The sequence below is a fragment of the Nematolebias whitei genome, chromosome 14 (assembly GCF_014905685.2).
Source record: "Nematolebias whitei isolate Nwh7 chromosome 14, NemWhi1, whole genome shotgun sequence".
NCBI classification, from domain to species: Eukaryota; Metazoa; Chordata; class Actinopteri; order Cyprinodontiformes; family Rivulidae; genus Nematolebias; species Nematolebias whitei.
This window is the reverse complement of record NC_056511.1, coordinates 9,339,596-9,400,543: the sequence shown is the minus strand read 5'-3', so window position 1 is coordinate 9,400,543 and position 60,948 is coordinate 9,339,596. Positions and strand designations below refer to the sequence as shown.

General features: G+C 39.2%; 4 protein-coding genes across 4 annotated transcripts; all 4 read left to right on the top strand.

The window, feature by feature from the left end:
* The first annotated feature begins 2,093 nt into the window (after positions 1–2,093).
* ap2b1 (adaptor related protein complex 2 subunit beta 1) lies at positions 2,094–21,502 on the top strand. Its single transcript, XM_037687273.1, has 22 exons — positions 2,094–2,168; positions 5,835–5,889; positions 6,005–6,110; positions 6,261–6,396; positions 6,606–6,851; positions 6,968–7,158; positions 7,333–7,554; positions 7,828–7,948; positions 8,208–8,303; positions 8,463–8,578; positions 8,672–8,837; positions 11,698–11,796; positions 12,286–12,545; positions 14,304–14,496; positions 14,831–14,872; positions 16,599–16,751; positions 16,933–17,078; positions 17,206–17,335; positions 18,701–18,785; positions 19,819–19,905; positions 20,465–20,619; positions 20,812–21,502. Exons 2-22 carry the CDS (start codon positions 5,853–5,855, stop codon positions 20,884–20,886), a joined length of 2,862 nt encoding a protein of 953 aa, XP_037543201.1. The 5' UTR covers positions 2,094–2,168; positions 5,835–5,852; the 3' UTR covers positions 20,887–21,502.
* Positions 21,503–24,662: 3,160 nt separating this feature from the next.
* On the top strand, positions 24,663–30,929 carry LOC119420821 (hepatocyte cell adhesion molecule-like). Its single transcript, XM_037688248.1, has 7 exons — positions 24,663–24,744; positions 26,585–26,926; positions 27,562–27,843; positions 29,920–30,010; positions 30,099–30,172; positions 30,276–30,349; positions 30,783–30,929. Exons 1-7 carry the CDS (start codon positions 24,663–24,665, stop codon positions 30,927–30,929), a joined length of 1,092 nt encoding a protein of 363 aa, XP_037544176.1.
* A 2,075-nt stretch (positions 30,930–33,004) lies between these two features.
* Positions 33,005–36,634, top strand: styxl1 (serine/threonine/tyrosine interacting-like 1). The gene is made up of 8 exons (XM_037688247.1): positions 33,005–33,107; positions 33,236–33,297; positions 33,992–34,091; positions 34,193–34,326; positions 34,488–34,642; positions 34,737–34,834; positions 35,496–35,608; positions 36,500–36,634. Exons 1-8 carry the CDS (start codon positions 33,005–33,007, stop codon positions 36,632–36,634), a joined length of 900 nt encoding a protein of 299 aa, XP_037544175.1.
* Positions 36,635–37,404: 770 nt separating this feature from the next.
* Positions 37,405–43,936, top strand: LOC119419904 (ion channel TACAN). The gene is made up of 12 exons (XM_037687271.1): positions 37,405–37,532; positions 38,096–38,214; positions 38,466–38,597; positions 38,677–38,736; positions 38,848–38,943; positions 39,142–39,231; positions 39,374–39,439; positions 39,556–39,617; positions 40,280–40,372; positions 43,041–43,105; positions 43,265–43,333; positions 43,675–43,936. Exons 1-12 carry the CDS (start codon positions 37,458–37,460, stop codon positions 43,786–43,788), a joined length of 1,041 nt encoding a protein of 346 aa, XP_037543199.1. The 5' UTR covers positions 37,405–37,457; the 3' UTR covers positions 43,789–43,936.
* Positions 43,937–60,948: the final 17,012 nt, after the last annotated feature.

The window sequence follows — 60,948 nt, the reverse complement described above, 5'->3', positions numbered from 1 at the left end:
AGCCAGTTTGCCAGGTTTTACGTGCTTGTTTCTTTTTAACACTTGTTTGAATTCAGATGTGGAAATCCTAAATGACTGCTGAATGATGCTGAGGAAGCTGAAACACAGCTGAAAATGCAATGTTTATAAAATTATTCACCACCTTGGATATTTTACCCTTTTGCTGCTATTATAAATCATTCATACATCCATTATTTTTTAATTGCTTCTTCCTTTTCGGGTTGCGGGAGTAACTGGTGCCCATATCCAACCGTCACTGTGCGAGAGGTGGGGGATACACTGGACCGGTCGCAAGTCCATCACAGGGACACATAGAGACAAAGGAGAAACCAAATTTGAAACCAATTTAGAGTAATCAGTCAGCTTAACATGCATGTTTTTGGTCTGTGAGAGGAAACTGGAGTACTTGGAGAAAACATGCATAGAGAGAACATGCAAACGCCACGCAGAATGGCCCCCCAGCGAGAATTCAATCTGGTAACCTTCTTTGCTGAGAAGCAGCAGCTCTTTAACTGTGCCACCTGCCCCTATTATAAACCAGTTATGGTCAAATTGTATAAATGGTAAATGAACTGCACTTCTATAGCGCTTTTTGACAATAAATAAATAAAAATTCTTCAATGCCAAAGTGAAAACTAGTTTCTTTCTGAACCTTTAGTGGAATTAACTTCTGTTAAATTAGGTTTCGCCAACTTTGTCTGTTATCAAAATTCACAAGTATGTTCCTGTCTGTTGCGAGTGTGTCTCAAAGTGTCTATTAGGCACACACTACTGGTTTACTACATGTACACATAACAAGATGCGATTGGTCGAGGCAGCAGTAGCTAGCTGAAGGTACGCAGTTGACTTACTACATGTACACGTGACAAGACCTGAGCGGTCGACGCAGCTTCAACTGGAAAGAGACAAAGACGTGTGAAACAGACTGAGTGACAGTCGTCTTAGTGGTTAGCGGTTTAGCGTTAGCTTTCGCTAATTTATTATTATTATTATTTTTGCTCTTTAGTGTTAGTTAAGCTAATATCTTAATTACAAGAAAATGGTTTAGCAAAACTAACTTTTTGGTTAGCTGTGCCCACAACTGTCCTCTACCTTCATGCACCTTTCAGGGCTGGCTGCCAAAGCTCAGCCACAATCCATGATGCTGCCACTACCATGCTTCACAGTGTATGAGGTTCCATTAGTGCCAAAAACATGTTTATGTGTCATGTAAAGTGTGTATGTAGCGTGCTGTGTATATGCAAGGTGATATATGTTAAGTGATATGTTACTTAACATATATGCTTAACATATATCACTTAACATATCACCTTACATATGCACCTAACATATCACTTAACATATCACTTAGCATATCACTTCACCTTACATATACACAGCATGCTACATACACACTTTACATAAAAATATTTTTGGCACTAATGGAACCTCATATTTTGCCTAGTTCAGTCCGCACTGAGGGGAACACTGCATGTAATAATTTCCTGAGAGCGCACGCTGTAGCTGCACTCACGCAGAGATATGAAGGAGGAGATGTATGAAGGCAGCAGACCAAGAAGTTATTTAAAGATGAACATGTACTAGTGGGAGAGTCTGCATGAAGTTAGTGATGTGAATAAAGGGTGCAATGGTGGGTACGGTAGTTACATATGATCCCCAATGATTAAAACTAAAACAATTGCTTTTGTGCTAACATTTTATGTAAGAACAGATCAGGTGATTGCACCTCTTTTTATTGAGCTCATTTATTGGAATTGAATTATATGGACACGTTTTAAGACAGCTTCAAACATTAAGTGATACCTCATGCTTTGGAATCTTCTGTAGGTACTATACTTTTAAGTTTTTTTATTTTATTTCCTATAATTTTATTGATACAATTTGTTTAGATATGACTAATTGTGTCGGAAGTAAAGGTAAACACTATAAAATTAACAGATAAATAATAGAGTGAAAAGAAGATTAGATTTTTTTCCATTTTTCGAAACGAAGCGAAAAACCTGAAAAGCTAGAAATCCAACAAAACTTCGTCCTGAAACGCACCACTTGCCTCAGCGCCAAAAGGAAGTTTTCCAATTTTCCACGATTGTGAACGCACCATTCTCCATCTTCCTCCAACCTGAAAAAGGAGTGGGCTGAGAAATTTTCATTGCTAAACACACCACCAGGTACTTTAAATCTATTTTAGTTTAGCAACACAATCACGTTAGTACAGCTTTGTGTGACATTTGTGTCGAGCACTCTTGTTTGGCTACATTAGCGTTACTCCTGTCGGCCAGCAGCGGTGTAATCTGGGCCGCTAGTCGCTTTTCTCTTTTTTGTGTGAATCAGATTTGGCGTAATTCTCAGGTGAACACGCAACTGAACTCCGTTTGCTAAAGCTATAAACCTAACAGTTGTGATTAGATTCGTTTTTTAAGGTCATTAGCCTCGAAACGTCTGGGGGTAGTTGGTGCATTTAGCATGTAGCTAACAGCTAGCTAAGTGGAAGTGCCAGATATTAACGTTTCATTAAGATGTTAAACAATCACGTAAAGCCATGAAAACATAGCTATAGCTTAACTATATTATAGTGGTGTAAAGCAACTAAACTGGAAGTTAATCAGATATCCAAGACAGATTTGTGAGTGATAGAACAGCTCCCTGTCAAAAGGTTCATATAAAAATGCTAAAACAGTTATTTGCATTATTTCGCAAGGCCACATGATTTTCATCTGAGAGTTTTACCAATCGTGTTACAAAAACATCCCTGTTGGAGACACAGGTTGTTCTTTCTGTTGTGTGAATTTGTTCAATACTTGTTTTAAGTTTGTGAACAAAACGTTTTAAAATGGAGGTAATTCAAATGGTGCCATCCTCTAGGAAGGTTTTCCTGTCAACCCTGGCCATGGTGGATTGTTTTTGTCTCTTATGTGATGATGAACTCAGATTTTATGGGTGATCAGGCCTTTTTCAATTGTAATCTCCTAATGTTGCAGGACAGTGCATCAATCTGATATTATTATGGACTTCATTCATCTTCCCTAAAAGCTGTCACAAAGTCTATATTAGATACTTGATCGTTATTTAGAGGTAAACAAAGGAGCATAAACACAAATATTAATACTTTTAGGAGTTATTAACTCAAATGTTTACTCTTCTTGCTCTTTTAAATAGTTGAATAGTTGGATCCATCCATCACCTTTAGCCGTTTCTTCTTTATGGGTCGTGGGGGTCACTGGTGCCTATATCCAGCGGTCACTGTGCGAGAGGCGGGGGACACCCTGGACAGGTCTCCAGTCCATCACAGGGACACACAGAGACAAACGAGACAACCATTCACACACTCACTCACACCTAGGGACAATTTGGAGTTACCGATCAGCCTAACATGCGTGTTTTTGGTCTGTGGGAGGAAACCGGAGTACCCGGAGAAAACCCACGCATGCACGGAGAGAACATGCAAACTCCACCCAGAAAAGCCCCCAGCCAGGATTTGAACGGGGGCGACCAGCTCGCTGAGAGGCAGCAGCTCTACCAACTGTGCCACCGTGCTGCCCGACCCTGAAGTCAATTGTACAAAAAACTGAGAGACAGTACTTTAAATATAAAGGGGCTATGTTTTATACACTCATCCACCCATTCGTCCATTCATTTTCTTTTCTCCCTTTCCAGTTCAGGTTTGTGGGGGAGCTGGTGATTATCTCCAGCTGTTATTGTGCAGGTATACGCTGAATAGGTTGCAATTCTATCACAGAGAGTTTTTTTTATTACATATTTGCAGAATCTAACGACCGAGTTCAGATATCAAAATATGACCTAAAATTATCCTGTTCAACCACTAAATGGGATGAAAGATAATAAATCACTAACTATTTATTCAAAGTAGATTAAACTAAGTTCTGTCATACTAATGAGTCCAATAGTTACCAACCAAGAATTATTAAGTTATATATCATTATTATGGACAAAAACCATAGCCACATATAAAAAGAGATGTCTGACTAATTTTTTAAATGCAGCTAACGATCCAGGTTGATCAGCCCCGAAGATGACAATTTAACTTAAAAATTGAACTTCTACTGGGGTAGACATTTGGATGACAGCTCTAGTTTGCTGGACCTCCTTGAAGTCACCACTACTCACAGTTTTTGTATTGAACGTCTTTTGAATACTCACAGGAGAGCTTCAGTCAGCCTAGGTCCCTTGTCCTTGGCAGTTGGCTATTGCTACTGTGTCCAGTTGGTTTAGAACAGCCGAGCGTTTGTAGCTCACACAGATTCTCTTTAGATGAAATTTAACTGATACATTTTCAGCAATGGAGTGTTAAAGTTCAGACTCAAAACTAAAAGTAAATGGTTGCTGGTTCATATCAGCTCAAATTTATATAAAAAAAAAACTTTCCTCGTATCACAGTTTTTTCTATTATTTATTAAACCCTCACACTGCTGCCAGATTATAATGCCCATTTTATTATAATATATATAATAATAATAATTTAAAATAAAATAAATATATATATATATATATACATACACACACGCTATATATTGTGGGTTAGAGTCGGGCTGAATGATTTTGGAAAATATTCTAATTGCGATTTTTTACGTCAATATTGCGATTGCGATTAAATATGTGATTATTTTTCGTTGGCTTCTTCTCGTGTATTTTTCAACGAACACAAGCAATAAATCAGTCTGTTTCATTTGCAAAAACCTCCACTGTTTTCAGCTCCGCTGCAACTCTGTTTCTGCATATTTTTTTTGTGTAGCTCCGGAATAGCAACTTTGCTAAAATGTGTGCTTGAGGGCATTCTGTACTGCTTATCCATTGTGTTTTCCAAAGCCAGAAACCCAGGCTTGGTCATAATATTAATGGGCATCATGTCTTTCGCTATGAACTCCGTTAGTGCTCGAGTTATTTCTACATGTCGTTTTGAATTATGTTCATATGGAGTAATACCTTCGAACAGTTTGGTCAGTGATCCGTGTCGGCATTCTAGCCATGCGACTTGGTTATTCTACCTCGAGAGGTAGCGTCAGCAGCAAGGCAGGTTCTGCACAATACATGTCGTTGTGCAGCGTCTTCTTTATTATAGCAAAAATAATTCCAAACAACGGACATGCTGCCCCTCTCTGGTACCATACTTTCAGATGTATCAGCTTCTGCCGAGCCTGATGTCATTGTGCAACCAGTTAAAGCAGAGTTTACTTCTCCCGCTCCCTGCTCCGCTCCGCTCACTCGCAAGTCACGTAACCAGTCAAATTACAGCCTTTGTGATTAGAAAATTTCATTTTATCATATCGCGATATTATTGCAAATGCAATTAATTGTTCAGCCCTATTGTCCACTGATTGGAAACTTGTTTTATTTTCATTCCCAATTCTTCCATAGAAAAAAAAAAACTACTGTGAAACCTCATGTCCATACAAACAGCATAACTGCTGTTGCTTCCAGTGCATGCTGGAACATGCTTGTGTTTTGTGCCACATGCTTTTAAATGATTCATATTGTTATCTGGGATCCTATTCAGGAAGTTTGTTTTTAAAGTATTTTCGTAAGAATTTATGATAGAGATTGGAAGAAAATGCGTACAAGCCTACCAGCTTTTATATTAGATTTGCACATACAATTCAGAGCAATTTACAATCTTATTATTGTCTTTTTTTATTGTTTTATTACATGAACATTAATGAAAAGATCATCAGTTAGTAGAAATAAAGGCGATCAGTTGAACAGTTGCACTCTGTTGCCCATAAAATGCTCTGTAATTCAACAACAGGTGGCAAATCAGAGAGTACGGTTGGATCAAAACCGGGATAATTCCTGTTTTTTCTTTGTATGCTTGCGTGCAGGCTTGAAGAGCTACAAACATGACAGACTCTAAATATTTCACTACAAACAAAAAAGGTAAGTACTGGGAGTAAAATGTTTTTTAAATGGTCCATGAGTCATTTTTATTCTAAACTCCTTTCACTGTAAACTTTTACTGTGCTGCCATCATCGCTTAGTGTTTATTTTTCAGGGGAGATCTTTGAGCTGAAGGCAGAGTTGAACAATGAGAAGAAGGAGAAGAGAAAAGAGGCAGTGAAGAAGGTCATCGCTGCTATGACCGTTGGCAAAGATGTCAGGTACACAATCATATTTCCTGTAACTTGGCTGTTATTTTGAACTCTTTACACTACTGAACACTTTTACCGTTGTTCAAATATAGGGTGAAAGAAACAACGTTTAACCTCCTTACTGTTAAATTTAAACAAGTCTTGTTTCTTTGCTTTCAGTTCTCTGTTCCCAGATGTGGTTAACTGCATGCAGACCGACAACCTGGAGCTGAAGAAGTTGGTTTATCTTTATTTAATGAACTACGCCAAAAGCCAGCCGGACATGGCCATCATGGCTGTGAACAGTTTTGTCAAGGCAAGGACATCAATTGCACTTTTATTGTTTGATTCTATACATAAATTAAAAATTTACTTGATTTTTCCCTTTAGTCAGAAGAATGTCTGACACTATTTAGTATTTAAAAAAAAAATCAATTTTATGAATATGAAACAGTGTTTTATTTTATTTTGGGCCACAATGGGAATTACTCGTAAAAATAAACTCTTTTGTATTCTGCTGGGCAGGACTGTGAGGACCCCAACCCTCTGATCCGGGCTCTGGCTGTACGCACCATGGGCTGCATCCGGGTGGATAAGATCACAGAGTATCTGTGTGAGCCGCTGAGGAAGTGCCTGAAGGATGAGGATCCGTATGTGAGAAAGACAGCGGCTGTCTGTGTGGCCAAACTGCACGACATAAATGCTCAGATGGTGGAGGACCAGGGCTTCTTGGACTCTCTGAGAGACCTCATTGCTGACTCAAATCCCATGGTTGGTCTTCCACCTTGAAGACTTGATTTCAGTTTGGTTGATTTTAGTTAAACTCTGGTGTTTTTTGTCATTTCTGAAATCTAAAAACTGTACTGGTTTGACTTCTCTCCTTAAAGGTTGTGGCCAATGCAGTTGCTGCTCTGTCTGAGATCAGCGAGTCTCACCCCAACAGCAACCTGCTGGACCTGAATCCCCAGAACATCAACAAGCTGTTGACGGCCCTCAACGAGTGCACTGAGTGGGGACAGATCTTCATCCTGGACTGTCTGTCCAACTACAACCCCAAGGATGACCGTGAGGCTCAAAGGTAGCAGTCTTTAGCGTTTATTATACTAGCATTAAAGTTTGTACGAGCAGACACAAAGCCCAAACTGTTGCTGCATCAGTCCTCTTCCTAGACATATTACGCTCATGCCTCTTTTGAATAAATAAAATGTTTCCCTTCTTACTATTCATTACTTTTTCTGGTCTTGTCTCAAAGCATCTGTGAGCGTGTCACTCCCAGGCTGTCTCATGCCAACTCAGCTGTGGTCCTGTCAGCTGTTAAGGTCCTGATGAAGTTCTTAGAGCTGCTGCCTAAGGACTCGGACTACTACAACACATTGCTGAAGAAATTATCACCCCCGCTCGTGACCTTGCTGTCTGGAGAGCCAGAGGTCCAGTACGTGGCTCTGAGGAACATCAACCTCATTGTTCAGAAGAGGTTCGTAATCAAAACATAATGATTGGGCGGTACACTGTACTGTTATATTCCAAAAGTTAATTTCAGTACTCAAAATATAAACATTTGGAACTACATTTAAAATGTGGTGGAAGAGCTGACTAGTTGGTGTCAACGTCCCCCCCAAAAAGTAATGTCATATGACAAAGAAAAGCTTTAATATTCACATCAATAATGCCTTGAAACTATCAGTAGTGCAATCAAATCACACTCATGGGTGACTTTTCCTAAATCTAAAGTTATATTTTTGTGCAGACCTGAGATCCTGAAGCAGGAGATTAAGGTGTTCTTCGTCAAATATAACGACCCGATCTATGTGAAACTGGAGAAACTGGACATCATGATCCGCTTGGCATCACAGGCCAACATTGCCCAGGTACATCATATGAAAAGCAACTACAGAAATGTTTATTGTGAGGATATTTATTTTTTGTCAGTATAGGCTTTCTTTTAAAACGTGTATGTGATCAAACTGAGGGAAATTAATTCAAGTATAATGTATGTCATGTTATTCAGCGATCAGCAAAACCTATTTTTGATTTCAGCATTTATCCTTTAGTATATATCCCATTATGTAAACTATATTAAAGTAAATTAGGCTAACAAACAAAGCTTTATTTTAAACATTCTTGCAGGTTTTGGCTGAACTGAAGGAATATGCCACAGAGGTCGATGTTGACTTTGTGCGCAAGGCTGTACGAGCAATCGGACGCTGTGCCATCAAAGTGGAGGTCAGAAATGCCGTCACTCAGTCTAATTACTAATTCTACTGAAAAAAGTCTGACATTTTTCTGGTGCATTCTAGATGTGTTAAAAGAGTTTGTGTTATGAGTTGTTATGGTCCTTTGCTATAAGAACTGTTGAGAGTTAATGTGTTTTCCCCCCTGTAGCAATCAGCGGAGCGCTGCGTCAGCACTCTGCTGGACCTGATCCAGACTAAGGTCAACTACGTGGTTCAGGAGGCTATAGTGGTCATCAGGGACATTTTCCGCAAGTATCCTAACAAGTAAGATTTCCCTCAGAATCCCTAAGACAAATAGTAAACCTATCCGTACTAATTTAGTTAATTTCTGACCTTTGAAATTCGGATGTTGTTTAGGTACGAGAGCATCATTGCCACACTGTGTGAGAATCTCGACTCTTTGGATGAACCTGACGCGCGAGGTGCCATGATCTGGATTGTCGGCGAGTACGCGGAGAGGATCGACAACGCCGACGAGCTGCTCGAGAGCTTTCTCGAGGGCTTCCACGATGAGAGCACTCAGGTGGGTTCACCAAAATAAAAGAACACGAACAGCACTCGGCAAACTCAGAAAAACAAGTCCTGGAAATAATTTCTGTTCAGCTGAGTATTGATTCTTCATCCGAGTTGGTGAACGTTCGCAGGAGAATCTGAGCCATACTCGCTTCATTCTTTCCATGACTTTTGTTTATGTTTATCACAGAGGGCAACAACTATTTGCACACACGAGCATTTTGACGGTTTGTGCCAGATTATATCTGCCGTAACTGTTCAAACTTTGTGTTGACCATTTTGTGTTATCATTCCTACATGTATCTAATGTTTTATCTTTAAGGCAAAGTCAAAAGCAAAATACTGGTCAGTAGAAGTCTATTAAAAGTTTGATCAGTTACAGAAATGCTTGTGGAAGATTAGCGGTACTATTCGTATACTGCTGGACGCTGATCTTCTAAAAATATTAGTAGAAACTAGTTAAAGATCTTCTTAAGACGTCAAGAACACTTTGCATTCTCACTGCCAACCCCTACTGAACATGTTTGGAACATTTCAGTAGAGCCTGACCGATAGGGAAATTTTGGCTATTGTTGATACAGATATTGGGAGGGGAAGGCTAATGCCGATATTAGCTAAAAATATTTGAGCTTTGTCCACAACCAAGAATCTAAGTGAACAGTGAAAGGAGTAGGGCTTGTTTATTTAGCGCATCTGGTAGCAACCATGAAGCTAAACAAATCAGATCCACGCTATCCCACAGTAGGTTTACAAGTGGCGCACTGGTCATAAAAACAGTCTTTCTAATGTGCGTTCACGTTTTCTATCCTCCACCGTTCACCATAAAGTTATCAAGTGTGTTACAAAAAATTAAATAAAGAAACGCCCTTCCATCTTTTTTGTTTAAACAGTAAACAGAATGGTAAATGGACTGTACTTATATAGCGCTTTTCTATCTTATCAAGACACTCAAAGCGCTTTACACTACAACCTTTACCTCATGTACACATTCATACAGCACTCTACTAGATATCTACAAAGTTAATTGAACAAATCATTCTAAAGAGACTAATCAGTGCTTTATCACATTCATACACCGATGGGACACGCATCAGAGGCAATGAGGGGTTCAGTGTCTTGCCCAGGGACACTTCGGCATGTGACTGCTGGTGGATTCGAACATTGGAGGGCGACTGCTCTAACCACTCAGCCACAGCTGCCCATGTCAGTCACGTATAGTGAAGGTCTAATTAGTATTGACCGCAGCTGCATTTATTTTTCTTTGCAGAGAAGTAAAGATTTCAGCCAAACAATGCATTTTATTGAGGACAACAAAGATAACGTTACTAACACTATAAGATTTATTGTTCTGACTACAGTATTACAAGGCAATAGCCTATGCTAAGTTATCTAAACATTAGCATGCTAACTTGAGAGGCACGCAGCTAATGACAAGTGGGTGGTTTACAGATCAGTTCCAATAAACTTACCATGTTCTTGTTGAATCCTGACCGGGTCCATCCTTGAAACCGGTCTGACTCTGTTCTGTTCAACAAAATACGCTACACAGTATTTAGTTGTTGCCTGCTTCTTGGGTCTCTCTCAGCTGTGCTGTGTCAAGTATGCAGCATGGCCATGACTGGAAATTAGTCCGCATGCGCCCTCTGCTGGATACATTCTACAATTATGCCATTTGCAAGTAAGGACACAGCTCATTACCAGCATTTTAGGAGTGAAAATTAGAAGTGTTTATATCGGCGCATAATGGGCCAATTATCACCGATATATGTCCCCAAATACCTATATCAGCCTAAAATATCGGTCCTATCAATATATTGGTCGGACTCTACATTTCAGGACTTCAGCATGTATTAGATTGGCCAGTCTCTGTTCTTAGCCTGCTACAGATTAGCAGGATTCCAGATTACCTGTTGGCTCTGCCTCACGTTCTCAGTTAAAATGTTAAAATGATATTTCTCATTGTTAATTTTATATCGAGTTAATTTAAGGTTCTGCCTCAGATTCTGTGTCGATCCGCATAAATAAGCTATCAGACTGATAAAGTCTCAGGAAACTCAGATTAACTATTGCAGTAAATTAAAGTTTTAGAAAAAGCAATACCGCTTTACAACAGTGGTACATTACAAAAGGGTTTACATTATTAATGTTTTTATAAATACCCACTCTGAGAAGGTGCTATTTAAGAGACTGAGCTGAAAACAGCACCTCAGACTGAGGAAGTCTCTTGGATGAGAGACGAAACGTTTCTATATTTTTTTTTGCTTTGCTTTGTTTTGTTTTTTGTTTATTTTGAATGTCCAGAGGACCAGATTGAACTTTTTTGGATTTTTCTACCTGGATTATTGAGCATGCATCAGGATGTTTTTATAAATAGTTTTTTATGAGTTTGTAAGCCTTTTCTACAGCATTAATATGCATTTAAGCAGTAGTTTATATTGTTCATACACTAAAGCAGGCGCACTTTGTTAAATAATAAGTCAGTAGTGTCTTTTTTTATCTAATGCATCATATTTGCTTAGTAAGGGTTTTTTAAGTTTTAATTAATAACTGCATTATTCACTATTTTAAAAGTACCCTTATCATAAAGTGGTACCCAAAAATTAATGCAAAATTGAAATTGTGTAATGTAAATGTTATTAAAGGGGCCTAATTTTAACATCTGAATTATTATTTTTCTTTCTTGCAGTGCTTTCCACCATTCAGTAAACAAATCTTAAGCCCTGTATTAAGTGTACCAGTAATTAAACTGTGTATTTTTACATCATTTTCCAAAGTACTGGAAAAATCTTGATTATGGATCAAGGCTAAGAGGTGGTCTGCACACCAATAATGACCAGAATATCTATAAAGTGCATATTTTTGATTTGCAGGTGCAGCTCACTCTGTTGACGGCCATCGTCAAGCTGTTTCTTAAGAAACCGTCAGAGACTCAGGAGCTGGTGCAGCAGGTCCTCAGTCTGGCCACTCAGGTGATTTTTTTTTTATTCTGAAAAAGAACATCTTTTCAAATGTTTTGTTTTTCTCCTGACTGCTCAGGTGCATCAGCTCTGTGTGGTCTGCAAGCACTTATTGTGCAGATATTTGTAAAAGAAACAAAAAAAAAAAACAAGAATGATTGCAATAACTTATTTCTCTGTTTGATTGAAGGAAACAATCCCTTTATTAAGAAATTTTAGAGGTTTTAAAACATATATGTGTAATTTATTTATTCTAGAATATAAAACCATAGAGGGACATCTTGCAAAAAATTTTAATAAAAAAAAAAAAAATTTTTTTTGAGGTGGGCAAATACATTCTTTAAGCATATACTGGCCCCTTTTCAGAAACGGTATAAAGTGATTTTTTAATTTTTTTTAATTAGCTTTTTGTTTCGGTTTTACCTGCCCGTATATCAACATACTTAAATCAATATATATTTACATCAAGCATTGATCCGCTTTTGTTTATTTCCCCTTCAGGACTCTGACAACCCTGACCTCCGTGACAGGGGCTACATTTACTGGCGCCTGTTGTCCACCGACCCTGTGACCGCCAAAGAGGTGGTGCTGTCAGAAAAGCCCCTGATCTCAGAGGAGACGGACCTGATCGAGCCCACCCTGTTGGACGAGCTCATCTGCCACATCGGCTCCCTGGCCTCGGTCTATCACAAACCGCCCAGCGCCTTTGTGGAGGGAAGCCATGGAGTCCACCGGAAACACCTTCCTGTGCAGCACAGCAGGTCAGAAGCATAAACTCGTCAGACATATGATCCAGATGCTTTGTTGTGCCAGCTGTTTTCAGCCAGCAGGGCCTCTGTATATATGCACAAGCAGAAACCACATGTATTAAGGACGTTCTTCTTTCTTGACTCTGTGGCAGTTTTTAAAAAGAACAACTGTTGCAAAGTGCACATCTCTGAAATTGACAACTTGAAGTGTTACCTCTAATTTAAAGACCGTCTGATGTCCCAAGAATGAAACATTACCTCTGAGTGTAGTCCGAATGAGTTGTTTGTGTGTTTATTTATTTTTGCAGTAATGTGGTTTATATAAATTACACCTTAGTGGGTGAGTATTTTATATGCAGAATTCAAAAGTGTGATATTTTTGTAAACACTTGAATTACTTCAGTGAGCAAATAAGAGTAAAACTCTTTGGTTATTAGCACAACTCGTGCTTCACTTATGCTGAAAAGCAGAAGAGGAAATTGCCTCATTTCTAAATATTGCTTAATTATTCCCTTGAAAATTCGATGCAAGAGAAATATCTTGTGTAGACCAAAAGTTCAGCACGCTCCATAGACTAATAAAAATAAATTTAGGTTATTTTTAATGTGATAGACGGGTCTAATCTTGGTAATGGGGAGAATGTGAGCACAAAGAAAGATGGTATATCATTTAAACTCAAAATATGAGTTGTTCCAGCACATAGATGTAGCCCAATTTAACTATTGTGGCAAAAACAGTAATTCATGGGAATGCACACATTGGTGCTATTTATGACTTTAATATCAAGATAAGATTTGTGAATTGAGACATTTCCTATTGTCATTATCTGGCAGCAGAATGACTCTGCTGTTGAGATTATGAGTTTAGGTTTCATACAGTTACAATCCTTCATCACCACTGTTGACACTCAAAGACACAAGAAAGAGTGTTGTAGAAAAAAAAACTGATTCATAAACAAACAGGTGTAGAGTTCATTGAATTTATTACGAAGCTTTGGAGAACAGCCAGATCTACAGAGTTCATTCATCACAAGTACAGAACTTATTAACGCCTTGTCCGAGTTCTTGACCCGTTCTGACGTCCTGGACTGAAAAGTTTTTTGTTTTTTTTGGTAGGAACTCGTCAGGGGCCTGCCCCCTCCCCTTCTCTGTGTCTTGGTGTTTGTCAGAACCGAACCCAAGCAGATAACTGCCTCACAGAAAGGAAAACATTTTCAAGGTTTCTTTCGAGGAGGTGATGAGCGTCTAGCCAGCTGTCCTGATTCACAAACAGTGATTCCAAAGCATTATGATTTGAAATAACATTGTAATATTCACAATCACCTTAAAGGCTTATAAAGGTTCTTTTAATAGGTAAGATTTATTGAATAAATCCGGAAACTGATCAATAAATAATTTATTTCCATCACAGAGTTTGAGACCTGTATTAACCTGACTTTAGCACATTGTCCATATTTTTGTATGAGTTTTTCATTAAGTGGAAAAAAAAAATACAATTTATTTTGTTCTGATGGTGACTAAATGAATGGATTTGACTTGAAATGGAACAGTTTAAAAACATAAAGCAAACGTTTTATATCAGATTTTGAAGTTGTTTGGCCTTTTTAAGAGCGATACTTTTACAGGAGTTCATTCTCCAACTTTTCATTTGTTTCTGGTCAGCAAATTCAAAGGAATGCAGACTGTTGGAGTTTCAGTTTTGATGTTTCACATCGCTCTCAGTAATGAACTCTTAAGTCCGTTACCTGTTCCCTCCTCTCTCCTGTAACAGCATTGACACAGGTGAGAGCCCTGTGAGTGGCGGGCCAGCCGCTGCCATGGATCAGCCACATGTGATCCCCAGCCAGGGTGACCTGCTGGGCGACCTGTTGAACCTGGACCTGGGCCCTCCGGTTAACGTACCCCAAGTCTCCTCCATGCAGATGGGTGCGGTGGACCTTCTGGGTGGAGGCCTGGACAGTTTGGTGAGCTCAGTTGCACAAATATGTTCATTTTTAATTACGAGTGAAAGGAAACGCTGAACTGGAGGTCAATGTAATGGACAAATAAAATAAACTTTTATATCTGGGTTATAGCTGTTGTATTTGATGTTTACTCTTAAGTACATTTTTTTCTGTTCAATATTTATAAGTTTGCAAGCTTGAACAATATCTTGTTTTAATATACAAAATACAATGCAGAGGTTTTATTTTTCCAGGATGTAAGAGGATTTTATATTGATCACATTTGCTAAGAAAGTTTCTGTCTGTGTGTTTTCTCTGTCTATGATGGTTGGGGGTCCTCTCCTCTTTCCTATAGCTGGGAGGAGACCTGGGCGGAGGTGTTGGGGGAAGTCCAGCAGTAAGTCTAGACTTTGTCTGTCTTGATTTGGCTTCTTGCTTCCAAACTCTAAATATTGTTCTTTGGCTTTTAGACTTTTAAACTTTGTCACTCTTTTTGTTATTTCTTCCGAGTTTTGTGTTTTTGCTTATAAACAGAAGATAAGTAATAATTAATTTTATTTCTATAATGCCAAGTTCCAACAGAAGTCATCTCAGGGCACTGTACAAAAACATTCACATGCATAAAAAGCCAATTATTAAAAGTTACGTATCTTAGGAAGCAGCAGATTGTGTTGAATCTTCACTTTGTCACAGTCTCCCGTCCTGAGCAAGTACAATGGTAACAGTGGCAAGGAAAAACTCCCTTTTAACAGGAAGAAACCTACAGCGGAACCAGGCTCAGGACGAGCAGCCATCTTTTCCGACTGGGGTTTGAGAGGACAGGAAGGAGAAACAAACACAAAATGGCAGGTCCGAGTGGACTTTCTATAGGAGGAAAGACAAAAAACATGTTGAGGATATAAATAATTACAGCAGGTAGAGTGGAGCAATCAATGACAGCAGCAGAGTGAGGAAATGTGGTTAATGTGTCCTCCAGCAGTCTAAACCTATAGCAGCACAACTAAAGGATAGCTCAGGAAACCCAAGTCGATCATAACTATAGGATTTATCAAAAAGGAAATACTTAAGTCCAGTCTTAAAAAGCAGACAAGGTGTTGGGCATCAGGTGACAGACAGAAGTTGGAAGTTGGTTCCACAAGAGAGGAGCCTGATAATTTAAAGATATGCCTCCCGTTCTGCTTTTGGAAACTCTAGAAACCACAAGTAAACCTGCAGTCTTAGAGCAAAGTGCTCTGTTAGGAAAGGTTTGCAGGTTTGCTGATAGCTACCTATATTATGTAATGAAACAAAATTTATAGACCCATTTCTGCTCAATTTGATATTTTTAGAGCATAGTTTTTGTTTTACTCCAATAATCAGCTGCATTTTGGGGGAATAAAAGATTTTCTACAGTTTAAGCCTCATTAAGCTCTATAAGTACAAATCAACGGATTATCCAAAACAGACTTTTCCCTCCAAGGTATTTATTCTGTTATTGTTGCTTTATTGGTTATGAGAAAAATATAATGCTTAAGAATAAATAATAATATTAATAATATTGTAAATGTCTGACAAAAATCCTTTTTTTATATATCATTTTCATATTTTTGCATAAATGAACTCCATTGGTCACCCTTCACATCCGTTTGTGGTTTTATGAATTGTTAACCAATGGAAAGTGTCAAACAGCAGAAGAACCTGTAGTTAATAAAAAAAAAAAAAATTTATGTTTCCTAAAAAGTTGCATTTTTGGAGAGATGTTTCCATCCAACATTGTCATTATTACTTTATTATTTATTACCTTATTTATTACTCTCTTGTAATTGAGTCCCCGAGGCTCAATTGGATTAACCTGTGTAAATAAAGGTTGAATGAATTATGATGTCCTGTATGTACCACAATAAAAGATTGTACGTACTATTAATTAGCCTTTTAGCTAAAAAAAAAAAAACAACCTAATAATTTGGACCATTTAGGTCATAAGTTTTGCATTTTTCAAAATAACATTTAGATAAATGAAGTAACACACACACACAAAATTTAGACTTTTTTTGTTTGTTTTCTTGTGCTGTTGTTTTTATTCACCCGCACGCGATGGTCCCCAAAAGGTTAGTAACATTAATTATTTTTTGTGATTGACTTAGGTGGGACAAAACTTCATCCCATCCTCTGTCCCCAGTACTTTTGCTCCATCACCCACTCCTGCGCCTCCGCCTTCCAGCAGCGGCCTCAACGACCTGTTTGAGATTTCTACAGGCATGGCCGTCACCACCGGAGGCTACGCAGCCCCGAAAGCAGTGAGTACACACAACTTAATCCCAGCAACAACAAGGTCAGAGGTATGGATTGCCAGATTAGAACTCAAGGGGTTATTTTATATTTAATAATTTAAAGGTAACATTTCTAGCATTGATATGCAGGTGGCGTTAGTGTGATTAAATAACTTGAAGAGTGATTAAATGGTGCTTTTTGTATCAGGTGTGGCTTCCTGCTGTGAAAGCTAAAGGACTGGAGATCTCTGGAACCTTCTCCCGACGCCAGGGCCACATGTACATGGACATGAACTTCACTAACAAGGCCCTGCAACACATGAACGATTTTGCCATCCAGTTCAACAAGAACAGGTGATTCAGTCAAATCAAAGGGATTATTTTACACTGGTTTTCTAGCTTTAGACAAGCGTTTGTTAGAACTTGTTGGAGAATGACGCTGGCTTTTAAAGCTGTGTATTTTTTATTTATTTTTTTGTAGTTTTGGGGTGATCCCCACCAGTCCTCTGCCTATTCACACTCCGCTGATGCCCAATCAAAGTATCGACGCCTCTCTGCCTCTGAACACCATCGGGCCGGTTATGAAGATGGATCCTCTCAATAATCTACAGGTACAGAAGCAGGTGTCACGACGTTTGTGTAGCTGAAGAGCGACCATCACCTGAACAACGCTGCTTTCAGCAGGAGCTGTTTAACCCCTTGATGAATCTTAGTTGGAGGCAGTTAGTGAGAGAAAGCTGTCCAACTGATTGTGAAGCGTATACACAGAACTGAACAAAAGTCTCAAGTTGTTTAGTTTTAATATAATTTGCTTACACTGAGCTTATGATTTAGCTAAATTAGGCCTGTTGCGATAAACAAATCAATTAATCGCATGATAAATGGAAATTATCGACCTCATTTTCATTTATCGGCTTTATCGTTTCTTTTTGTCTCTCTCTTTCTACTGAAGACACCGGATGACAAAATGCTCAACTCCATTGTTCTTCACTGACCCCTCCCTTTCTCTTTTCTCTTTAAAATCTGTTTTAACCATCCAAAATCACGTTTTTGGATCTTTAAAAGCAGCTAAGCTGAGAAGCTAAGCTACGAGCTAAGCTAACAAGCCGACCTCGGCGGGGGGGGGGACTCCGTCTTGTCGAAGCTCCAAAATTCACGGTTGAAACCCGTGCCTTTGTGTAAAAAGTTGTTTTTCTCTGCAAAAAGAAGCTGAGAACTTGTTTACTGATTGTTTAATAAAATCTTTGTGTGAAAAATTCTATGCTAAAGAGCTCAAACCACACCGAGCGTCCGCCATTTTGAGAGCCAGAAAAAAAGGAAGGAGAGACAGCTCATGTCATGTCAAGGAGCCTCCCTCCCATTTTTCTTAAAGACACACGCTGCTCGCTCCTTACTATCCATCCTTCAGTTCAAACTGTCTTATACTGCCGTCCTGTGTTAAAAAATGTACTACGCTCAAAATAAAATCAACATTTCTTGTTAAATTTGACAATAATTACTAATTATTGTCAAATTTCAAACAATATTATCGTTTATCGCAATAATTTCTGAGACAATTAATCGCCCAGCAGAATTTGTTATCTTGACAGTCCTTTAGCTAAATATCCTTGAGCAAAAGGATTGGACAAAAAATAAAAATGAGTGAACAATTTGCCAAACCTACAGAAAATTCTTGAAAGACCTTGAAAAAGACTGAAGGAAAATTGTTGAAGATTGTTTTAAAAAGTCGGTTTATACACCACTTCTTACATTTTCTGCTGGCTCCTGCCTCCCCCACCAAAAAACAAGTTTAACCACAAACATTTTTGGTTAATGCATGTTTTTGCTTTCAGTGGTATGGGTTGAATCATTATGTGTTGAATATTTCATGTACAAATCTTGGTTTTCGTTTCTGCCTGTATTAACATTGAATGCACGTGGTTATAGCATGGTGGCACAATGTTTTTGTTTTTTTTACTTTGTTTACTTGCGTACAGGTGGCTGTAAAGAACAACATTGATGTGTTCTACTTCAGCGTACTTATCCCTCTGAACGTATTCTTTGTTGAGGATGGAAAAATGGGTAAGATTTGCATTACAGCATCAGTCCTATAACAATCTAAATTATCTTCTAAAATGAATAAGATTGCTTTTTTTTTTTTTTTTCTCTCAAAGAATCCTCACATTGTACTGAAAGCAGCTTTTTAATTTCGGCTTAATAAATATATTTTGATTTATTTTAATTGTATAAGAAACTAAAAAACAAATTTCAGCATGTACAGTAGTCCCTCGCTACTTCGCGGTTCGACTTTCGCTGACTCGCTCTTTCACAGTTTTTCAAAGTAAGATTGGACATGACACACAACTGGCTGATTGATGGATGAGCCACAAGAGCGGCATGGATTGTTTATTTAAAATAAATTATTTTAAATGATTTAGCACTCGTGTGCAGCCCGCAAGTGCAGGGAGAAGCTCCCTCCTGCTGTGTCATGAACTCCGCTCTCTGCCACTCGCACATTTCTGCTCCGTGCTGCAGAAGTTTTGTGAAGGGTTAACCCTTTGCTGTCCTGCTGCGCTTCTCTTCTCTACAATTTAAATTTAAATACTGTATTATTTTACAATAAACAACCCATGGATTGTTTATTTAAAATATTACAGTATTTAAAATAAAAGGTGGACATTATTTGTACAGCTTGTACAGTTTTTCTGAGGCTTTTATTTTGTTTATATCGATATTGAATTATATCGTTATCGACAGAAATTAAGAAATGTATCGTGATAAAAGTTTTGGCCGTATAGTTCAGCCCTATTGTTTAGAGTATTGCAAGAGTGTGGGCAGGGTTTATAAAGCCTTAATACATGTATAAATACTAAAATAAATTACTACGTACTACTACTTTTTTGTAAGTACCTTGTACTACTATCTCTACTTTGCAGTTTTTCACTTATCGCAGGGGGAGGGCGGGCGTGGCCCCTAAACCCCATGATAAATGAGGGACTACTGTAATTCTAATATGTACAGTGTGTTTGATATGTTTAAACACGTGTGATTTCCTTCCCTCCGTACGTCAGCTCATCAATAAATATTTAACATTTGCGTGTTTTATTTTCTGCAGAGCGACAGGTGTTTTTGGCTACCTGGAAGGACATCCCCAATGAGAACGAGCTTCAGTATCAGATAAAAGACTGTCATCTAAATGCAGGTAGGCAACTCCTTCACAAACAAAGGAGAAAACTCTGATGTACAAATAAACTTCATTATTTTTGCAAAAATCATTTGGTTGCTGCCGTTTTGGTTCCTCTTCTTGGGTGGCCTTGATATTTTACTCCATAAAAGAGCTAACATTTTTCTTTGTCTTCTTTTTTTTTTTTGCCCACATGCTGATCTTTGGATTCCTCCTTTTTTAGCTGTAACCATTCGGCACTGCTGCTTCTTTTCATATAGAAGCTGCTGATAATTGTTTCATTGTTTTCCTGGCAGTTGAAGTGGCTACCAAACTCCCACTGAGCTGACCGTAGAAGCAGCCTGAGCCAGTATTAGAATATTTTGCTATTTTTAGAGAAATCTTTACATTCTGATCATAGTTTATTAAAGTCCTGATAGGATTACTTCCCCCTTAGTAACAGACTTGCATTAGTCCCTGTACATGTTGGTGTTAGTACCTTTTGCAGCGTCTTGTGTGTGTGTTGTTTGGTTTCATCTTTATTCTTTATGGAATTATAGCATCATGTGGTGACGTAATACTGATTATGGTCTTGCAGACACAGTATCAGGGAGGCTGCAGAATAACAACATCTACACCATTGCCAAAAGAAACGTGGAAGGCCAGGACATGCTGTACCAGTCCCTGAAGCTAACCAATGGCATCTGGATCTTAGCTGAGCTCCGCATTCAGCCTGGAAATCCCAATTACACGGTACAGTACAGACAACATGAAGCCATTACGATGCATTGAATTTTGATAATTTAGGTTTTTATCCTTGAATAATATTTAAAATTCATAGAAGACGTATACCCATTAATATATGGAGTTTTTCTATGTAAGAAAATCGATTACCGTAGCTTTGCCACATATCTGATTGAAACAACGTCTGTTTTCTCTGTACAGCTGTCGCTCAAGTGTCGGGCCCCTGAAGTGTCTCAGTACGTCTACCAGATGTACGACTCCATACTGAAGAACTGATCTGCTCCGCCGGACCCGACAGCATCTCCTCTCTTTCAGACCTGGCAACAAACTTGAGTGTTTCTTTATTTTGTCTGATCTTCATCCAGAACAAATCTAAGCAGTGATTGATCATTAATCTGAAACATTTGGAGTATTTTAATTTTTCCTCTAAAAAAATCAATAGGTTGTTATATGTCAGTGCAACTGTATTAGGGATCGTTGTTGTAGTTTCTTTTCCACGGTTTAAAAGTGCTTTTTCATTTCTCTTGTTACACTCCATTTAAGTTTACTGTCCAGTAAAAAAACGTGTTCATCATTCCTTCTTTAACTGACCGTCTTAATGAAACTGTCCTGAGCAAGAACAAAAAAACGCCACTCGAGTTTCAACTAGGCCATTGCTTTTAGTTGTTTATTTTGTGCTTTGGTTTAGATTTATTTTTGGTATTGCCTTTGCTCTGGCTGTCCCCTTCAGGACGACACCAGCGTTGATTTGTCAGCCATTTATAGAAAAATCATAAACTGAAGCCACTGATGTTTCTTCTCTGTCATGACTTGAACACACAAAGCATATTTAATGTTTTTTCAAATTTTGTGCAGCATTTAGATGCCATTTTTGTTCTCGTAATTGTATGAAATTTTCTAAAATTATTGCAAACCTTCACAAAAACTTAGAAAACAAATGTAGAAGCTGTGGTTTGGTTTAATTGCTAAATTGTGGCACTTTGCTTTTGTGTGTTTTATCCAAATGAGAGACGCATAAAAAAAGAACTAAAGGCTTGCATTTTCAGGAAGCCCTACGAAAAACTTTTCCACCTGCCTTTATCCATCAGTTTGAGGCACACGCTGTCTAAAATAGCAGATTTTCCATCTCCATGCCTTCAAATGTTTCGCTTTCTCTTTCCAGTTTTAAAATGTTTCCCATTATTAATACAGAAACCCAAGTTAGCTGAAATTTTAACTGCGACATTTGTGCATTAATTAATGTAGTTTTAGCATCGACACGTGAATGGCAGAAAACATTTAATGAATTAGTAGGTTAGGAATCTTAATTACTGCCAAAACACAAGCAGCTGCTAATGCACCTGTGCCACTTCGTTTAGTCTGAATGCCCCGTTTACTGCAACCTCCTCACATCTTTGTACACCTGTTGCCATTCCTATTTATTGTGTACCTACCTCCACTTGATTCAGTAGCTTCAATTATTACCCTTTTCCCTTCTAAATATTGATGTTTTTTTGTGTGATATCCATGCCAGTGTAAACTTATGAGCCGGCCAAACCCCAACTCACAGGACCAAGAATTCTCTCAGATCAGATGCCAGGTTTATGTTTTAATAATCTTGTGTCATTCTAACCAGTTGATGGCATCGTGTGGTATATAAACCGTGTGCGTACACCTATAGGCTCAGAATTGTCATGTGGTCCAGTTGTGGTATGTGTTGTGTTGTTGATAAAAAGCTTCTACCACTCTGAAACTGAAATAAAGCTTTACTTCTGTCTATTCCACAAAGTTATCTCTGTTCTAATTGTGCCGGTGCACTGCATTGGGAAATAATTCATACCCCATGAACTTTTCCACATTTTGTGTGTATTTTGCTGGGATTTTATGAACATTTTGCTCTGATGCCTTAAACCAGTGGTCCTCAACCCGCGGACCGGTACCGGGCCGTGGGTCAATGAGTACCGGGCCACACAGAAGAGGGGAAAAAAAGTTTTATTTTGAAAAATCACCGTATTCTCTCTATCACACCAGTCTATGACTCACTCTTGACGCAGGTCAACATCCCCAAGTGGTCAGTTTTGGCTAGGTGCATGCGCAGATCAGTTCTACATTGCCGCTGAAGAACAAAGCAATTCAGCTACGTGGTCTGGAGCAGACAGGTGAAGGTGCGCGGCCGTATCTGTGCATTTTGAAGGATTACACTGCATATTTTTCAACCCGCCTGACAAAGATTGACTAATTTAAAACCATAAATAAAACTAATTTTAACAAGCTTCCTAATATCAGAGTCAGAGATTCTTATGTGGTGGAATGAAATTATGTACACAGGGTCCCACTTACATCCAACAATAAAATGTAAAAGAAAAACAATAACATCTAAGATATGAACTAAGGAAAACATCAACTAAAAATATACTAAGCGCTAATAACATAAAAACATTACGACGAACATGAGCAGGAGTCTGTGTGAGCAGATGAGCACGCATGAACACATCAACATGAAACATCAACAGCAACATGATGTGATTTTTCACATTGATTATTCTGGTTAGAGATTCATGAGACTAAGCCTCAGGGTAGAAGCTGTTCCTCAGTCTAGTGGTTCTACACTTAAAGCTCCTTAATATCACATCAGAGCTGTCGCTTCACATTTTTGCTTCTGCTCAAAAAAATCTCTGCCCCTAAAAGTTCAAAGTCATGGGTAATTTTATTATAAAACACAAAAAAAGAATTAAACGTTTTGCACTAGGCATAAGTTCCTGTGCTTTTGTGAACAATCTGATGTGAATCACTGTAGGAGTTATATGAACTTTCACCGAACTGATAAAACGGATGATCTGAGCTCATGAAGATGTTTGACTGCAGAGTATTTGAAGCGAAAGTTGTTTTAAATGTTTGTAAAATACACAAGAATGCAGGAAATGACATCTACTTTATTCAAAGTTATGTTGTGGAGGACCCCTAGACCAAGTTGCCTCACCGGTCCGTGAAAATATTGTCTGACATCAACCCGGTCCGTGGCGCAATAAAGTTTGGGGACCACTGCCTTAAACTTAAAAACCAGTGCAAGATACCCTTAGAAGTCACTTAATTGTTGAATGGAGTACATCGTGTGTAATTTATTCTTGGTATAAATACAGCTGAGTGCCTGACAGGTTTGTTACATAACATTAATGATCACACAGCATTATGAAGACCAAGGAACACATCAAACAGGTCACGGATGATGCAGAGAAGTTTAAGGTGGGGTTAGGTTATAAAACAATATCCCTAACTATGAACATCTCACAGAGCATTGTTCAAGAAATGGTTTTCCACCTAAACTGGCTGGGTGAGGACATCATTAAGCTGTTAAGCACCAAAAAAACCAGCCCATGGGGGCAAAGAAGCACCTTGGGTGACTGAAGAGCAGCAGAGATTCACAGCTCAGGTGTACACAGGCAACCACTGAGACATCACGTCTGCAAGCCATGAAGGGAACACATGGCTGTAGTTAAATGAGTCTAGAGTTGAACTTTTTTCGACCTAAATGTGGAAAAACTGCACACCACCCTGAACACACCAACCCCACTGATGCGTGGTGGCAGCACGCTGAGGGAATGACTCTTTAACCAGGACATGGAAGTTGATGGGAAGATGGATGGTCCAATCCTGCAAGAAAAAAACATTCATATGTTAAAACGGTCCAGTCAAAAGTGCACTCCTAAATTCAACTCGTCTTTGACTGGACTTGAAAATTGCTGTTCATACATTTTCCATCCAATCTGATCAAGCTTGAGCAGTTTTATGAAGAAGAGCGAGTCAGTTTTTGAAGAAATAGAAACTAAAATATGCACTAATGAATTAAAAAAAAAATGTGTTTGTAAAAGAAAGCATCAAAAAGTGCAAACCCAGCTGAACCCACATAAAGATCTGGAGACACATGCACACTGTTGTCCTGTTCTCCAGAGCTTCAGAGAACAACACGTCCTCAGTCTCAGCACAGAGTGAATGAATGACTTGTGTCCTCCGTCCAGCCCAGAGCCAGAAATCATGCTGACTGTCTGGAAGGAAAACAAAGCTTTTTACCCAAGATGCAGCCAGAGAAGGACACTTCTTCAAAAGCCAAAAGGATTTACCAGATTTTATTGCTATGCTTCGGTTTCAACAGTTCAGGTAAGTAGCTTTTAAGAAATATAATACTGATCATGCAATGCTCCATCTTTGGATGGATGGATGCACCATCCGATGGAGGGATCATTTTATCTACAAGGAATTGTTAAAATTCATGTATGAAATTATTCTTTTTTTTTCCATGTTTCTTCGTGTATCAGAGCTTTAAAGTGTTAACTGTTTGATTTTAAAGTTACACATTGTCATATAATCAATTAGAAGTTTCTAAATACTTGTGCACTTTTTTTTTTTAGCTTGTTCAGTCACCCCAGTGTCTTTACCTTAAGCCCTCACAAAAGTACCGGTAATAAGATCAATCGTCAGTGTTTTTACCGTTGTGTGGCCCCTCTTTGTTAATAATAAAATAGTTGTCCCTTCCAGAACCAGTGTTTTCACATGTTTTCAGCTGTGCTCATTATTGTGCTGTTGTTGTGTTTGGCAGCAACATCACTGAGCTACAGTGTTTCTGCAAAGCTTGCATCTCTGGATTGCTCCCAGTGCTCTGTTCATGAACTGCCACGAGGGAAATCTGAACAACAAAGATCGCTTCTGTTGGTTCAAGCGGGCCCATCCCAGAAACAGACAGCTCTGTATGACGGACACATACAAACTGACTTCCATGTAAATGACGTAGTGATGTGATGTCTTCATTTTGAAATCAGCGCTCGCTGAACTTTTGTATCTCTGTGGGAAAACAAACTAAAAAAATTCAAGGATTCGAGGTTCTTTATTTGTCATATACACCACATGTGGGACATGTGGTGGAACGAGATTGTGTACACAGGGTCCCAGTTACATCCAACAAAAGTATTAAAATGTGTGTAAAAGAAAAACGGTAATAAGATCTAAAAAATATGAACTAAGAAAAATGTTAACTAAAAACACACTAAGTACTAGTAGCATAAAAACAATACGCCGAACAGCAGCACGAACATGGGGTCTGTGTGAGCAGATGAGCACGCATGAACACAGCAACATGAAACAGATCAGCAGCAACATGATGTGATTGTTCACAGTGATTATTCTGGTTAGATATTCACGAGTCTAACAGCTTCAGGGTAGAAGCTGTCCCTCAGTCTAGTGGTTCTACACTTAATGCTTCTTAACCTCCTTCCTGAGGGGAGCGGGGCAAAAAGTGTGTGTGCTGGGTGAGTGGGGTCCTTCATGATGCAGGTGGCCCTCTTCCTGCATCTGGAGGTGTAGATGTATGTGATGATGGGGAGGCTCACTCCAACAGACTTCTGTGCAGCCTTCACCACTCTCTGAAAATACCCCACAAGCAATGAAAACAGTTTACTGCCTCAATGCAAATAAGTTAAATGCCATTGCAGAAAGTAATGTTTGAGTTGACAAGGAGAGGACGCGTCCAGTGGTATCAAGTCAGCTGCAATGTTCAAATAAACCAAGAAATGCCTCTAAATCTTTCCACTAAATTACAAAGAGCTGGTTTAAAGTTAGAGAGGCCAGACCGAGATGGTTCGGACATGTCTGGAGGAGGGGCAGTGGTAGAAAGATATTAGAAATGCAAGGTCAAAGGGGAGATACAGTATATGGAAGCAGTTAGAGAGGACATGGAGGTGGATGGAGAGAGGATGTAGAGGGCAGAGTGAGACGGAGGAGGATGACTCACTGTGGTGACCCCAGAAGAGGGGATAGCCGGAAGAAGAAGAAAGAAGACAAAGAGCATGTTTATGTCACCAGGAATCAGCACGCCCAACTGATCTGTTGGAAATGATCCCTCAGCCCAAGTTCAAAGTTACTGTGTCAGCTGTCCTATGATATAACCAGGTGAACATGCAGATGAAAATCTAATTCTGGGACCTCTGTTTATGTTTCTCCACAGGTGACGTGCTGGCGGTGAATATGACCATCCCTAACACTCTGATTCGAGGAGTAATCGGAGGGGAGGCCCTTCTGTCGGTCAGCTACAATACTCTCAGCCTGGATGCGCCGGTCATCAAGTGGCAGCTCAAGAGGGAAAAGTCTGTTACCGTCGTCCAGACGATTGGAACAGTCATCATTGGGACTTTGAGGTCAGAGTATCAAGATCGCATCCTGATCTTTGAGAATGGGACTCTGCTTCTGCACAACCTCAGACTCTCTGATGATGGAGTTTATGACGTGGAGATCTCAATCACAGACGATGTGTTTACAGGAGAGGGCAGCATCACACTCACTGTGGATGGTAGAAAATAGATTCTCTTGAGCAATTCTCTATTGTTTTTGTCAGCAACTATATCATTTCACTGTATTTATTGTGCTCCAGGAACCATGCAGCTACATATTTCTGACCCTCTGTGGGACAAAAACTAAATTAAATTTGACTATTGATCAGTTATTTGTCATTTAAAATGCAATGTTTTATATTTCCACAAATGAAGCCTTCATGGTCCAAATTCTACATGAAGTACTCAATTTCTGGGTAAAACGTTCAGCCACTCAATCACTTTTTTTGAAGTTGCATATTTTGTTCAGTGTTGTAGGAACCTGGTGCCTTTTTTTTGCTGCTTGTTGTATTTTAAGTGCTTTAGAAATAAATTGGTATGGGGTGGTATTTCCAGCAATCAACAGGCATGAGACAGGATACACCCTGAACAGGTCACCACCCCATTACAGGACCACATAGAAACAAACAAGCACACACTCTCACCTTGGACCAATTTACAATCGCCAGTTAGCTCATCATGCATATTTTTGTATTGTCGGAGGAAACCAAAGTACTCTTATTGAAAAAAGCATGACTCCAAGCACATGTCTTGTGCTTCATTAAATCCATGTTGTATACGTGTATAACTATTGTCAATTTTCATCTTTACCTAGAGCCCATATCCAAGCCGTATATCCACATGGAGGCTTCATCGGTACTGGAGCTCAGTGAAAACATTATTCTCAACTGCTCCCACGACAATGGGACCAGAACCACATACAGGTGGTTCAAAGGTGGAAAACCCCTGAGCAATGAGACAAGATTTGTACTGTCGCCTGATCAGAAGCTGCTGACCATCACCCGAGTGCTGATGGCAGATGATGACGTCTATGTGTGCACAGTGGAGAATCCTGTGAGCAACGTGACAAGTCAGCCTATCAGACTCTCTGTGTACAGTAAGTGGTTATAAATGTTGTGCAGTGTAGGTTGAAGTTAAATACCAGAGATGATGGCATGGACAGCAGAATGAAAACAAAGAATAATGGTGGCCAAGGTTACAAAAGGCATTTTACTATGAGTTTCTCCTTTCCTTGTTTTATTTCATCTATTTGCATCGTAAATACTCCCATTAGAGTGACACGACAGTGGGTTGGTTCTAATAATGACTAACGTCATTACCTATTCAGGTTGACTATTTGCTGGGCCTTTTTGATTGGCCTTTTGCCCCAGTATGATTCAAAAACATCCTTGTTTCTCCTTGAGGTGTTCCAAAGAACTTATGGGTTTTTACGTCGGCAACAACCCTGGCCCAGTGATAGCTAGCTCGTTTCAGCTCGTTCTGAGCAAACTGAAGTACAAGGAACCAAAAGTGGAAACTCGAACAATGGAAGACTCGAATTGAGTGAACTAAAAGTTTAATAAAAGGAAAAAACAACTAACATCAGAAACATAAGGAGTTCCCTAAGAAATATAACACAATAACAACACAATCTGGGAGGGAGAGTGAAATAATATGACTGAAAATAAGACGTCGAGGTGAACTGGGAGCACATATATTCTGGGAAAGTTGACTGAGGAACTATGGCAAGAGGGAGGATAAATAACAGAAAATATCAGAATACAAGAAAGGAAATGACTAAACAACCATGGGGCAGCACGGTGGCGCAACTGGTAGAGCTGCTGCCTCTCAGCGAGAAGGTCCCTGGTTCAAACCCCGGTCCAGGGGCCCTTCTGGGTGGAGTTTGCATGTTCTCTCCGTGCATGCGTGGGTTTTCTCCGGGTGCTCCGGTTTCCTCCCACAGACCAAAAACATGCATGTTAGGCTGATTGGTAACTCTAAATTGTCCCTAGGTGTGAGTGAGAGAGTGAATGGTTGTTTGTCTCGTTTGTCTCTATGTGTCCCTGTGATGGACTTGCGACCCGTCCAGGGTGTACCCCGCCCCTCGCACAGTGATTGCTGGACATGGGCACCAGCGACCCCCGTGACCCAAAATGGAATAAACGGGTAAAGATAATGAATGGATGGATGGATGAACAACCATGAACGCAAAACAACACAAACCCCAGGATCACAACATGAAATAAAAATATATGACAAAACACACAAACTTGGTATTGTCACACCATCAAATAATTAATTTTAACAGCGTTACTGGTATGTCAGAATTTAAGTCCTCAACTACACGCCTCTTGACCTGGTTTAACCTGATATTTCCCCCCTTGTAAAGTATTTCCATCCACACACGACTCTAAACATTCCCAGAATTGCAGAAATACTCATGTCAGGCCAATAATGTTAATGATAATGTTGCCATTATCACCACTTATTCAAATAAAGGTCGAATGAATAATTTGTGATAATGGCAACATTATCACAAATTATTCATAATGGACGGTTCTAAGCTACACACAGTCTGTACCTCTCAAATCTTAGATTGTCAAGTTCACACAGATACACTAAAAACCTTAACTCCTACTTTACAAAAGTTTGTACAACTTTTCAGTTTTTCCTCACCAATAATGTAATTTAAATGTATGATGGACTTTTCTTCTTTCGGCTGCTCCCTCCATCAGGGGTCACCACAGCGAACTGAGGTGCACGAAACACTTGGCAATTATTTTTACACCGGATGCCCTTCCTGACACAACCACAGACCTCCGAGCTACCACAGCCTCTGTGTGGAGCAGAGCGCTGCTATTTAGGGCGCCCAGAGGAGCAAATGGGAGGGTTAAGGGCCTTGCTCAAGGGCCCAGAATGGGGCAAATGAGGGTAGAGACAGGTGTGGATGCTTCACCAATCCCATCACATGTATAATGAACATGGAGCAGAAAAAAAAAGTTAATTTAGTAAATTGTTTGTCTAAAATTCCTAAGACTTGGTGTATCCCAAACTGTCAAACAAACATGCCACGCCCATGTTGCTACTTGTAGATAGCAGTTAATAAACACACATTCATTATTCACTTTGTATGAGCTTGTGCATGAACATGTTATTTTACGATGAATAACTTTAATCTTGCATGTGATATTAGAAAGAAGTTCTCTCTACATCATCCTTTCTACGGGAGGAATCTTCCTCCTTATCACTTTGGTGACGGTGTGCGCATGTTGGACTCCTAAAAAGTAAGAGTTTTCATTTATTTATCTGTCAATCAAAAGATTCTGAAAGTGCAAATAAACAGTTGTCAAGCTTTATTTCTTTTTGCCTTAGATCAAAGCAGAAACCCAGAAAGCCTTTATCCAGGATTTACAGCCGCTCTCGTCACACACCTCTTAATCAAAATGGTAAAGAGAACATTTTGGGTTTCACTGTGATTATGATTAGTTTGATCTGTGAACACTACACATTTCAAAGTCAAAATGTCCAATACCTTGTGCTTTATTACAGATTACGCGCCTCCCAAAACTGCAAAGCGTAATGGGATTAATGCGGTAACTTCTCTTTATGTCCTCCAGCAAAAGGTACCACTTTCATCGCCTCTGCTCCTACTACAATTTACTCCTAAATCTTAAGATTGAAGATGAAATGTTGAGGGAAGCGGGTGGATACAAATTATAAAACTAATCCCAAGGAAGTGATCCTCTCTGTGCTTTAATTTTGACTGCACTAAAAGCACCAGGTTGAATGATCTTTGTTCTCTTTTAGCGATCTAAATGCAAACAGAACTTTAAAAATAAGCTAAATAAATATTACAATCAATACAAAAACCAAACATGGAGTCAGTATTAATTTGTCAACACAGCAGTGATGTTACCATGCCTGACATATAGCAGATTCTGGACTAACTGCAAACAGTGAAGAGATGACTGATCAAGGCCAGCATGTGGAGCAGATGATGAAGGCACAAACAAGATATTTTAGCACTAAACTGATTTGAGCCTTTCCTTTTTGCAGGATCCCTCCATGGATGACTCTTCCAGCAACAGTATTGGATCTCCTGAATTTGACAACCCACCATCCTACACCGTTTCCTCCAAGTACACAGATTCGCTCCCCCGGGCAGCGAGGTCTCCAACGTGTGCCGTCCCTGGGTACACTTGAAACTTTGGAGGCCCTTCAATTCCACTAGAAGTTTTTATTGTGAGACTGTGACATCGCTATTATCACTTACCCTTATTCAAAAAGCCTTAAAGCCTTAAACTCAAATTTATTGTTTAACTTATTGAACTTATTTATTTAACTGTCAATAATGGTGTACCACAAGGCTCAGTTTTAGGACGCACTCTCTTTACAATTTATACAAGTAATGTAGGTCAAAACATTCCTGACGCCTCCTTACATCTCTATGCCGACGACGATACAATTGTTTATCGTCAAGCTAAAACAGCTACTAAGGTTTTCCAGCTTCTACAGTCTGCATTTGACATCATTCAGTCAGATTTGTCCCATCTCAAACTGGTCCTAAAGGGATGTTGTTTTCAAACAGAAAGTTGGTGCCAGCAGTCCTTCCTCCTATCTCATCCAGGCATGGTGTTCCTATTGAGTTTGTGGATTCTTACAAATACTTGAGCATTTTGGTTGGCACACATCTCTCCTTTAAACCACATGTCAAAAACTTGATAAAGAAGCTGAAATTAAAACTGGATTTATTCTTCAGAAATAGATCTTGTCTAACTCTGAATGCCAGGAAACACTTTGTAGCTGTTACTTTCATACCGGACATTGACTACGGTGACATTATTTACATGAATGACCCTGCCAGCACCTTGCAGATGTTGGATGCTGTCTGTCATGACGTGCTTCATAACTGGTTGTAACTATCTTACCCATCACTGCACTCTGGTCAGGTGGTCATCATTAACTTCACGCAGGCTCTCACACTGGTACATCTTCTTTTATAAATCCCTCCTTGGCCTGCTACCTTCTTATATCTCCTCCCACATGTCACGTGACGTCGTCAGTGCAGTTACAGCGTGCGCTCTCAGGCTATCATTACCTGCAGTGTCCCCTAAATGTGAACTGAACTCGGCAAAAAGGCTTTTTTCTACTCTGCTCCTGTTACAAGACATTGCGAAAAGATCACGATATCTTTAAGGGATTTTGGCAAGGTCAATAGAAAAGTCAAAGCAAATATGCTCTTGTCTTTGTAGTATTTTACCTTGTTTATAAGGCACCTTGATTTTATTGTTTATAACACTACTTTTATTGTTATTTTATTTGCATTTTATTGTTGTATTGTTTATTATTGTCTTTACCTTATCTGCTGTTTGTCTAGAACAGGTCTCTCTTGAAAATGAGTCCTCGTGACTCATTGTGACTAACCTGTATAAATAAAAGTTAAACGAATTGTTTAAACACCTGTTAAGATATTTTACTGGAACGCTTCATCCCAGTTATTTGAATATCCGATTCATCCCAAACAAAGAGTTCAGCTGTCTGTTTTTATTGTTTTGTTTTATAGAAAACCTGTTAATAGAGTCTTATAACACATCGTATACTAACTGTATACTTCCAATGAAATGCGCTGTAGAAATATAATTCTCAGATTAGCTTGAGTTTGTCAACCAGGAGCACTGAAGTTATTTATGAGAATTAAAAGGACTTAGGCTGCATAAAGATGGTGCGGTCAACAGACGCTCCTGTACAATAAAGAAGATGGGACGTCAGTTTAAGAAGTGCCTCTGTGTGACAACTTTACTGTGTTTGACTTTTAGTGCGGTCTGCAACGGCATTCAGAAACGAAATTGTGTAAATGAGTGAATGAAATGTATGATAGACAAAGATATTGAATTTTAGGACACTTTATTAAAATGTGAAGCTCAACTGTGTGAGTGGTCTTTTATTGTTTGTGTCTGGATGTTCTTTGTACAAATTCAGTGTCTGTCATTTAAAATAACATTTTAACAATTAATTCAAGTAGAAAATGAATTCATCTGAATCCTTTTATGTGTATTTGTTAGGAATCAACGTATTTTACACCGTTAAGACGTGAGTTTTGTGACTTGAAGGCTGCATCATCGTCACCAGCAACCAATGAAAGGGAGACTTGCGTTGCTTAGCAACAACTCAAACATTAAGTGTGCTCCTTCTCAGTCACCAAACTTGCTCCGATATATTGTTTTCTAATGACTTATTGAGATTAATTTTGTTGTCATTGCCTTCTTATTGTTCATGTGATGGCTGAAATTATCATGTGCAACCCTTTTGAGCTCTACAACCTCCTGAACCAGTTCCACCGTGTGTCGAGGCTGGCCGAGATCAACTATCTCTGGTTGGTTGGTAAGACTTGCAGTTACTGAACTGTAACTAGTTGTTGATGCTGACATCAACATAGATGCTGTTGGTTGCTCTGAGTTCATTCAACAGAACTTTGTGGGTAAAACGTTTGTATATCTCTCTTTTTTTAGATGCTCGTGAACTCCAAGACTACTACACAAGTCACATTGTAACAGCTAAATGCATGAAAATGGTATTTATATTATTACATATGTCTGCAATTTAGGTTAAGACTGATGGGTACGAGTAGACCAATTTAGCTATGATAAATGCTAAGAAAACAATATTGCATTGCACAAGCATGAATACTTTCACACACAGACTATTACTACCGTATTTTTCAAGGCGCATTCAAAATCCTTTAATTTTCTCAAAAATCGACAGTGAGCCTTATAATCCAGTACGCCTAATGTATTCATACTGGTTGTGCTCACTGACCTCGAATGGATTTTATGTGGTACAACTGAACAATGTTGAGTTATTGTGAAAAAGTTGAATAAAGTTTGACTTATATGACTTTTTATTCGCTTAATGCGCCTTATAGTCCAAAAAGTACGGCAACGGAGCACATTGCACCTCAAAGCATCCAGTTTCCCAAGGCTCACCTTGCTTACTGAAGGGGAAAAATAATATAATCTTAAAAATTATGCAGAAATATTGTATATTTAAGGAATGGAGGCAGTGTGTGTCATTTTAGATAAAGTTGGGGTTCAATACCTACAAAAGGAATTGCAATTCAAATTATTAGAAGTGGATGTGAATCAGTGGTGATGACATTCTCTTTGAGTTCCCGCACGCACAATTGGTGATGATGTACGTATTTTTACATAATCAAATCATAACATTAATGCAAACGTATGAGGTTTTTTTTTGTGTTTTTTTCCCAGGAGTCAGATGGAAAATGTATTTTTCCAGAAGATGTGGAGGCTGATAGTATGCAGCGCATTGTGGTCTATGACAGCAACACAAGCTGTTTATGGGAAAAAGGTATTTTTCTTTTAAAGTTGCAGTGTCTGAGGTCAACTAATATGTTACAATATATAGTTGTTGTTTTTTTACTTCTCCTGCGTGACTAATTTTGACTTTAGGTAGGGCTATGCACTGTGCCCAGGCTCTGGCTAAATTCAGCCTCTATCCAGTCCACATACTGAAAGGAGGCTTTCGGAGGTTCGCAGCTCTGTACCCATTTTTAATGACCAAGAAGATCCTTTACACCATCACAGTAAAGCACGGCAAACACACACTCTTATTCATGTACATAATTAATTCAAAAACAAGGTTCCTCATCCCTCTTTTGAAGAAGGTTGAACATAATTCAATCCTGTGATATGGATTAAAATATTCACAAAATTACAATCGGGTTTGTTTCTGTTCCAACCGCAGGAGCTTGAAAATGTTCCGATTTATCCCGTGGAAATTGTAGCTGGACTGTTATACATGGGCGACCAGAAGCAAAGCCAGGACACGGATATCCTCAAGGACCTAACAATCAGTGCCGTCGTCAACCTCTCCCATTTCACACAGAACGACTCCTTAGAGTAAGACAGGACCTGATAATTAATATATCTGAGATAATTTAAATGTCCTGCAAGTATATTTCTGTTTTTATGGAATATATTCTTTACAATGCAGGTCAGTAGTAGGGAACCAGACCATTCTTAACATTCCTGTGACTGACTCTGTGGAGTCTGATTTATATTCAAACTTCCAACCGATCTGCCGTTTCATCAGTGAGTATTGCCCTCACTTTATTCAACTTGTTGCAATAAAATGTAGTTTCTTCACAGAAACAAAAACCTGAAAATCTCGGGTAACGATGTAACGGTGAATTCTGTATTCTGTCAACGTGAACAACAAATACAATAAAAAGTAGGGAGGGCAAACAAACTAAGTAATTTGAGGGTACTTGGCACATTCCAAATCTAATATTTCATTAAATTCATAGTTCAATTTTAACACGTAAAGGAAAAAATATGAATAAAATACAAAAATTCTGTGAATTTTTGTGAAGGTCAGTTGAGTTTGTGTGCAGTTTCATAAAACAGATTATATATTGAAAGGTGTTTCTGGACAGACTATGTCATATTCAAAACTTTATGTGAGTTTTAATGCTTGTGCTGCTCTCTGAACATGAACTACTTGACCAATGTGTTTAACTTTTTCAAGCCTCATCACATTTTGATGCTACGTTCATATTACTAACAACAAAAATTGAACTTGAACTCAACAGTCAAAGTGTTTTAACAATAACAAGGTTAAATGTCATGTTAGAATAAGGTTTTATTGAGCTTTATTGATTGCTTTTACTTTGTCTTTCCTAGATACTTTTTAGATATTGTCACTTGTACATGTTCAAGGTGAACAGCTTCTAATTTTGTCTCATATTTTCAGATTCACACATCAGAGTTAGATCTCGTGTCCTGATAGTTTCCAGGCAGGGCAGAAGCCGCAGTAGCGCTGTGGCCATCGCTTTCCTCATGCAGCACTTTAAATACTCACTGGAGGCAAGTGTGATTCACTACGTTTACTCACAAATTATTAGTTTTTTTTTAAACTGTTATTAAGCTCTTAAAGTTATCGTTCTAAATCAGAATATCATCCTATTCTAATTGTTGTCATCATCCATCCATCCATCCATTATCTTTACCCGTTTATTCCATTTTGGGTCACGGGGGTCGCTGGTGCCCATGTCCAGCAATCACTGTGCGAGGGGCAGGGTACACCCTGGACAGGTCGCAAGTCCATCACAGGGCCACACAGAGACAAACAACCATTCACACTCACACCTAGGGACAATTTAGAGTTACCAATCAGCCTAACATGCATGTTTTTGGTCTGTGGGAGGAAACCAGAGTACCCGGAGAAAACCCACGCATGCACGGAGAGAACATGCAAACTCCACCCAGAAAGGCCCCTGGACCGGGGTTTGAACCAGGGACCTGTTCGCTGAGAGGCAGCAGCTCTACCAGTTGCGCCACCGTGCTGCTTGTTGTCATCTTTCTTTGTTGAAATCAGGCCTCTCTTGTAAATGAGTCCTCGAGGCTCAATGGGATTTACGTGTCTAAATAAAGGTTAAAAATTATATGCCAGCCACACTGTGAGAAGTACATTCCTACTTATAGTTTAGAATAGAAAAGCTTCAATTAAAAAATAAAAATTCTAATGTAGATCAATGCTGTGTTTTGCTAAAAAGGAAAAAAGAAACTTAACTATATAAAACACAAAACAAAGCATAGCTAAATTGATGGAAAAATTAGCCAACACAAAACTCAAAGATCATATTTACTGTCTAAAGACATGAAAGAATAGTTATCTCCTCAAATGATTTATTTAGGCATACATGTGTTTTTACAAGTGGTAGTGAAACGTGACTTTTATTTAATTTTTTTTTTCAGGAGGCCTGGAGATACATGCTCAAATGTAAATCCTCCATGAGGCCAAACACCGGGTTTCTGCAGCAGCTTTCTGACTGGGAGCTTCACATCACAGGAGTGAAACAGGCAGATTTGTCCAAAACTCCATTTAATTAATAGAAACAACAAATGGGTGATGCTGCTAAATTGCTCGATGAAGTTTGAATAAAAATATTAAAATATACATTTGTTAGTTTTTGTGTAGAAATGGTATACAGCTTTAATAAAATCGAGAAATAATTTTTGGTCTATTTTATATGTTAACTCTATGAAAGTAAGTTCTAACAGTGATACAGTTTCAACTAAACTCTATATTTATTTGTTTATTTCGAACATACACTAAAGGCTCAGGACAAAATGTGTTCGGGAAGGAGCAGGAAGAAGCAAACAGCTTATCTAGTGTAATGTACATGTTAATTACAAAATAAAATTATTTGATTCTAGACTAGAAACGTAAATTAAAGATTAGGAGTAGCTGTTATGTGTTTTGGTGGGTAAAATTAATTTAAAACCTGTTGGTCCTGATTGGCTAAAACAAGATCACGTATTTCAAGCGTAAAATTTGATTGGACATCTTCCAAACATGACGCAATAATGTTAGAAAGGAAAAACGGAATACAACTTTCAAAATAAAGTTATACACACTTAGTTCATATAAAAGAGACCCGTTCTTTCTTTTCCTGAGTATAAAAATGGCAGCCGAAGTAGTTTTTTACACCATTTTTTTTAAATAAAATGTTTAGTAAAGCTGTTTATAGTTGAGGAATAACATTCAAACTAGACATCCGTTTAATTAGTTTTTATTTTGAAGGCAATAAGCAGGAAAAGTGTTTCCTGTTGATAGCCTCGAATTTTGACACTAACGGCGCTACAACTATTGCACAGACAGAGCGGGGTTCTGGTTCTCAACTCGGCAAGGTTTCCAAACGTGACAGCAGAAATGTTCAGTCCAACGAATTTATCCGAATGCCTGCGGGAGTGGGACGATTTAGAGAAAGACTACCAACAAATTCAGGTAAACTGATTAGCTTCTCTTGTTGGTGGAGAGCAATGCTCCCGTCATTAGCCGCTGTAAGCTAACAGCTGTGGGAAAACAATGGACAGTGGTGCCGCCCTCACTTATTTACCAGCTACTGATTATTGACATGTGTAGGCTAAGTGATAAATAAAAGAAGATAAACGAAAACGTCAATAATGTGTGAAGAATACACAGTAACTGTAATTTAATTCAGAAATATTCGTTCAAGAATTGCCAAAACACTAAATTTTGGAAGCTAATTGGCTCATTCCGTGCCTTTTTATATTTTATATATTTTTATATTTTAGTCATACAGCAAACATTTCATAGGGACACACTGTTCTGTTCACTGCATTACATGCATCCACAGTTATAATGTAAAATAAAAATAGCTCCAAGCTGATTTTAAAGAAAAATGTGGCAATTAAGCATTTGCTAAACTAATTCAATACCATCGTTTGTGTACTTTCTACCTTGTATATATTTATTATTTTCAAGTTTGAATATTTGCGCAACACCGTTTTCTTTAATTCGTTCTTGTTTCTGTTTTTTGCCCCCAGGACACCCATCGTCTGTACAAGCATAAGCTTGAAGAAGTGACCAAACTCCAAAACAGCTGCTCTGGTGCTATTGCACGACAGAGGAAGAAACTGAAAGAGCTTACCTCTTCGCTAAAAGAGCAAGTACCGCTAATGGGTTTTGTTCAGGATTATGTCTGCTTCTGATTTGCATCGTTTCATGGTGCTTGAGTGAGCGTTTAGGTAAACTTATAGTCCGTCAGATCCTTTGCAGGTTGGCGAGTTGGAAAATAATGAGGATGCATGACACTCTTTGAACGGTGAAATTAAATCAAGGCAAATGAAGTTTGTAAATGTTGATGATTACGTATAGATGTGGCGTGCAAACATGTCAAATTGTTCCCACGTATAGATGCAAAGAAAACAATCCAACGTTCAAACTAAGCCCAGAGCAGCTGAACTCCATCACTGAAATTGAAGAATCCGTTAAAGACAAAACAAATGCTTTCTCCGAGATGGAAGCTTTTCTGCCAAAGAAGAACGGGTATGAATCTGTTCCATGTTGTGATTTAATGTCCCTATAATTTCAACATTACTTTTTAATGATGCCTCCTCCTGTTTAGGTTATACCTCACTCTTGTTCTTGGAAACGTCAATGTAACACTCCTGAACAAACAGGCGAAGTAAGTCATGTTGACGCTTGCATTCCCGCAGATAGAAGTTACTCATCAGAGTGCAGATTTACTCCCACAATATTAACAACCCTCTCTATTTGTTTTTTTTTTTTAACAAAGGTTTGCTTACAAAGATGAATATGAGAAGTTTAAACTGGTCCTCACTGTCATCCTCTTCGTGTTTTCTTTCACGTGTGGCTTTTTGTTCAGCTACAGGTAATGTTTCCCAGCGCTTCGTTTATGTTGGCGGAGTGAAAGTTGTCGATATTTTAAATGCAGCTGATACACATGACTTTGCTTTCCAAACTGCTTTTAAATATAAATGTGCCAACATTTTGTAAAGCATTGGATAGCATTTAAAATCTGCGTTGTAACGATGGAACATTCCGCTCGGCATTTCTGCTGTTGTTTCAGAGTCCTGGACGCTCTGTTCAACTTCCTGTTGGTGTGGTATTACTGCACACTCACCATCAGGGAAAGTATCCTCATAAACAACGGCTCAAGGTCTGTGACATTGACGGTTTTATTTCTTAATTGTGCACAAATTTCATTTGCTTACCTTGCGCAGCTTCAGAACTTGATCTGAATTTTATGAACTATAAACTGTTGAAATCTTGCACCCTGTAATGCGAGTGTGCCATTCCAGGATTAAAGGTTGGTGGGTTTTCCACCACTATGTGTCAACCTTCCTGTCTGGAGTCATGCTCACTTGGTGAGGCATGTTTTTACTTTTACACACTTTCCAGCTGGTAATGATTATAAGTACACACTCGCCGTCTGTTTTTTATTCTGCAGCATGTGCTGACCTGACTTTGTTATTGTTTGCAGGCCTGACGGCGCTCTCTACCAAATGTTCAGAAACCAGTTTCTATCCTACAATCTCTACCAAAGTAAGATGTTTACTCTGTTTTCTAACTCTGCCCTGCAGCTGAAATGGTTCAATGTGATTTTATCACTGAGCGATTTGACTTTTGTCCCTTTTAGCATGAAGCAACATGAGCTTGTGACCCCTCATCTTAAAATATGGCAGTGTGAGCATGAATTGTGCTGCTGAACAGAGATTTTTGTCCCATTTTGAAAACATTGAGTTGCAGGATAATTGCTACCTTGAAAATTTAAATCATAATTTTAACATTTTTGAGGATATAAAAGTAAAAGTATTTAGAAATGTATAGTCAAAAAAACAATATACTATGAAAGTTAGTTTATACTGGTGTAATCAAGTTTACATCAATCAATTTTCAGTAAAATTATTAATTTCTTATCAGTGTACTCGTCTTTATGGAAGACTAGATCCTCATCTGAGAAATCCTAATTAAATTTGAAAACTGTAAAAGTATAAAAAGTTGTCGTTGATACATTTGAGAAGTCGTGTTTTCACAGTAGAAAAAGCAGTTTTTTTTACGTTTAATCTTTTTTTATTTATGACTAAAATCACTCTGCGACTGTACCATTCGTCCCACAAATTAGTAAAAGTGATGTGTATGTTAGCCAGCGGTGAAATGATGCATGCACTTTTGTTTTTTTTTCCTCCTCATTTCTGTGTTTGTAGACTTTGTTCAGTTCCTTCAGTACTACTATCAGAGTGGCTGCTTGTACAGACTCAGAGCTCTGGGAGAAAGACACAACATGGATCTGACCGTCGGTGAGCAGTTCGGTGTTTGCATTGTTCAGATCAAGAAACGAGCCATTTCAGATAGTTGTTTAAAGAACCGTCTCACTGACAAAAGTTTTGTGACTTTGAAGCATACAGCATTGTTTTTATATGGACTTGGCCACTTTAAAGTTCAGCTTTTCTTTATTAGGCACCTGTAAAAGATGCTACTTTATGCTCTCATTACTAAAAACAAAAATAATCTGGATGACACTGTGGTGACATTGCACGCTGTATGTTTTTAAGAAACGCATGTAATGCATGTACTGTAATAAATGTTTAAATGCAACAATTCTGAAAAAGTTGGGACAGATGTAGAGAGTTGCAGATCTTATCAACCTGAGAATCTACACAAGCTCATAAACCCACATTTTCATGTTGACTGTTTAGGGGATCGAACTGGCGACATGCTCGTCTTCTCTAACCTCTGCGCCACCACTCCCTCTTACAGTAGAATATAGTAAACATATTAATTTGAAACTAAGGAAATCCTACTTTTTTGTTGTTGTTGTTTTTAAGAATTAGGTCATTTTTAAAATGTTATGTCAGTAACATCTTATGAAAAATGGAGATGGTGCCATGTTTACCAGTGTGAAGCATCCCCTCTGTAAATGTCTGTGTAAGTTGTCCATGCCAGAGGCATTAATGCACCCCCATACCATCAGAAAGGCAGGCTAAAAAGATCAGATAAAACTTTATTGATCCCGCAGGAAATTGTTTTGCCAGAGTTGGCACATACACACGATATAAAAAATAACAGAGAATTTAAAAATACCAGCAAAGTTCTAAAACGGGTCAGGTGCAGACAGAAACATTAAACTTTTATTAATCCTGCACCACAATAAACACTTTAATGATTCAAGTGTTTATTGTGGTGCAGGATCAATTGTTATTGTCCTGTGTGTAGAAAAGGGGGAGGAGTTGAAAAGTTTGACAGCCACAGGGAGGAAGGAGTTCCTGTGGAGCAGAAAGGACTGATAACAGGCCAGAGGGTCCTTCTCCTCTGTGGTTCAGAGGATGTGGCGTCTGTTCTTTAAAAAGAAGTTTCAGTTTGAGTCGTCTGACCACACAACAGTTTCCCACTTGGCCTCAGTCCATTTTAAACGAGTTTTGGCCCAGAAACGGCTGAATGGTGTTCACATGTCTTAAGTTCATCAACATTTAATTTAATTTCATCAACATCATTAATTTTATCTTTACTATGTTCCACTGGAATTAAAATTTTGGTTTACTGGATTTTCCGCTGTACACGTCACACCGCCGCGTGAGTCGCATCAGTCTAAATATGTCTAATGAAGCGAAGAAGAAAAAACGTAAATACGTCGCTTTGCCGTATACGTCACATCTGTTGTGTGTCACCGCCGACAACCTAGAAACGTGGGCCGTTGTTGTGCCAGAAATCGATGGGCTGACAAATGGCGGCCATGGGAGCGTGCACGGGAGGACTTAAACAAGAATTTAACAAGATTAACACTTAAAAACAATTGTTTGTTTGCTCGAAATTATAATAAAGGTGTGTCTCAGTCTAACTTTTCCTTAATAAAAGCACTTTGACAGTAAAATCAGCTGCATTTCAAAAGCCGATTCACAGCCGCAGGAGCGTGCACGGGAGGACTCGCTGTGCATTTCTTCGAAATTTAACAAGATAAGCACCAAAAAACTATTATTTGTTGGCTCAAAGTTATAATAAAGGTGTGTCTCAGTCTAACGTTTCCTTAATAAACGCACTGTAATGGTAAAACCGGCTGCATTTCAAAAGCATTCGGTGCTCCGGGAACGTGCAGAGGGAGGAAATGAGGAAGGAGGAATGCTGCACATCTTTTCAAAACTTAACAAGATAAGCACCTAAAACAATTATTGTTTGCTCAACATTATAGTAAAGGTGTGTCTCAGTTGAATTTTTACTTAATAAATGCACTTCAATGGTCAAATCAGCTGCATTTCGCCGAGACGGTGCAGATGTTTGCTCCAGGCGAGCTGGTCGAAGGTGGCAGGCTTTGGAAAACCGATTGTGTCATTAGAATCAGAATCAGTTTATTATCGCCATGTCAACGAACGAGGTTCACAAACTAGGAATTTGCTTCGACATAAGGTGCGAATAGTAATAAAGTAAAATAAAGTAAAAATAAAGTAAAAATGAGAACATTACATAAGACTTGTGTACACCCACAAATAAAGTAAAATTAAAAACACAACATAAACATGTGTACACCCATACAATAGAAAACAATAAAAAAGCTTAGAGTGGCTACATTAATAGCCACTTTTACCTATTACATGACACAACAGTTTGCCATTCTACTCAGTGCCATCTAGCGTCTGAAAATGGTGATGTTCAATATTTTCAGTCAATGAATGAGAACGATCATATCTCAGCTTTGGTTTATAAACATGGGAAAAATCCATAAATGCGTCGTTTGGGCGTATAAGTTTCAGGGCATGAAAATTATGCAACAACAAAAAAAAGACTTATAGGCCGAAAAATACGTTAATTTGCAAATCCTACCTTTCTGCTTTCATTTCCAGTTCACAGAGCATCCCAACTTGTTCAGAATCAGGGTTGTTTTAGAATTACCGTCTTGTTGAGATGTAAAATGTTTAAATTTTAGTTTCACTGTAATGTTGTAATGGTGGCTTTCTTTTAAATCCTGGTGTTTAGAGGGATTCCAGTCCTGGATGTGGAGAGGCCTGACCTTTCTACTCCCTTTCCTGTTCTTTGGTCACGTATGTAGCATTTAAATCTTATTAATGGTCATTTTATTTTATTAAAAGATTAGACATTTATGTTAAATAATATAAGTTTTGATAACGGTTTTAAGAATACAAAATGAGAAAAGTTGTCTTTTTTTTGGGGGGGGGGGGCATTTTTTGACTTTGTTGTAGTTCTGGCAGCTTTACAACAGCATAACCCTCTTCAAGATGTTCCAGCTTCCAGAGTGTAAAGAGTGGCAGGTGAGTTCCCTTAAAAATGAATCATCTTGTTAGTGACCTGTACATTTGTCAGCCAAAATGTTTTGTTTGTTTTCAAATAGGCCATTTTATTTTGGTTGAATAGCCTAGAATTAATGTTTAAATGTCTTCCTCCTTTCTCGTTCTGATTGATGTTTGTGTAACCGTAAGAACCACACTGCACATGTGCAAACATTTCAGTCACAGACGCTGCTGCTTGGTGCTTCCTGCCTGCAGGAACGACTTCCTAAGTCTTGTCAAAGTGAACTGACACAATAAATCTTTGTTTGCTGCAATCTGTTTCCCGTTAAAAATCCTTTGTGTCTTTTAATTTTGCCGTCTAGGTTTTGATGTGTGGCTGCTCATACATGGTGCTCTTTATGGGGAACTTGTTCACCACGCTGAGAGTGGTTTACCAGAAATACAAGAACAACCAGGACAAGTCCAAAAGCGTGTGAGACTGGAGTAATGAGCAAGCCAGATCACCAAAAATGCCTCATTTACAAAATGTTTTTGTCGTGTTTTCAGTCCTTGTGGACCATTTACCTGCACTGCAACGTTTATCAAAGTCCTTCTGATTTCAAGTCCCTGTTATGTCATAATTATGTGAACAATCGTAAGAATGATTATTATATTGATTGTTGGAAAAAACAGGTACTTCATGCCTATCTTTTTTTTATATCTGTATTTTTATTTTGTCTGTTTAAAAAGTGAAAACTTGGATGTGTTACTGATTAAAGACCAAGTTACTGAAATCATGTTTAAGATTGTAATTTGTAGCACAGAAACGTTCGCCTTGAAGAAAGTGCTCTGCTGAATAAAACACTGCTCTGAACTGTGTCCAGTTTCAAAATGACTTATTTAACCAGCACTGATGGGAACTTTCACTGCTCCGATTTAAATATATTTTGACGTGCTCTATTGTGGAGGTGAACCAAGCAGGTTTTACCTGTTGTCATTGATTGTTTATACATCTTGCTCCAACATTCACCCATCATCTTCCGCTTGTTCCGAAGTCGGGTCTCGGGTGCAGCAGCTTGAGCAGGGAGGCCCAGACATCTTTTTCCACAGCCACCTCTTCTGGGAGGACCCCAAGGTGTTCCCAGGCCAATCAAGAGACATAGTCTCTCCAGTGTGTCCTGGGTCTTCCCCGGGGTCTCCTCCCAGTTGGACATGCCCGAAACACCTCCTAAGGGAGGCGTCCTTACCATAGGTGAGGGGGATGTAGGCCGACCGGTAAACGGAGAGTTTTGCCTTACAGCTCAGCTCCCTCTTCACCACAACGGACCGATACAGCGTCTGCAATACTGCAGACGATGCACCAATCAGTGAATCTTATGCTCCATTCTTCCTCACTCGTGAATAAAACCCCAAAATGTTTGAACTCTTCCACTTGAGGCAGAACCTCACCCTCGACCCTAAGAGAGCGATCCACCCTTTTCCAACTGAGGACCACGGCCTCATATTTGGAGGTGCTGGTTCTCATCCCAGCCGCTTCACACTCCGCTGCAAACCGCTCCAGTGAGAGCTGAAGATCCCGGCACGATGACGCCAACAGGACCGCATCACATCTTGCTCCAACGTGTGTCTAATCAAAGCCATAGAAACACAAAATCACCAATTTTACAAGGATCGCACGGTTGGAAACAGGAGTGCCACTGTTGTAATTCATAAACTGTCCACAAGGTGGCAGCATTCTACCAGAGTGGCTACAACTCAAAGGCGCAGGTCTTTACACGTGCAAACACTGATTCATCCAAAAAAAAAAATTTTTTTTATAAATGTTTTCTAAATAATAATAATATAAACTAAAGTTGAAGACTGGTTTATGATACTTTTGTGCTCCTTTTGTCAAACAGATGACCTAGTTTGATGCTTTCACAACATCCTGCTGCAGAGATTTAAAGAAGTGCTGGACTGAAGGGATCTGAACAAATGCTGCAGTTTCCAGATGGCAACGATGAAGCTAGAATAGAAGGACACACCTTCCAACTACAGGTAACTCAGGTCTGAGTCAACTGGACTGTTATGTTCATCCATTATTTCAAGATGTTGAGGTTGACTTTCAGCTACAAACTAAATTTTAGCTCAGTGTTTGAGAGCTGTAGCCATTTCTGTATGTTTTTATGTCAGTTGGCTGTTGCTGCCATCTTGAATGTGGCTTACTTTTGCAAGTTAATTAGTTTTTGATGCCCATCCAGTGATTATTTTTATCGGGTTTCAGGAAAACTTATCCAGTGAGATATTTTGTTAACAGACACGGCCAAACATGGGCCCCATCATCAAAGTAAAACTACACACAAGAACTACGGTGAAAGAAGGACATAAAGAAAAAGAAAAAAGGGGTTTATGATTTAATCATGGCAGAGCTGCAAAGCAGAACACAAGACGTGAAGAATGAGAGGAAATTTGCTCAGAAGATCAGAAGGAACAATACCTGAAAAATTTAAACCAGGTTCAGTCTCGTTTTATTACAGTAGGACCCCCCCCCCCCCCCCACACACACACACACACACACACACACACACACACTCCTGCACAAAAGTGCTAGATGATGCTGGAGGGCCGGTGAGGACTGAGGAGGAGGAGGGCTGGGTGCACCTCTTTCATCTTCCTCATTAAAGCCGGAGCAGTGGGGGCCGTCAAGTATGAGCCCAGGGACATGGGAAGTGGGGGGACCGAGTCTGAGCCTCCCATCAGGAGGTGGAGGAGGAAGAAGGAGGGAGGGAGGAAGCAGCCAAAGCAAGTAGACAGTCGGCCATGTCAAACCTTCACCTTCAACTTAACCCTCCTCCCTCGGAGGCCCAGCTACCTCTTATCTGTGCACACCTTTTCTCCCGCCTGGGAACGACTCGGGTGGGAGTGGGGGGGGGCCTCTATGGTTGAGTAGGTTTGAAACACACAATCTTTGTATCATAGAAGTGGGTATGAAAGAGGAGAGCAGATGTGACGAGCCTCCATGTGGGACAGGGTGATTACCGGAGAGGCAGCGAGGAGAAGTAGCTCGTAAAAAAACGAGTTGATTCTGAAGGAAACCGCTGAACCTGCAGCAAACAGGCACCGAAACGCTCTGACAAGTTCGACTAGACACGTTTTCTTATTGTCAGCACTGAAACAGAAAGTGATGGTGCTAGACGGGATACTTAGCAGCCATTTTGGGAGGTACTATGTATATCACGTTGTACCGATTGCACGTCAAAGCCGTTAACGCCGTGCCACAATGTGTTAAAAGGCACAGAAATGTCCTTATTTTTCCTTAAATAAATCATGTGTATTGTGAAAACAGGTCTGCAGTGAGTCTCACACCAAACTCGGTCAAGTGTTAGTGGGGACGAAAGGCTGACCCAGTATGTTACCACTAAGATAAAATGATCAAGTGCTGGAATCATTATAACCAGATAATTGCTTATTAAGTAATTTGCATGTCTATTTACTGTATTTTTTGGCCTAAAAGTCGTGTTTTTTGCATAATTTGCATGTTCTGCGACTTATTTATGTATTTGTCCCATATCTATAAAGCATTTTTTGGCTGAGATATGACCGTTTTCATTCATTCATTCTGACTGAAAATACTGAACACTACCATTTTCAGCAATATATAGCACTCGAGGTGTGTGGCATGCTGTTGTGTCATGTAATAGGTAAACGTGGCTATTAATGACTCAATCGGCTTGCCATATTCTCCTACCTTTGTCCAGCTCGCCTGGAGCAACTGTCAAATCAGCTTCATTTCGCTGCGCCGCCCTGGCAAAATGCAGCTGATTTGACCATTGCAGTGCATTTATTAAGTAAAAGTTCAACTGAGACGCACCTTTGCTATAACGTCGAGCAAACAAATAATTGTTTTAACTGCTTATCTTGGTATATTTCGAAGAAATGCACAGCGAGTCGCCCTCTGCGCGTTTCTGTTTCCGCGTATCGGCTTTTGAAAATGCATCTGATTTGACCGTCAGTGCATTTATTAAGGAAAAGTTGGGCTGAGACACACATTTACTATAGTTTCGAGCAAACAAATAATTGTTTTTAAGTGTTAATTTTGTTCAATTCTTGTTAAAGTCCTCCTGCGCACGCTTACGCGGCCGCCATTTGACAGCCAATTATTGGCACAACATTTCCAGGTTGTCAACGGTGACGTGTAATAGATGCAACTTATATGGTGAAGTGACGTATTTATGGGTTTGTCCACTTTATTCGACATATTTGGACTGATGCGACTTATTAGGCGGAAAATACGGTAGATTGGCAACCTGTGGCTCCGCAGTGTCTCTTTGCAGCTTTGACCAAATCACATAGAGATGATTATTTAAATTATCACCAAAGAAAAGCTATTTTTGTCATTTACCTATTACCCAGTAATTTAATTTATGTTACAAAACGTGTCCAACAGATTGATTGAGTCTAGCTAATAGTTTGTTAGCTTCCCCAATAATCAAACTTTGATATCTCTCGCTGACATCCACCAGTCATTTTAATATTTGAATACATTTAAGTAAGAGCCTGAGTGGAAATAACAAAGGGCAGTTTTGCAGACATGATTAATATATTACGAAATGTTAAAAAGTCTGATAAGATGTAAAAAAAAAACTAAGGCTTGCCTTAAAAACATGTTGAATAAATGAAGGTTTCTGCTTTTATTAGAAGATAATCACAAACATCTGATAAACAGGTCTCAACTTTTTGTTTATTAATTTACAAGGATGCAAACACAAGTTTTATTATATCAAAGAGGAATACATATAAATTTCCCTAATACATAGAAAAGACTCACTTAGCCTTGTATAGTTCAAAGGTGGCATGAATAACATCTTGTCCCACTTTCGTATGTAAAAATACAGATTATTTTCAACTATTTATTATAATTCTGTAATGTTTAATGTTAAAAAAAAAAAAGAGATTTGTGTATTTTATTCTTGAGCTGAATCTTTCTCACACTTCAACTATGTTTTCTGGCTCTGAAAAAAAAAAGTATTTAGTGGAGAAGATGCAGAAACGGCTCTTTTTATTGTAACGTTTGCAAACTTGACTTGAATGCCGTCTTTTCCTAATTCTAGAAATATTTAGCACTTCAGTATTTACACATGAATAACTGAGTTTTTGTCTAGCACTATACACAAATTCAACATTACGAACCATATTTTTACATCTAATAGGATTTTTTAAAGCTTTGAAGACTAATGACTTTTATTTGTGAAATATATTTTATATTGGTGTTGTGTTTTCAGTAAGCAGGTATTTACTGACCCTCAGTATCCTGCATTACAATCTTTATCTGGTCTAGAGAGGCTTTAAATGAGCAAAAATATGATTTTACTGTGGAATCAAGGCTATGATTTTAACTGATTTATTTTACTGGTCTGAAGGTTTTTAAACGGTTCATCCAGTTTTTCTTAACCCTCACCATCTGCTCCCCCGGGCGCCCAGAGCAGCTCTCTGCTCCACACAGAGAGGCTGTGGCGGCTCTGTGCTTGTGTCAGGGAGGACATCCGGCTTAAAAACAATCACCAAGTCTTCGTGCGGCTTAGTTCGCTGTGGCGACCCCTGAAGAAGGGAGCAGCCGAAAGTGGGGGAGAAAAAAAAAATCATAAATATTTCACGAGAGTTTGTGTTTAGAGACTTCCAATAAAGTTCAGTCAGGTCACCTGGAAGGTTTCTTTTTTTTGTTGAGACGTTTTGTTAGATTTTTTTTTTTTTTTTACCTGGATTATTGAGCATGAACTTTGATGTTTTGAACCACTTTGGCTATGGCTGCCTCAGAGGAGTCGACGGGGGAGAGGGCGAGCTCCAGAAACCGTTTTATCAGGAGCAAACTGGTGGGTCCACTATAAGAGTGTGCTGCTTGTGGGACTATGGTTCCTCGTATTAATGAAGTCCTTTGGATGAAGAACGAATCGTCTCAACAACAACAAAAAAAAAGAAACCATCCAGAGGATCTGACTGAACTTTGTTGGATTTTCTACCTTGAAGTTTAAGGACTTGTTTACCGCCGTGTTGCATCACTTCTTTTAAGCGTTTGGCTGCTGAGACAAGTTGCTGCAGTGGTTTTACAACTGAAATATGTTGCATAGTTTTTCTTACTTAGGATTTCATTTGAAAACTTTATCTTACTTTTGTTTTTGTTTATTCCTGATGCACCAATCAGTGAGTGACAGGTCTGAATTGCAGAGTAATTAGAGCATTGATACGTTTCCTACAGATGCAGCCGGTTGACTATTTATTGGATTTAGCTTGGGCTGCGGTAGCTCGGTGGTCAGTGCTGCAGTCTTGTAATCCTGAGGTTGCGGGTTCGAGCCCAGGTTGCATCAGGAAGGGCATCCGGTGTAAAACAAATTGCCAAATCTTTCATGCGAGTTCGCTCGCTGTGGTGACCCCTGAAGAAGGGAGCAGCTGAAAGAAACTTAACTTTATCTGGATGCTGGATACATCGTTTATGGTACTTTTATATATGAACAAATCCCCAACCCCTCAGTACTCTCACAGATTTCGGCTTTTAAACCTGAGTGCGTTATCTCTTTACCGTAGACGTGCAGTCTTTGATTTCTTGTATTGTCATTTTACCTCATTCAAGGAATGCTTCATTGCAAATCTTATGAGCTCTGAATACAGTTTATCTTCAGTAAAAGCAAATCTTATTTTTTATTTTTTGAAAGGAGGTTGCAATGACCCCCTCAGTAAGCGCTCATGCTAAAACAAACTGAAACTGCACAGAACATCATGGTTTATTGAAGTGACTGACGTTTTAAAATAACGCATTCCTCACTGCAGCCGTTTATGTTTAATGTGCATCTGGGTTTAAAGTATAAAACACTGTTGGGGAGCTTGAACAAGCAAGCAAGTCTGAACATGTCCAAAACTAAATAATTTCTATATTTTTAATCTACCGATAGTTTTAGTAGAAGCAGGAGTCAGAATCCAACCAGTGCGGGGAACCATTTATATGATGCACCCTCCTCCCGTTACTTGTCTTCATGCAGGTCTATGTGACCAGTCTGAGAGCAATACAAGTGAAGTTCATGCACATTAATGTAAAAGATTTAACAAAGTTTCTACAGGAAGCCCGGCGTTTGCTCGTGCTGTGATATGTTTCAGGTCTCTCTCATGGTTAGTAAATTAAGTCCCATGACAGCAACTCCGTCAACTCCTGAAATATGAACTCTGAAACAAATTAAACCTGCATATTTGATAAGACGGGAACACATCTACTTGCTAAATGAGAGCGTGAGCGATGAGGAAATCAGAGTGAGAGCTTCAAGGCCTGCAGAGTCTGAAGGAAAAAAGGGAATTCATTTTTATTTCAACGTGGCTCCTTGGGAGTTACCCTGGCACGACTTCCCCCCAACTCTGCAGGGCTGATCATAAGCATTCTGCTTTCTTCTGGGGTTTCAACTGTGGGTTTCTATAGCAACCACAAAAAGCAGGCTGTATAGTAGACTGGTTTGGCATGCGCCTTTATCACCGCTTGAACCATCAAACGGCATTTTGGAACAGGGCGAGTGCTGCCAAGTGGCTTCTTCTGCTCAAAGCATTTCTTTGTCGGGACTGAAGTCAAACCTTCAGATTTAACCAGTGAGCAACTTTAGAAATTATCACATTCATAGAATATTCAATTTAATGCATTGCTTTATGATTGAATTATAAACATATCTCTCATTCCTTAAAACAAATCACTCAAATCTAATTCGGATGAGAAGCTAATTACTCTGATCATCATTACTCATCCAGCATCAGCAACAACACACAGTACACTTATTTTAGTTGTTTCTGTGTTTTTATGTCCGACTTGGATGTTTGTTTTGCTAAAAATCAAATTATAAAATATAGAGCAACATAGATGGATTTATCGTCTGAGAAACTGGAAAGTCTATAAAATCTCTGCTTCGTGCTTTCATTACGCAGGGCTCTAAGAGGAGATGGATGTTTCAAGAGACTTTCGACAAATCTGTCAAGGAGTTCCTCTGGACGGATTCTTGTTTGTTGAAACTTTTCGTCTTTTATCTAAAAGACTTTTCCAGTCTAAGAAAACGCAGTATTATAAATAGCTCCTTGTCATAGTGGACCAACCAGTTTGCTGCTGACAGCCAGAACTAGATGTTCACATGCTAAATTTGGACCATCAGCCTCGCAATAGATCATTAGAGCCACAACAATAGGTCGTCAGCGCTCTGATGGCCGCTTGCTATTCACAAGGGGCTGAGTGAAGCTTGCAACAACAGCATTGTAAGAGCGTGGAAGTTGAACACAGAGACCCCCGCCTCTGTTTAAAGATGGACAGATTCAGATGAGTACACTCATCTCCAGGCCGGCGGTCACTCATTCAGGGATGAAGATGTGCACACATAGAGGAACATTTGTTTGAGAGGAGTAAAGGAAGCCATCTTTGTGAGGAGAACCCGCTCATCTTTAAACAGAGGCAGGGGTCTCCGTGTTCAACTTCCACCAAGCATCAGGGCACTAACAACCAATTGTTGGGGCTCTAACGATCTATTGTGAGGCTGATGGTCCTCCTCTTGCATGTGAATAGCTTTTTTTGGCTGTCAGTAGCAAACTGGCTCATCCACTATGACAAGGAGCTATTTATAAGAGTTGAGTTTTCTTGCAGGGTTTCAAACTGAAGAAGTCTTTTGGACAAAAGACGAAACGTTTCAGCAAAGAAGAATCCGTCCAGAGGACCAGACTTAACCTTGTTAGATGTTTCTACCTGGATTATTGAGCATCAGGGCATTTTGCATTAACGTTTAGAGAAGAAATACAGATGGAATAAGACTGGAGTGAAAGACAAAACAATTAAAACAAAAGGAAAGAAAAAAAAATGAAAGAAGTAACAAGAAACTGAACTGTTGGATAAAACTAACTAAGGTGGACAAAGAAATCAAATTAGAAAAATGTGATGGTTTATCTCTAAACTCCACAATTGTAAAACTAAAGTCCATCCATCCATTATTTTTTACCCACTTCTTCCTTTTTGGGTCACTGGTGCCCATGTCCAGCTGTCACTGTGAGACACCCTAGACAGGTCTCCAGTCCATCACAGGGACACAGAGACAAACAAGACAAACAGCGTATTGTTTAGTGTACACAATATCTCAGTGTAGATCTTAGATTCTTTTATGCTGTTTCTTTTTATACTTTATATTTTTGCTATTTTTGGGTGTAACTGGGACCTTGAGTACACAATTTTGTTCCACCTCATGTACCACATGTGATGCAAATGATGATAAAGATACTTGAACTTGATCTGAGGGGATAATCCAGTTCAGCTGAACACTAAAAGACAAAACTTTAACGGCAACATTTTGGGCTGCAAACCATTACCACTGTTAAATCGTTTGAAATATGGGGTTGATTTGCATGATTCTAATGCCAGTAAGGTTTAAAAGCAAAAGTACTTTTAGATAGTCTCATCTGAGACAAAAACCAACAACAACATTGTAAAGAAATAATTACAATTAGTGAATAAATCACAGGTTTACCAGATTTTTCAAGTAAAAAGTTGGGAAGCTGAGATTCTTCACTGGACTGGTCACTTTTTTATCATCATAGCTTACACAAAGCAGTGAGTCGTTTAGGATAAAAAGAAAACTGAATGCACAGCCACTTATCTTCTGACCTCTGGGCCTCCGCTGGAGTACAGTTCTGGTCTTTGTTTGCACACAAAACCAACAAAGCCCCTACTGATAAAATGTCTCTGGGATGCTGATGATTTGCCCAACAGTTTTTTGGCCAAAAGCTAACCATAAATAATCAGTCACCCAAGTGTACATTATTATTTGGGTAAAAGTACAGTCCCCACTCCTCGGCCTAAAATCTTTGGTTTGTGTAATTACCTGTGAGCATGGCTGGGTGTTGCCTTGCCTCTAAACTTCTGCAAACTTCAGCTCTGGAGCTTTTGAAAAATAAATAAGTAAACCATAGAATAATAAACAGCATGTTTTGCTTTTGGGCACCCAGGGGTACAGATTTGTACAGATTTTTCTGAGACCTTGGAAACCACGTGTCATGAAGCATTTTTTATTTATTTCAGTTCCTCTTTATTTCCCCCCATTTGTCCAATCAGTCAAAGCCAGCAAACCATGATATTTGCAGTCCACTGCAAACATTAGTGAAAACAAATCACACTGAGTTTATACTAAGGTCATAAAATGAGGGACTATCTTGATTTTATGCCCCAAACAATGAAGAGATCCTGTGGCTCTATTAGGGCTGCTGACATGACCTGACCTTCTTGTCACCACAAAGAGAAGAGCCACCATAAATTAGCACCAAGTATCTCAGGGTACATCACCCTCAATAAAACATTTCCCTCCTGATAGGAAAAATCTCTTCATGGTTCAATGGTTAAAGTATTGCTATTATCTTGAGCGGGCAACTGGATTTACAGCCACCAGTAATACAGAAATAAAAATAAAAAAATACCAGGAAACACAAACACAGAGTTTACACCTAACTATAATTATTTACCAGACTGATACAGTGCCGTTAAAGAGTTCACCCTTATTCGTGTTTTATACTTTTATTGCTGTTATAAATCAGTCATGTTCAATAAACATATAAATATAAACTGGCCTTCTTTGATGTTAAAGTGAAATCAAATTTCTAGCGTCTAATAACAGTTAAATAAATATATGTCGTGTTAAAGAGGTGATCACAGGAACGTTCATCGCTTTAAAGCAACTGTCCTATTTCAACTCGAGAAAAGATTATTGTACAGTTTGAGATTAATCCAAAAAGACCAAACAATTTCCAAGAACTTAAACATCCCTAAAAGTTCCATTAAATTCATCATCAAGAAATGGAAGGAATACAATTAAATTAAATTAAATTCAAAAATAATTTATTAATCCCAAAGGGAAATTATTTGTTGTTGCAACTCGTTATCCTCGTTTCATTAAGAGATGTTATAGATGCTGATGACTGCAGGCAGGAAGGATCTCTTGTCTTAACAAGGTCCATCCCACAGTGGATCCGAAGAAACTGGCCACAGATGCCGTCCAATCCGTCCAGACTCGGCTGGCCTCTCAGTTCCCCCGGGCTGTAGGACCGCCCGAATGCTGGGCAGGACTCCTCCCAGAGCGATGGCCACTCCTCCCAGCAGTCTACTGAGCTCCTTGTCGCTGTGGACAGCCAACTGTAGGTGCCGAGGGACGATCCTGTCCTTCCGCTGTCACGAGCCGTGTTTCCTGCTAGTTCCAGGATCTCAGTGGTCAGGCACTCGAGCACAGCTGGCAGGTAGATGAGAATGCATCCACAGAACATCCTTTTCAACTCATTTGAGATTTGGGGCTGTAGTTGAGATATTACTTGAGCTTTTGAGATGTTAATCAGCTGCTGTTGGTTGTAGAAAACTGCCTTGTTGCCATGGTTACGCATCATAACAAATGTCCAAAACTAAAAAAAAGTTTCTGTCAAAATCCTTCCAGCTGCACAGCATCCGATACCAGAGGAAACAATCATCCAAAAAAATGTGATTTACATCCAGAAAAAGAGGAATTAAAGTTTCCAAAAGCAAAATCTCAGAATGAAATGACATCTTGGTGATTTTAATTTTACCGTTCATGTAATAAAAGTACAAAGTCATAACTTTCTGAAAGTAATCATTAAGTGAACAATTACAACTGAATAACTTTTGATGTCAACCCCAGTCAAGATTGACGCCATGAACAACCTTAGCAAACACAAAAATGGGTATAATATAGTGCAAGACCTAAAAATGACAATTCATTTTCAATAAAAACATCTTTCAAATAAAAACCTTGCAATCCTTGAAGAAACACATACCACCATACCACCCATCGCCTTTCATTTCGAATGTTTAGTCTATGTTGAGAAATTGAGTTTTAGCTGATTTGGCTAACGTTGGCAAAAAAAAAAAAAAACATTATGCACAGTCTCATGCAATGTACAGATAATTAATGTGGTCTCACATGATCTGATAGTGCTTGAAGTACTGCTACAGTTTGTTGTAGCTACAGTTCAGCTGCAACCAAATTTTATCTTCGTGTCTGTAAAATTCTTTTAAACATAGCCATTTTTAAAATTTTTCTGAATAACCTGAAACTAAGTTGTCAAAGCTGCATAAAACAGAACACTAGCTAAAGGTTTAACGAGGAGCTAAAAAAAAACAAAAAAACTACAAGTCACAAAGGGTTAGCTAAAAACTAAATGTATTGGGCTACATGGATTAACTGACAACTAAAAGAAGCAAAATGCTCCGCGAGGATGTCTGATTTAATATATTAATTGTTTAATCCACCAGTTGATTGACAAGCACCGTCCCAAAAAGACCTCCCTTAGAGATAGGGTGACAAGTTCTGGGACAGCCTCGGAGTAGAGCCACTGCTCCTCCACATCAAGAGGAGCTAGATGAGGTTGTTTGGGCGTCTGCTAAGGACACCCCCAGGACGCCTCCCATATAAATGTTCTGGGCATGTCCAACTGGGAGGAGACCCCAGGGAAGACCCAGGACACTCTGGAGAGACATTGTCTCTGGGCTGGGAACACCTTGGAGTCCTCCCAGAGGAGCTGGAAGAGGTGGCTGTAAAGAGATGTCTGGACCCCCCTGCTCAAGTTGCTGGCCCCGCAACCCGACTCTGGAAAAAGCAGCAGAAAGGGCTGGTTGGATGGCTACAGTTTAGCAAAATGTAGCTTTATGATGCTATTTTGCTGTTTTTAGCTTCTGTTTTCTTTGTTTTAACTTAGTTCAAAACCACATTCTTAAATAAATTTCATCATTCAGTATTCAATTAGCCGTTTATTTTATTTTATTTTGACACCTGTCTTTGGATGGAGTTCACACCATCACACACACAAAGTCCCAGAGTCCTTGACCCACATGTATAAAACATTCGGCCCCGCAGGGCCACAGAACGAACAATGAAGTGGGTCAAAAGGTTCCCTCCTCCTCACACGGTGACTTCCAGATGGCCCATTTGGGTTGAACCGAGACAAAATGAATCGCCACACATCTTGTCCTCCGTCTGACTGAATACAGTCACCCTGCACTGAACAAACACCTCCTGCGGTGCGTTCAGGTGCAGCTTGTTCACTGTACAATTACACACTCAGCAGTCCTCTCTGACCCACGGGAGGATTTCCTCGCAGTTTGTGGAAGATTGTCTACCATTTTGAAATAAAGTCTCATAATAAGCTCTTTTACAGCGCTAACTTTTCTTAAATAAACTAGTTGAACCAGAGTTGTCACAAGTTTTGTTTGCTGCTATTGTGAAATCTAATATATTAATTCATTTTGGTCTGTAAATAAGATTTTACTGACAATCTAAAGTCCTTATTTAAAGCTGTCTCAGTTCTGCGAGGAGTAGATTTCTGGCGGGGACTTCATTAAAACCTAATTAAAGTTAATAGTCTTTGCCTAAAGACGGTGAAATTTGCAGACACTAACTCACTGTCAGCACATTCTTTTTGTGTAATGTAATGCTGTCCTGAGGTCGTTAAACTCATTTTCCCAAAGATAAAACAGAAAAGTCCATCCTGTGGGGTTTTGGAGGGGCTGAGGCCTGTCACACGTTTAAATTCGCTCACGTTGATAGATCTGATGCTTTTCAATCGGCTGAAAGCGTCAGACTCATCGTTCAGAAACAGCTGAGAGGAGAACAAGGAGCTGCAGCCTTACGCTCGGCCAGAGGGCTGAAATACTCACATTCTTCATGTGACTGCTTTGAAATATCACATCGCTGCTTTATTTTCCAGTGTTATATTGCTTTTGTTTGCATCTTTTAAAAAAACGGGGCATCTGCAACCTCCAGCCAGTTGCCTCGGCTCATTGTTAGTTTTACTGCTGCTATTGTTAATGCCCGCTGGTCACTGCTATTTTCGGTTTCCCCTGGTTACCATTACACTTTTAAATCGTGGTGCGCGCCCACACCGAGCTGAGGCGTAAACAAGCAAATAAAACAAAGCTGCTGTGAGAGTGCAGGCAAACAACAGAGGCTTGAAATGCATTCAAATGAGGCTTCATTTTTTTATTGTACCAGAGCGTATAGACGTGTTCCCGGAGCAGATTAACAGTTGTTTTAGTCCAGGGGTCTGCGTGTCGCAGCTGTAGGGCCACATTGGTCCCGCTGCAACAGCTTTTTGTAGCTTAGACTAGAAATAACATGGAGATTAATTTGGTTGATTTTCATAACTGCCAACAAAAAGGCTTGTTGATGCAGCTTTTAGTTTAGTTTTTTGCTATTTTAGCCAGATTATGACTATTTTATGCTTATTTTAAACGCAAAAATCCAAAATGAACCGAGACCCTGCGTCTTTTTTTGTGTTCAGAAAAAAACAACAACTGTAGACCAGTGCTTTTCAGCTTGTGAATTTTATCAGGATCATTGTAAAACATTACAAAGTCAATTAAAACAAACCTGAAAACATTTAAATATATCATAGTTATTGCTCCCCCCCCCCCCCCCCTTAAAACTTTGTTGGTGTATTTCTGTCAATCGTGAGTAAAAAAAAATAAAAAAAATTAAATTGGACATGCATTTTTCTTTCCCTGAAGGCAGGTCAGAAAGGTTCACCAAAAACATTTTATTTTGGTTAAAAATGCGATTATTACAGCGATTTCATCGACACCAAAATCAATATTTGTCGAGTTAATTTGCTCCGAACAAGCGCGGCTTTCTGAACAAAACGAGCACAAAATGAATGTTTTGTTGTTCTTGGTGGTCAGCGCTGAATCATTTTTATCTTGAATTTCTTTGCTTTCTGCGCAAAGTTTTATTGAGGAAATGGAAATATTGTGTTACACCAAATGGACTATTTATTTTAAACTGCTACAGATGGGGAATTAAATGCATCACTAGGCACAAAGTTCAGCTTTAATTTTAGGCTTGCGACTATGCATTTTAATAAATAAAATGTAAACAAATGCTCCGTTCGTGATAAATGTAATGCTTTTCCAAGATACTGTCTTACTTTTTAGGTGCACAGTTACTGCTGCTAAAGCAAGTAAAATTACATGTTGCTGTTAACGCAAATGAGAAAACACTAAATGCAGCTGCAAAACGCGTCACACTATAAAAACCAGTCTGGACAACGTAACCACAAGGCTACTGCTGTGTCACAACTGTTTGTGGTGCACAGGCAGGGCAACAAAACCGTGAGCTCACCAGAGAACATCACTGGATTAAACCAACATGACCTTAAGAGTAACATCAGGAGGACTTCCGTCTGGAATCTGAAACTGTTTTTATTAAAGGACTATTAGTAGGAGGATAAAATCTATAAACCTTAACCTAAATTAACCTCAACCCAAATTTAAAATGCTGGGCTTGTGGTTACTTGAATAGGTGATACCATTGGGAATTCTGCACACTTGACTTTTAATGAGAATGCTTAATTTACTGGTTTGAGATTAATGGTGGTATAGGGACTGCACTTGGAGCTGTCAGTCACTTCGCCGGGGGGCCAGTTTCATGTGACCGATCTGGGCCCTGTAGCACAGCTTTAAGTGCAGAAACACGAAACTGAATCTCACAGAATGTGTGAGTTGTTTAAAGATCTGTCAACGCGTCTGCTGGAGACAGTGGTTGCATTTTATAAATTCAGTTTCAGAATATTTTAGTTGGTGAGAAACGCCAGAAAAGAGCGCTAAAGCTTTTATTTCTTGTCTGAGGAGGCAGAGAGTGAGGTACTAAAGCTGCCTGAAGGCTTTTACTTATTGATTTAAAGTTAGTTTTTTATTTATTTTTTCCTTCGAAGTAAATCGCACCGATGCCCTGTGCACAGTTACAAAAACATGCTCGGCAAGACTGGGAATTTAATTGTCTGCATTTTATTCCATTACTAGATGTAAACAAATCAATACCTTTGTGTGTGTGAATGTGCAAATCAAATGCACTTTAACAATCTCAAACACTGGCCAGATAAAATAATAATAATACAAAAGAAGTAATTTAATCTGGTTAGAATGGCACCTGTGAAAGGATGGAAATCATCAAACAGCAAACAAATATTAAATTCTTGAAATTATTGTGAAAAAAAGGAAACAAATTTTGATAGTAGCTATGTTTACATGGACATAAGTAATCGGATTAAAGGGCCATTCAGGATAAAAATGCGTCATATAAACGCCCCATTCGGATTATTTGTTGATTCAGCTCGATCCAAATGAATTTGTAATCTGAATGAGAGGGGTGGTTTATGCCGATTCATAATCCGAACGGTGTGCATGTAAACGCTTAATCTGATCATTTTATTCCGATGGTGGAAAACTGACATGACTGCGCATGTGCGACCTATGTCAACCTCATGTATTTCCACCTGGCTAGATGCTAATATGTCTGGGATGCAAAAGTGGACAGTGAGCGACAACATTTCTACTAGAAACTTTCAAAGATCTCAAAATGATCTGTATTACCTGTAGCTCAGTCAGGGAGTGCAGTAACGTCTCCACCGTCATTAAAACCTGTCGCAGGTCCATTTTGGGCGCTCAGGTTTGTTTACGTTCATCACGGAAGTAGAACTTCTTCTTCTGTGTTTTTTTTAAGGAGAGTTTACCACTCTGCTCGGTTAATTTGAGCCGGATCAACAAGATCCGAGAACTCTCTCATTTTGACCGTTTGGATCCGGCAACTCAAATCTCCGCCCCTTAAAGTCCAAAGTCATTGCACATTTTTATTTTGATTATTTATTAAAAATACAACGAGAGGAGACGTCGCCCAGTCTGCGGAGTGGATGTTACTGCTGCAGCACGCTCCTGCCCAGCAGAGACGCATGTCCCGCGGGGAGCGTCTTCGTCCACCTTCAGCTGTGCGCTGCTGTGCGCCCTGCAGACAGTTGTTTTACGCACAGCGTCTCCAGACTGCTCTGCAGGACGCGTGCACAATTGCTGTGTCGGAACTCCTGCACCACGGTGCATAACATTTCAGACATAATAAATAAGCTTACAGTCAAAACCTCCCCAAAAACAAGTGAAATGTTTGATGTGTATTAACATCATGTATCAAAACAACAGCACTAATGTGTCAAAATAACAGTGATCAAAATGTCAAAAAGACAATTTATTATTTAAAATAAATGGATGGATGGATTGTTATAGCTGGACAACTGAGAATTGAAGCACCTGAAAGTGGTGGCAATTGAGACTGGAGCCGAACAACACGCAGGACTGAATTCAGCAGAGTTCGAGTCAGACAGTGCGTGTGCGTGTGGGGTGGGGGGTGGGGCGTGGGGTGGGGGGGCTAGGACGCTTGACAGAATATAGGACCTGCATTCACACCCAGGCTTGATTATTGTTGTTGCTCTCTAAAATAGTAATTTAAATTCAACCTTTATTTATACAGGTTGTTAGTGTCATTGAGCCTCGTCATTTACAAGAGAGACCTGGTTTTAATTAATTTAATCAAATGTTTACAGATGTTTAACAACCTGTTAAAATGCACCAAAATGCAGGAAATTGCATCTCTTTTAGTCCAAATTTCTGGGGGAGGACTCTAACCCCACCCCCACCAAATCGCCCGCTGTTTTTGTTCCGGCTTCAATTAGTTTACAAATTAAGCCCTGCTCTGCACATGTCAGTACTTCTATTCTGAATAAAAGCCCGCTGCATGTAAACACTCGTCGTGAACAGATTGCGCCCATGTAAACGATACATTTGGATTATTTTATCTGAAAAC

Bases quoted from the DNA above. Each gene is read 5' to 3' on its own strand.
- ap2b1 (XM_037687273.1), top strand. From the start codon at position 5,853: ATGACAGACTCTAAATATTTCACTACAAACAAAAAAG. The intron at 7,159-7,332 runs GTAGCAGTCTTT...CTTGTCTCAAAG, and splicing joins GATGACCGTGAGGCTCAAAG to CATCTGTGAGCGTGTCACTC. The intron at 17,336-18,700 runs GTACAGAAGCAG...ACTTGCGTACAG, and splicing joins ATCCTCTCAATAATCTACAG to GTGGCTGTAAAGAACAACAT.
- LOC119420821 (XM_037688248.1), top strand. From the start codon at position 24,663: ATGCAGCCAGAGAAGGACACTTCTTCAAAAGCCAAAAGGATTTACCAG. The intron at 24,745-26,584 runs GTAAGTAGCTTT...GTTTCTCCACAG, and splicing joins CTTCGGTTTCAACAGTTCAG to GTGACGTGCTGGCGGTGAAT. The intron at 30,173-30,275 runs GTAAAGAGAACA...GCTTTATTACAG, and splicing joins CACACCTCTTAATCAAAATG to ATTACGCGCCTCCCAAAACT.
- styxl1 (XM_037688247.1), top strand. From the start codon at position 33,005: ATGGCTGAAATTATCATGTGCAACCCTTTTGAGCTCTACAACCTCCTG. The intron at 33,108-33,235 runs GTAAGACTTGCA...CTCTTTTTTTAG, and splicing joins CAACTATCTCTGGTTGGTTG to ATGCTCGTGAACTCCAAGAC. The intron at 35,609-36,499 runs GCAAGTGTGATT...TTTTTTTTTCAG, and splicing joins ACTTTAAATACTCACTGGAG to GAGGCCTGGAGATACATGCT.
- LOC119419904 (XM_037687271.1), top strand. From the start codon at position 37,458: ATGTTCAGTCCAACGAATTTATCCGAATGCCTGCGGGAGTGGGACGAT. The intron at 38,944-39,141 runs GTAATGTTTCCC...CTGTTGTTTCAG, and splicing joins GGCTTTTTGTTCAGCTACAG to AGTCCTGGACGCTCTGTTCA. The intron at 39,440-39,555 runs GTGAGGCATGTT...TATTGTTTGCAG, and splicing joins TCTGGAGTCATGCTCACTTG to GCCTGACGGCGCTCTCTACC.